Genomic DNA, 60,948 nt, shown 5'->3' on the forward strand with positions numbered 1-60,948 from the left:
GCGTCTTCAAATCTACAACACATGATTTACAATAAAATCATCTAGTTATTAGGCTATACATACAGCATACAACATACTATAGGCACAGACCTAATTACAACATTATGGGTTTGAATCTTGCTCATTATGCCTCACATGTCAGGTCCTTTCCTGTCCACAGTGCACTCTAATAAAGCAGCAATGCATGAAAATAACCTTTAAAAATAAGTAAATGCCAAATGCCAATCCAGTAACATTAGAACTGTCTATTGAAGTGGCTTTTGGCATGCCAATTTTAAATAAATGATGAAATGCACTTAACAACAGTTATGCCTATGCTAACCTCGGGTGCCAGGCTTGCTTTCTCAGAAAGAAAGTATGGGTTGGCCTGTCACAATTAATACATAATTGTCATAATACTTTCCATGTTGAAAAATGCAAACATTTTCTAAAATTAGCGGAAATAGCAGATCTACAAGCTCACAACAGCAGATGTACAAGTTCGCAGAGCGGCCCAAAGTGACGTGCTGTGGACGTGTATATCTGCTATTTTTGAATAGCCACCGTATAAAATATGTGGTTAAAATGATTGCGCTGCTGTATTAACAATTTTAGCTGGGGACCCCCTGGAACCCCCCAAGGACCCAACTCTGAGAACCAGTGTTTCATGCAAGTGAAAAGTCTGGCCTAAGGGTGGTGGTGCTAGAATAATGGTCATGAGATCACCAAAATCAGTAGGGGTCATCGTCCACAGAGCATGCAGGTTCACAGCTAATTCCACGGCAAAACATAACACTGAGCAATTTGAAAAAGAAAAAAATCTTTAGAAACTGACAGTAGGCAAATTTAATTTCTATTGTTGATTTCCGTACATAAAAGTCTAAAGAGATGTATGGTAGGTACTTTTCAGTACAGTTTCATTCTTCTTGATAGAAATTAAAAGGTACCCTCTAAGATACTCACACTTACAATATCTCAATATTGAAGTTTTCAGTATTGAAATACTAGAAATATTCTTCATTAGGCCTATATCATTTTATAAAGTAAGGCCAAATAATTTTCCAATACCATGTCCTCATTATTTCTGTTTCTTCTCATTAGCGCTAAATAATGTAATTTAATATTTACTTTACATAAGAGTTATTGGCCCAATAACTATAATGCTATCATATCATACTGGCCAGCCTCAACATCCTTGCACACTTCAGCAGTTTAACTGCAGTTTCCAATTTCAAGGGGAATGGGAGAATAATGTTTCAGACAGATCAGAGAGTCTGTTTGTAAGGACTCTCCTTGAATTTGAGCGGACACCCTGCTGTGCTCTACCATTTTAGCCCACATTTTGGATACCGCGTGTCCTTCAGGAGAGTGAGGATGGGGATGAAGGAAATAGGACAGGAGGAGTGGGCCTGGTGTGTGTCTGCAGGGAGGATGAGTGTGTTGAGGAGGGACTGTGAAGATCGCCAGAGTGAGCCGACAGAATGGGGGGTGGAGTACCGTATCACTGCTCACCAAAGAGCGATGCTAATGTAAAGAATGCAGGAGGCAGATGTGCTATGGTGAGACAGGCGGAAAGTGGATTGCTTCCTTCCGTTCTCACCCTCATGTGTGCCGCCATATTCTAATACAAAGTAGGCCTAATCCCCATATCAGTTTTACCTTACTAGGGCATATCTTCCCTGGGTGCATGGTAGGGTTGTGAAGGCTAAAGCCTAATTCGTAAAATAACCTATTTTCTTAACTTGAAAATTGGTTACTTTTTGGCGACTGATACAGTCGTACATTAAACTATATATTTATAATAATAATGCTATCGGCTGCCTTCAACCATTAGTACTTTTTTCCTTTTTCTTTATCTGAGTAAGACCCCATGGACTCTGCTGTCATTTGCACATCATGTAGGTTAGTAGTTTCAGGGGTTGTCAGCCACAAAGTGTTTGTGGTATTGGAATCAATTCCATCAATCATCCCTGAGCACGAGAAGAACTATAGACTCATTTATAACTCACTCACAATTTGGGAAAAACAGGATTGCCTTGTTTAAAAGTCAGCAATACCAAGAAATATTACAGTAGGTGAAATTGTGCCTTTTATGGTCGGTCCATCATATGACATTAGCCTTCTTTGTTTACCTTACGGGCACACCAGAAAAGACCTACAGGTGCACACACACAATGCAGATAAAATGAAAGTAAATCATACAAATTATTATTATATACATTATAAAGGTAACATCTGCATAAGCTGGTATGTTCCAACTTCCAATGCAATCAATACTGCGGAGTATGAGCTCAGAATGATTGCAGTGAATTATTAACATGAAAATAAAAAGCTCTTTCTTGCTGTGCATGATATAACAACAAGAGAATACAGTACACTTGCAAAGGGTCTTTTTTTCTCCATAGCATATTACAAAGCAGTCACAATCATGGCATCAATGAGAATTCTAAATGTCCAGTCTCACACTGCATACAGCAGCTACACAGTAAAATCATCAATGTTAATATTTCAATGTGTAAATCTGAGAGTGTACAAATTCAATAAAAGCTGTAAGTTTCATCATGTCCACCCGGTATTTTAACCCAACTTGAACCGCTGTTCCAGGACCAGGAGGGAATCCCTTCTTTACCAGATATCCCACTTGGGCTTCAGGCAGTACTACTTGACAACCGGTAGGTGTCCTACCCGACACCAGGGTCTCGTAGGGAGATCACCACCTTCCAACCACTGCAGAATAGATGTGCTAATTATATTGCATTAACACATCCTACTACCGTACAGATTGGTTACAGTAACGTTCTATTCATTAAAATGCGTTCCTGGTTGCGTTTGTTTTTAATGAACCCTGAAGATGTGACTGTTTACGACAGACAACGCAGCGGAAACCAACCCGCGGACATCTGCAGAGCGGAGACGATTCACAAAACAACGGTCTTTGTACCGTTACGGTACGGTTTGAATCTACCACACCGTCTCGCAGCATCTCTTAGTGAACTAACTGAACTACACAACGTTTTAAGCAACACAAGCACAAAACACAAAACAAACAAATGTTTAAAAAAAAAAATGAAATTCAAGACAGTGTTTGTTCCTAGCAGCCCTGCTGCCACACCAGGAAGGCAGCGATGTGAGATTATCTCTGCTGCTCCTATAGCACGCGCTTTGCCAACTTGATCCTATTTGCACGGAAACCACCAGGCTCTCATGGATATAAAGTCTTACCTGTTCCAGTGTTCCTTCGGGCCGTGTTGGCGTCGCGACGGCGGCTGACGTTGTGTATTTGGGACAGCGAGTGGTACTGATGTTGTGGTTATATGATGGTGTCTTCTGTCTCTCCTCTCTGTGGTGCCTGTGGTGCTGAAGTGGACAGCGCACTGAAAGAGCTTTGTGAAGAAAAAAAAAAAGGGAAAAAAAAACCCACTGCGCTTCTCGTCCTACTTACAGCGCAGTACCCCCTGCTGGATTGGAGGGGCTCCTACATCCTACAACAACACAATGGCATCGTTTTGTGACAAAGAGCCACTAGGGTAGCGCCATCTAGTGCAATTTAAAGGGATGTTTCACTTTCAAATAAAATAAACATAAAACATATATTTAAAAAATAAATGAAAAAAGTGATGGAAAAATCACGGACCCCTCACGCATTAGAAGGACATTTTAATGCGTGATTTTTCCATTACTTTTTCCAATTATTTTTTATATATTGTTTAATGTTTATTTTATTTGAAAGTGATATATCCCTTTAAAGACAAAACTTTTTTTTTATTTTTACGGAAAATAAATAAATAGGTTTATAGATTTGTCTCTTATCTTGCCCAATATTAAAATGCATGCACACATCATCTCATGTGATTATGACAGACAAATGATGTTTATGTCAGGGCTCAATAACATTGCCTCCATGACACTATGCTGAGTGGCAACATGTAATGTTACATCACACACAATGATAACCTGAGATAATTAAAAAAAAACATTCAGAGATTAAAGCCAATGCTGTTATCATCTTTGATAAGAAAACAATCTGTTCACAGCAAGTGGATTGATAGATATCGCTCAACACTACGTGAATTTCTGCTTCACGGAGACGAAGGAGGATTGATTAATAAGGTTAAAAATACATTTTAAGAAGCTGCTATAACTTGATTACATAACATTCTTGGAAATATTGGAGTAGGCCTACATAGGGCTTTAGGTGAAGTAAGAAAAGGTAAGGAAAGGTAAGATAGAACTTTATTTCTCCCCAGGGGGGCAATAGGTTGTGCAGCATTAGACATTGTAAAATGATTATCCATTATTAAGTGAACAGGTCTCCTCTCTCTGCGGGGGGTGAGCGTCGGTTTCCGTAAGATGCAAGGTGGTGTTATAGTGTTCCATAACGTGTCCTTCGCGGTTACATGGGCTGTGTGTTGTCCCGAGAAGTGAGCTGCAAGGAGTGATCCAAGACAGCGGCAGCAGCAGGGTGGCCCTGAGTGACAGCCAAGGTGGCCTGCTCTGGCAGGAGGTTGGGGTCTGTCAGAATAGCCGTGGATGTACACAGGAGACGGAGTGAACTCAGAACCACTGATGGGATGCACACAGAGATGGTGCACAGATGTTAGTGATTATGTAAGGGCAGATAGTACAGTGCTGTGCATAACAACAATGTGAAGTATCTGGGACAGTAGTTTCTAAAACACAAACAGACTTACTGGGTCTAAGAGAAGGCAGGGAACAATGTTGTTCTAGCCATGATAGTGTGGATCGACACAGGTCTTCCGCACTCGCCGTTGACACCATCCCATTGTAGGACTCAAACAAAGGCTCAATGATGATACTGAACTGACAATGGTTGAGGAAAGCAATTTGAATCATAGCGTGTGCATTTTAGTATATGCATCTCGTATATTTTACTGTTATGAAACCTCAATGAGTGAACTGGGGAATAACAGCAAAAATAACCTGGAGTTTAGTCGATAAAACGGCTCTTATCTTATCTGTCCAATTACACCGATAGGAAAAATTTGAAAATAAAATAAATAGTTAATCAAACTAATGATATCCTGTATATATGGGCCCAAAGTTCAAGTAGTCCATAAGGCAAGATTTTATATCAACTTTTACTGCAGGAAATACTTTGCGAACTGCTTCCCTTAAAACTTACATTTAAGCAATTAGGGCATTTTTAATACCTTGTCAAGTAGATGTTACAATGATATCATTGCAATGTGATGCATGTTTCCATAGATACCCAAGCTGTCTTAACCCATTAAGACCGGGAAAGCCTATATGTTGTTATACCTTTAAAACCGGGGAAGCATCTGTGTCATTTTCAGGAATTGGTTTTTATTTAATCATTTTTTTAATCTGAAAACTTAGGTTAGGATTTAGAAGGCGTTTATAAAATCGGGCTTGGGTCTTAATGGATTAATACCTGCATTTTGAACAGAACCTTCTTAAGCACAGACATGGGAAAATATGAAGATCTCACAGGCAGTTAGGCTAGATTCAAGTTAGTCTTGTTTTTAAATATGTTTGGATCGGCATGTTTCTTAAGAAGGATACAATCCAGAACTTCCAGTTTTGCAGAGTTTGTGCCCGGACATACTCTCGAAACTTCTCCCTCATACTGTCAAAGCGCTGGCGAGTGATTGGCACACCAGTGGCAGGCAGCTGCTGCTGGCATACACTGTATACACAAGACATTTGATATTGGATGAATAACCTACTAAATTCAATTACATATAAATTAGGTCATGGCTACATTACTAGTACTCAATTTCTCCAGGAGTTAGTCCCACAATTTCCCTCTCAGATCCTTACCCTGACCTTAACAATTTACAATTTAGACATTTAGCAGATACTCTTAGTGACATACAAGTCCAAAATCAGAGTAAATGGCATGAACCCTGGTCAACAAATGACTCACTTGATGGCAGAGTTGAGGTGCTGAATCTCCTCCCTGAGTCTCTGAGCCTCCTCATGGAGCTGGGCCCTCTCCTGCTGCATCTTACTGATGTACTCAGCTGTCTTGTGCAACGTGGTGGCCTTGCTGATCTGTGCAAGTAAACAGAGGGATTAGCACAGTGGTTCTAAATCTTTTTAATTTCAAGGACCCCCCATTTTGGTATGCATTAAGGCCACGGACACCCATAACTCCAATAGAGTACAACTGGAACCAAATGGCACATTTGCTGAAAATGTACACTTCACCTGTGGGGCGAGGGATGCTGCAGACACGTTTCTGCACTGTTTTACTGCTACTTCTCTCGTTTTACTGCTACTAAGCTAGTTACTTGCAATAGTCTTTTTCCCAATTTGTTTGGTGTCCCCCCCCCCCCCCCCCCGAGCTTGGTGGCCTTGTCTGCAACCCCTAAAGCCTGTGCATTATGCCTCACTATCAATCATTTGACCCCACTTTGAGAACCACTTGACTGGCCTATGTCAGCCCTATACCAAAGCTGTTGAATAACTGTTGACATCCGTAATGTTTAGAATATTATTTGTTATGGCCAGTCACTATACAACGGGTCAATTGCCACAAAACCCTAAAAGTAGTACCTTTATGCTTGGCTGAGAGCTGAGGGTTGTCACCAAGTTGTGTAAAGTATCAAAACCCAGTTTGATGTTGAACCGTCTCTTCTGCTCAGCTGAGATGTGAGTTATCCGCCTGGTCTCTACCTGCTACAGAAAGCACAGTTTAGACATCATAGTGAGATCTTTTTCAAACTCACAGGGTATCCTGCAAAAAGAATATACGCTATATAATTTGGTCATATCTGTGGGAACCATGGTAAAGTATCTGTATATTTACCTTGTTTGACTCTATTCTACCATGCCCAGAGAAAGACAGCGGGGACTCCGGGTTGGATGCTTTGTCTATAGGATTTGTTGGTTGGTCTGGATGTTGGTCTGGATGCCCTGAAAAACTAGCTAAAATATAAAGAAAAAGATAAGGACGCAGCATTTCAGGGGGAAACATGACATTCATTATTAGATGGGGGATCTATGTATGGGACAATACTCAAATCTTCTCTTAACGACATTAATCCTGGCTTCCCTACTGTGGGCAAGTTGTTATAGGTGAACATTTTCAAAAATAGCGAAAAACGCTGACATACTAGCTCACGTCGCGCCACGATATGACGTATTGTGAGCTTGAAGATCGGCATTTTTCACCATGCGACATCATTGTATGACAAAGAATAAAATAGGGCTTGAGAAGTGCTTGAGAAGTGCGTACAGCCTTCGCACGGGTCAACATCCACAAGGCAGCCGGACCTGATGGGATTCCAGGCCGGGTCCTTAAAGGTATCATGACATTCATTTTCACTTTTTTTATTTTCAATGTTTTATTTGGGGTTTTATGACCTCAATTACACCCAAAAAAACAGAACTTAGAACATTCAGTGGATTTTCTGTGGTCTGGGGTTTTCTGAATAATTAGGCTGAAAAGTAATCTGAGCTTGACAGTGAGGTCACAGTCGAATAATCCCGCCCACTCTCCTCCTCGCCCCTATCCTTTCCTTTGGGGGGGGCGGAGCAGAGGCGATGATTGACAGGCAAAATCCCTCACCAGCGACACCCGCAGGCAAAGATTTCTTTTTTCATTGCAGTTGAAAAGGCTTTAGAAATGTGAGAGAAAAACACCTGCCATGGATCACTGGAATGGAATTTTCACTTAAAACTTTTTGTACACTTTTGAAGGACCAGGACAAAGACTTTGAATGTGGTGTAAAAGTGAATGTCATGAAACCTTTAAGGCATGTGCAGACCAGCTGGCGGGTGTCTTCGCTGACATCTTTAACCTCTCCCTCTCCCAGGCTGTGGTCCCTGCAGGGTTCAAAATGTCAACCATTGTGCCCATTCCCAAAAAGGCCAAAGTGACATGCCTGAACGACTGGAGACCTGTTGCTCTCACCCCGATCGTCAGCAAGTGCTTCGAGAAATTGGTGAGGGAATACATCAGCTCCACGCTACCTGCCTCGCTGGATCCGTGGCAGTATGCATACCGCAAAAACAGATCCACCGACGACGCTATTGCCATGGCTCTCCACACCGTCCTCTCGCACATGGACAACAAGCTGCTGAAGGACAAATATGTACGTATGCTGTTCGTGGACTACAGCTCAGCATTCAACACCATTGTCCCAGCAATACTTGACAAAAAGCTCAGAGACCTAGGGCTACACCCAAGCATGTGCGACTGGATACAGGACTTCTTGTCCAACCGACATCAGGTGGTGAGAATGGGCAGCATCACATCCGACCCCCTGACCCTCAACACCGGAGCACCCCAGGGATGCGTGCTGAGCCCTCTCCTCTACTCCCTGTACACGTATGACTGCATAGCCACACATGTCTCCAACACCATCATAAAGTACGCGGACGACACGACAGTGATAGGCCGAATCGTCAACAACGACGAGTCTGACTATAGAGAGGAGATCAACTCACTGGCGCGCTGGTGCCGGGAGAACAACCTCTCTCTTAACGTCGACAAGACCAAAGAACTGATCGTGGACTTCAGGAGGCCGCGGAGAGACCATGCGCCCATCCTCATCGACGGTGCTGCAGTGGAAAGGGTCAGCGAGTTCAAGTTCCTCGGAGTACACATCGAGGAGGACCTCAAATGGGAGACGCACACCACACACGTGAGGAAAAAGGCTCAGCAGCGACTGTACTGGCTCCGCCGCCTGAAGAAGCTCGGAGTAGGACGTCGCATCCTCAGGCTGTATTACAACAGTTCTGTTGAAGGCATCCTAACAGGCTGTGTCACGGCCTGGTACGGGAACTGCACTGCCCGAGAAAAGATCAGCCTACAGCGAGTAGTGCGATCGGCAGAGCGGATAATGGGAATCGAGCTCCCAGCGCTCCAGGAACTGTACAAAAAGCGGTGCGTGGTCAAAGCCAAGCGCATCATCAAGGACAAGCACCACCCAAGTCACAGACTGTTCAAACCCCTACAACGACCGCGACCGGGCAAGGGGCTCTACCGCAGTATCAAGAGTTCCACCACCAGGTTCTGGTGCAGTTTTAATCCGGCTGCTGTCAGGATGCTGAATGAGGCATAAGCCTTGTTCAGCAGCCTGACAGCAGGCGGTGCAAAACTTTTCTGGCTCTTCCTGAACACACCTGTGGATTATACCAGGGACAATGATTTGGACTTAGCTCCCCCTCGGACACACCTGTGGACTACACCAGGTACAAATGACTTTTTTGTTGCACTCCCTCATGGAGCTACTTGCGGATTATACTAGGGTCAGTCCACCCTAGGTGGACACGCACTGACCTTTTGCACCTTAATCCCATGTATAACGCACTGACTTTTTTTTGTTTTTTATTGTGCTCTTTTTTCTCTAAGCACCTTAACGTCCATATGTATATCATGCACAGTATAAGTATAACATGCACAGTATACATACATTGCTGCTATGCTCAGGCACCTTAGTTTTTTATTATCTCAGGTACTTTGTAAATATGTAGATAACTTGTCTGGCCTTCTGTTGCTCTCTTGTTTTGATCTCCTTCCCACTTGCCCCCCACCCCTCTTCTTCTCCCCCCCCCTCTTCTTTCTATGGAAATTAACGTTGCGATGGGAACGATGTACAAAAACGAATTTCACCCACTTCTTTACCTTGTAAACCTGTGATGTGACAATAAAACTGATTCTGATTCTGATTCTGAGTGGTTAATAACCACAAAAGAACATGACAGTGGCACCTTTTTGGTTCATCCATTTAAAGGAGGGTTCATCCCCTTGTGCCGGTAGAACAATGAAATCCTACCTGATAAGCTGCTTCTCCTATCAGTGCCGTAGATTTGTACCGGGGATAATTTCTCACTCTTGGGAATTAAGAGGGGTGTGTTGGCGTGCGTGGTGCCTTGAGCGAGCAGGGCAGACACTGCTGAGACTCTTGAGGTGCTGGTGCTGGGAGTATTGCAACCGAGGACCGAGGTCTGGCTCTGTAGAGGTGTCAACAGTGGAATCCCTGACGGCCACCCAGCTCCATGTTGCAGCTGAGATGTAGTTGCTTGGACGTGCATGCCTGACTATTGAACAACAACACACATCCTTTATTTAGAAATGTCATCAAATCAGGAGTGTTAAACTCTGGTTGGATCTTGTTGGAAAGATCTATGTCTTGTCTTTAATCTTTACTTTGAACAGTGTTGCATTTATGCCAGAGGAACAGCAGAGGTCATAACAGCTCTAGTAACTGGCTCTGTACTAACTCCCTACATACTGTACTGTATACACATGCATAATAAGTAGATACACACATAAACGTCCTGTTCCAGCATATTCTGAATTGCACATGCATGCATCTAACAACATCATCAATGAGTTGGGACTTACTGGGGAGCTTGGAGATGAAGACCTCTGTCCATTGGCTGTCCCTAAAGGTGGGTCAAATCCCAGCATGGGTTTCCCTAAAACAATCCATTCAGTTGTTATTAACATTTGTGATGAAACAAACAGGCGTATTGTCGCTGTCGGGCGGAAACCTTGTATGTCCAGAAGCAATGCTGTTCCAATGTTGTTAATATTTAGTCACAAGCGTTTGTTAAAACTTTTCATTGGTTAAATATTATAAAACCCACAGATAGACTTAACCGCTTCCAACCTGGCATCCCTAAGTTGGGCATGTCATTATAGGCTAAAAAATTTTAAATAAATTCTTCTCCAAATAACAAATATAGCCGTTGCATCACAACACGTTGTGAGCTTGTAGATACTATCGCTACTTTTGCGTGACACTGTCATACGACAGTGTCACATTCATTTATGAAAAAACATAAAAAGATAAAATATGGAGATAAAAGGTTTCTGCCAGACAGGCAGTATACCACTATGCACATTGTCACTGAGAAAATGTCTGTAATTGTAACTTTGAGTGAAAGATTGAGTGAAAATAATATGAACATGAACAAGATTGCATATAAAAATACAAAAAAGATTATTTAAAAAACAAATGAATAAATAAATCACACAGGTAATTGATGTTAAGACTAGAAAAGTGTGCTCCTCGGAGCACAGGTCTCCGCCAGGCCGGGTTGCCTGCCGCAAACTTTGAAATCTGAAAAATCTGTTTCTGTGAGTTTTGGACAAAGTCTGCAGGAGTAGTAGCAAAAAGTGTGTTTTGAAGAAAACGCACAATGGCATAAAATGTAATCTGGCCGATAAACTGCGTCATGATCCAAGGAAATACAGGAGAAAAAAAGATGTTGATTGTACGACCTATGGTTCAAGAGTCCACTCCAGCAAACTTTGGAAGCCAATCTTAGCCAATCAGGATGGAATATGAAAAATCAGACAAGCCAATGTGAAATATTTGGGGCAGAGGTTTTTACTTGGCCCCCAGGGACTGTGCGTGCCCAGTTTCACGCCGATCGGTCCAACGGTACCAGAGATTAGCTGCTCACAGACGGAATGACACACAGACACACGGACGGACAGGGGCGAAAACATAGTCTCGGCCAAGCCTTCGGCCTGGCGGAGACAATTAAAATTAAAGAAGAGGAAAAATATACTAACTTTCTTGGGCAGCGGAGGACAGCAGTTTGGCGAGGCAGCTGGTCTGTGGAGGCACGGTGGGGGGAGGCACGGGCGAAGCCACGGTGGGTCGTACTATCTTCAGCCCTGGCATATTTTGCTTGTGCTTTGCCCTCGCTCCAGCAACTGTGACCTGCTGGGGGACTGAGAAGCACTGGGCCACACTGGCAGATGGCGAGGTCCCGTGAGCTGGGTCAGAGACCACAGACAGGTAACTCTGAGAGTGGCAGGGTGTCTGTGGGTACATGTCCTCTTTGGTAGGGTAGCCATGGGCCTGGGCCACAGGCCCCATGCTGCCTATACTGGAGGCTGTGTGGGTGATGACAGTGGAGGGCACAGTGCTGGCTGTTGTCGCATAATAGCCATACTTGTGATATGGTGGTGGATACATGAAAGAACTACTTGCAGAGGCAGGCTGTTGCATGCTTGTAATTGCCATAGAAACTGGTGGTTCCTGGTAAGATTGATGTCCATAGGACATGACCCCCGGTGCTATGCTGGCTGTGTGGTACTCACTGCAGGCCTGGGTTGGCCTGGACTGGACCGGCTGGACATTAGATGAGGCGGGATGAGTTAAAGTGCCAGATGAGAGGTTAGGCTGGAAAAGAGAGATGTGTCTTTGTTGAAAAGAAGTAATCTACAAGCTTGTAGATCGGTTATTTTCATTATTTGTCGCACACCAAACTATATAGGGTTTGGGGCAGCTGTAGCTTAGTGGGTAATCAGAAGGTCAACATTTCCAAGCAGCTGTCAATAGTATGCCTACCTGAGCTAATTCGGTGTCAATGTGAACCTGTGGCGTGTTTACCACATGGGACAACACTGGTGCGAATGCTTCACTGGATGAGCTTTCAAAGTAACCACAGTCTGAAAGAAAAGCCTGCTCCAACGGCTGTCCTCGATAGTTCATAAATATATCTGAAACAGACAGAGACACAGTTATTTACAGACCCCAAGTACTAATAGACATTAGAAGACAGTATATGTGCTTGTTTCCATTTTGGTGTAACAACATGAGTCATGACTATATGTAAATGACAAAAAACCGATGATTTGACGCCATGATCTTACGAAATGAAATGTGTTAATAAATAACTATGAATGGACTAGCTGTACAGCTGCAGCATAACAAAGCAAAGCATCTATCTCTGAATTCTAATAGAAATTCTGGGGAAGAGAACTTGAGCATGAGATATCATGGAATCTAGTTTTAGATGTTTGATCAGTTGCATACTTGACTTGAAGATTTGTCAAACAATGTGCCACTGTCAAAAACGGCTTTGGAGCTCAGTGAGTATATGGTGATCATGCCAGCTCACGTGACATAAATCTAGGAGCCAAGCTGGCAAGAGATGGCGATATTATGCCATCTGGAGATAAACTGTTGTTTACCATTATAAATACTTTCCAATCTAGAACTATTTATGAGGTCAAGTGCAGTGGATACCACATGCTGTATCAAATAAACACATTGAAGTCAAAACTGTGTTTGCCTAACTCCATTATTTAGTTGTTTTACATAATTGAAATGAACAAAACCCATGGTATCTTTTAGCTATGTCTGAAGTGATGACATCGCTAAGCAAATCAGAAAATTCCACTGGACATTCATTCGCAATTGACAAAGAGCAAATATTCACAGAAAATAAATATACGACAAATCCTCAAAGATTCAGTATAATAATATTACCTTATGTACACACAGGAAATTGTGAAGCAATCTAACAATAGATACCGTGTGTCTGCACTTTCTATTCAGTAAGGACACAATGTTGGCATTAAGTACTATATAGTATTGGCCAGTAGGCCTACTGTCATTTCAGAGTAGCAGGAAGAATCTATCGATGCGAAGAGGAAATGCATGGCAGTGCCATTGTGACAAGCACCCACAGGCTCCCTACACCTTGTGACTGAGAGCCAGCTGGTTCTTCAGGAGCCTGCCAGTATTGACTTGGCTAGATTCAGAGAAATACTTGCACGCACGCACCCCCCCCCCCCCCCCACACACACACACACACACACACACACACACACACACACACACACACACACAAACACACCCCCACCCCCACACACACTCTGTCTCTCTCTCTCTCTCTCTCTCTCTCTCTCTCTCTCTCTCTCTCTCTCTCTCTCTCTCTCTCTCTCTCTCTCTCTCTCTCTCTCTCTCTCTCTCTCTCTCTCTCTCTCTCTCTCTCTCTCATGTCCTCATGTCAGGATGCGTTGAGGTTACAACAGGACACATGTCCTTACAATGTCCTTATCAGTACAAGCCCACATAGATACAGTATACAGCTTCGGGCCAACCCAGCTGAGGATCTCCAGGGGTTTGACAAATTAGAATGTGTGCTACTCCCCCTTTAGCTGCAGCAGTAGCAGGCACACATTATATTGAATATGATGCTACCCAAAATAACCTGGTTATAAGACACTGAATGATGAATGCAGACAGAGCCATAAATAACACATTGGTATTGGTTCTATTAATTAGCTTAGCTAACCATAGAACATAGGTTAGTTCTCTTCTCATCTAAGAGAAGTTGGCCACAATATCTGTGGCGGTACCCAGGTTCAGGCTCATGGTGAACCACATCCTCTTCCACTTCCTCATTCCACTGGCTCAGCCCAGCCTTTGACCCCCCACTGACTCCTGGGGAGCCAGTTCAGTTACTGCAGACACAGCAACAACACAAAGGAGTGTTACCCACCCAGGAACCATTAAGTTCCCCCAAAAGGTTTCACATGTGAACAATGAAAAAGAGTTAAGAGAATCTATGTAAAATACCATGACCACACAATAGGAATAAAATACATGGAGAACCAAAGGTTACTTTCTAATACAGGGTATAAAGATACTGATAAGGCAGCTACAGTATCACAAGCTCTTATCAGGAGTCTGTCATTTCCGGTGGATCAAAAGACTTTCTGTCATTTACCAGATTAGGTCTCGCTATCGGATCAAGCATACAAGCCGCCCACTTGGATCACAGAACAAAACGTTGTTGTCATAAATATGTATACAGACTAGAAAGGCTTGCAGTAGGAGACACGTTGTGCCAAATAATGCAGTCATTCTATAGCGGTAGGAGGAAGATCCTGTCTGAGAGTCAGACAGAGGGTGAGGTACCTGGTATATCCATGAAATCATCCAGGTTAGGCTGTAGGGGTGTCAGGCCTGGCTGGATCATATCAGCATTGCTCATGTAGGCTGAGGAGGGAAAAGACGCAATATTAGACACGCACACATCAACGTGAATGTATGTTTTGGTGTGTATTTCACAAAAAAGCTCATCTTTCATCATGTGAATTTCCTTATTTTGGTGGGGTGGGTTCTTATAGACTCACATGACCATTTAAGCCTGATTTATACGTGGTTGCATATCGTGTCTCACACAAATAATCGTAGACTTCTGTCCTATAGGTTACACTTCATGATATATGATATAATGTATCCTTTGCATTTTGCTGAACAGCCAGCGTCTTTAGATAAATAGATCCATGCTGTATTCAAGCTGTTAGTGGGTTTTTTAAAGTGAAAATGTTATTAAATAATAGTTAATATACTCTACTCTCTATATAGCAATTAGATACTGTTATATAGAGAGTATATACTGTATACTCACTGTTGTGACGGTCACTTGTCCAGGGGCATGGTGGTTTCTGGGTCATGGTGAACAGGGTATCGGAGATGTCAGACAGGAAGCAGTCCAGGTCAAACATGTGGGCTTCCGCTGGCACAGCTTCAGGCTCATTGTACATCTGATTGGACCATTTCTCCAGCTCAGCCCGGCAGATCTGACCCTACAATACATAAGCAAGGGATTTTTCAAATATTGACTGCACCATTTTATTTTACACACCAAAAGAATCGCTGATCCTACAATTAGAAGGCCTATTAGAAATAGCTGCAGGGATAGCAATGGATGAAAAGACCCAAGTGCCAACTACAGCATGAATCAATGTTATTTGGGATTCATGCCCAAATAGTGCCATGTAAATTCAATATTTTCTGATTGGAACCTTTTTAAAAACATTTGAACAACTCTTCTTCTTCTTTCAGCTAATTCCAGTCAGGGGTCGCCGCAGCTGATCATCTGTTTCCATCTGGTTCTGTTTTCTGCGTCTTCATCTGTGACTCCTGTCACCTGCATGTCCTCTCTCACCGCATCCATAAACCTCCTCTTTGGCCTTCCTCTTCTCCTCTTGCCTCGCAGTTCCATCTTCAGCATCCTTCTCCCAAATGTACAACTCATCCCTCCTCTGCACATGTCCAAACCATCTCAACCTTGCCTCTCTTGCTTAGCCCTAAACCTTCTAACCCTAGCCATTGTCTTCCAAAACTTTTCTGTCAGGGGTACTCCCTTAGCCTTTGTCTTCCCGGACTTGCCCAAAGGAAGGCAGTGGGGCAGCGAGAGAAATAGCAGCGAGAGTAAAGTTGTTAGCTTAAAGTGCAGGGTAGAGAATAAGAAAAACGCTTATACCTCGCTGGGCCCCAGCAAGAACACAGCAGACACAGCACAACCGTGGTTTTGCCTGTCAGCTGCAGGCTCTCAAATGGCCTGCAGGGCGTAGCCCAACAGCTAAGAGGTGTGAGGAGGAGGAGGGGAAAAAGTTTACCCCTCCCCAGTTAGCGCATCTCATGGCCATTGAAACTCAGGACAAGTAGTGTCATTTTAACAACTCTATCCTGAAAAAAATGAAGTATACGTAATGCACTGTACAGTACACAGTAAGATAACAATGTTCAATCAGGAGGTATATAAGATAAGATAAACTTTTATAAATCCCCAGACAGAAATCCAGGTCATAGCAGCAACAGCAGTGAGAATGAAACACGGGAGAGGTACAGGTAAGAGTCACAAACCAATAAAATACTGACATTTTGTACAGTCTATCAAAATACAGTATGAATGAATGAATAGTGAATATAGGAATGAATATACATTATATCCCAATACATCTATTGCCAGTGAATATATGAATAAATATATGTACTGTACAGCCAGCCTATCAACAAAGAGTATACAGGTGGATATACCGGTATTTACAGTCTATCAACAGTCTATCAACACTGAGTATATGAATTAATTATTATGTATAGTCTATCAACAATGAATATATGAATGGATATCTGTGTATATGGTTTGTCAACAGATCTCCAACATTGATTATCTGGATGAATATAGGCTATGTACAACCTACAGTCTATGCATGAATATAAATACAGTATTTGATATATGGTAAAATATCTTATCCACTTACCAATGACATAATCAATATCAATATCAGGACAATATAAATTCTTAAAAAAAAAAAAGTCTAAACAAGTGCAGGGTCGCTTCAAAATGACAAAAAGTATTGCAGTTGCATCTCTTCCTAAATCATGTGATATTTCTTGATAAAACCAGTCACTTCAATCAATCAACCAGTCAATCCAAGGTTTTCCAAAAATCTAATAAAAACACTCACAGAAAATGTGGATCCAGGCCCAGCTGTTCCTATCTGTCTGGGGTGCTTTACTTCACCTCATCTTGTCTTTAAGATACTGAGTCACAGGCTACATTTATAGGGAAGCCCAAACTGAGCCGGAAACTGTTTGCATTGTATCTACGCTCTCTCTAAGGGAGAAGGGTGTGGAGTAGTAATGAATTGAAATTTTGTGTGTGTGTGTGTGTGTGTGTGTGTGTGTGTCAGTGTGTGCGCGCACACTACATCACTACATATTGAAAAAGCAGTTTTACCATATTGTTCAAAAAACACTAGCCACCTACCAGGCATCATTATGTTGGTTTTGTTCATTTCTTTATTTTCATGTCTCACCATTTCAATGAGAGCAGCAGACCTTTGTCCTCGACCTAATTCTGGCAATCACACTCACGTGTGGACCAACAGCAAACCCTCCCATTACAGCCTTCCCACGACACATGTAGAGACGGAGACACATGTTGTTGAAAAAATAATCATAAAAACACTACTGGCACATCTCATTTGGTCACTTTCGATGTACTGTACATTACATTTACCCACAACAAATGTTTCAGCCGAAACATTTGTTTTATTTTTGTTATAAGCTTCAGTTATTAATCAAAGATCCCATCATGTTAAGTCACATTTCTTATGTTCCTGCACTGCTTCTGCTATGTTAAATTAACATAGTTTGTGGTTAGATACTGATTAACATTTTGATGTACGAGGAGATGAGATGATGGACCTCTTTTCATTGTGTCTAGTAGCTCCATTTCACAGAAAAAACACAATACAGATAATAGGTAACACGTTGAAGGAAATAACCTGAATAACTGAGTGGAGAAACAACAAATGCATCTGCTTCAATTCAGGTGTACTGCGTGATACAATTAAACAATTAAGATCCTATCACACTCTGTGGTAAGATGTAAGCGACTAGAAAAGAGTCATTATTGGGGCATGGATGGCAGGAGCCATCACAACGATTTCTCAAATGGCTAGTGTTTCAATAGGTAGTGGGACCCATTATCGTCCATTGAAAAGACCATGGAAAATAGGGTTGGAAATTGTGGCCAAAAGCTCACATTCAATGTCCGTGATGCTCGTGCATTAGTGTGGTAAGTAAGGAAAATGCAGGACATGATCAAACTGTGTCAGCAAGAACATTCCATCGACAACTACATGATAGAGAGGGATATCATCATAGTATGGTTGCAGTGCATTAACACACCTCATTACAAGGTGTTATGCACATATAGTTAAAGGCACATTTGAGAGTTTTGATTTATTTGATTTAGTTCAATGATGCAAAAACCATGGACATTGGTCTACAGAGATGTGTAAAAAGGTGAAAAGGTCACCAATGAGTCGGTCGGCGCTAACTGGGAAAAGTGAGGACGCTGGCGTCGACTGTTCGCCGCTTCACCTCCCAATGTCCCCCCCCTGTATGAATGAATGAACCATTGTAAAGAGCTTTGAGCACTTGGAAAAGCGCTATAAAAATACAATTCATTATAAGGTCATATGAGTCATCCTTCACCATTCACAAAGTGCATGAGTGGCGTAAGTTATTTTGAGTGATCGCCTAAACTTGATCCTTTCCTAGATTTTGGACTGACATGTTAAAGAGCGATCCCCACCACCACCATCATCATCATAACACCAAATTAAGCAATATTTTTTGTTAGAATGGTTTTCCATCCCTCCAATAGAGTTCCAGAGACTTGTACAATCTATGCCAAGGCGCACTGAAGCTATTTTGGAAGCTTGTGGTGGCCCAGACACTTTGCTGTTGTTTTTTCCTTTAATTTGTTACCTAAATGGTAAATGGTAAATGTTGCATTTATATAGTAACCTGACGCTGCCAGATCCAAGAAGCTTGCTTCACACATTTGTTTCACAGGATGCTGTCTTGGGGAACCTGGTTACTCAATACCGCCCCCATCTGGCAGAGTCAGGTTATTTATATAGCGCTTTTATCCAAAGCGCTTTACATAGATTGTGCATTACATTCACCCATTCACACACATTCATACACTGATGGCGGAGGAAACCATGCAAGGCACCAACCTGCACATCGGGAGCAATTAGGGGTTCAGCGTCTTGCTCAAGGACACTTCGACACTAACTCTGGGGGAGCCCGGGATCGAACTGGGAACCTTGCAATTCCCATCCGGTACCACTTTTACAAAATGAAACCTCTTTACCAAAAAATGAAATTAATTAAATGGTGGCCCAGACACTTTGCTGTTGTTTTTTCCTTTAATTTGTTACCTAAATGGTAAATGGTAAATGTTGCATTTATATAGTAACCTGACGCTGCCAGATCCAAGAAGCTTGCTTCACACATTTGTTTCACAGGATGCTGTCTTGGGGAACCTGGTTACTCAATACCGCCCCCATCTGGCAGAGTCAGGTTATTTATATAGCGCTTTTATCCAAAGCGCTTTACATAGATTGTGCATTACATTCACCCATTCACACACATTCATACACTGATGGCGGAGGAAACCATGCAAGGCACCAACCTGCACATCGGGAGCAATTAGGGGTTCAGCGTCTTGCTCAAGGACACTTCGACACTAACTCTGGGGGAGCCCGGGATCGAACTGGGAACCTTGCAATTCCCATCCGGCCACTCTACCCCTGAGCCGGGTGAGCCCCGTTACCTGTCTGTATATATAAAGTGCCGTCAATTTACATTAGCTACTACAGATATATTCCCCATAACTAAATGCATATAACCTGTTTTGTGTTGTCTATAGAAAATAATGCTCATGTATGTGTCAAAACCAAGGAGTTAGTGGTGGACTACTAACAGAGCAAGAAGAGTCCCCCAACTGACATCTCCATACATGGAGATAGTAACCACTTACATGTTCCTGGGTGTACAGTACACACACATTATACATACGCCTATGTCTATATCTATATTAATAGTTATACTGTAGCCTACATTATGCAAACCAAGTTGATCCAAGTGCAGATGTCTAGATCAAACTTAAGTCTACATAAATAAATACAAAATATTATATTTTAATCATGTTTCTTTTTAAGCAGTGCCCCCCTTTAAGTGACTTTGTGTATGTATGTATGTATGTATGTATGTATGTATGTATGTATGTATGTATGTATGTATGTATGTATGTATGTATGTATGTATGTATGTATGTATGTATGTATGTATGTATGTATGTATGTATGTATGTATGTATGTATGTATGTATGTAGCACAAACAGCTCCACCACTTTACACACGCCACTTAGACGGTGGCAGACGGTACTACTTGAACTACTACTTGAAAGTTCAAGTAGTACCACCTGAATCAACCCGATCTCAAACGACTTAGTATACATTGCACGGAGGTGTCATTCCGTGCATAGACAGCCGGAAAACCCGAAAATCCGTGCATAGCCGCCTCGCATCTCCCCCATTGTGACTAAACCATTTCGTAGGCGCGCAGTCTCAAGGGAACTGGAGCCACGTAAGGGACCACTGAGTGAGCTAAAGCGAACGAGTTGCCGTCCCAAACGTTGCGACGTTCCCTTGAGCCTACTCAGCGCCGTTTGAGTTATGTACCGATAGGCACAGAATCGTAAATTTTGTTGTGGGGACTGCTCTGCCTCTGGGTTTTTCCGGGTTGCAACTGGTTACGCCCACCGTGGGACTAGCCGTACATATGCACGGATTTTCTGGTTTTCTAGGCGACTATGCACGGAATGAGGTGCACTGGGTCCGTGCAATCTGCAATGTATACTACATTCTGTGAGATCAGGCTGCCTGAATACCAACACACACTCAAAAAGAGTAGTACGGTCTGAATACCAGCACACACTCATTAAATGTAGTAGCGTCTGAATACCAGCACACACATCAAATAAAGTAGTGCCGTCTGAATACCAGCACACACACACACACACACACACACACACACACACACACCCCACACACACACACACACACACACACACACACACACACACACACACACACACACACACACACACACACACACACACACACCAAATAGACTAGCACCGTCTGAATACAAGCACGCACACATCAAATAGAGTAGTGCCATCTGAATACCAGCACACACTCAAACAGAGTAGGCACCACTTCACACTGGGTGTGATTTTTGAATCTCTGTGGTCTGTACACTTATTTTTTTTCATGCCTACCATGGTGCTCCTATGACACCTGAATTCCCCCACAGGGATCAATACAAGTCTATCTACTACATCTAAAAACCCTTGTGGCCCAGCAAAGCTAGAGTACCTTAACTACATAAAGATAACCCATTTCAAATTATTGTCTTTTAATGCCTAGCCACAGGACTATACCATGGCTAAGCAATAAAAAGGTGGAGCTTAACATCTGCAATAACTTTTAGTCAAGTGCTGAGGGCTACATGATAGCATTGTACTGCAAGTCTCAATAGCTTAGTGATCTTTAACCTGTGAATCTGCTGGCTTGTGTTCCTTTGAACCCCGCTCAGGTAGCAGGCTGTATAAATGCACACAATCAGTGTATGAGGACTCCAGCCAGACAGTCAAATATTATCGTCTGGATTTTGACCTCATGCCAACCCGGGACCTCCAAGCCAAACACAATGAAACTAAGACTGAACAAACTTCTCAGACACACAACAGATGAAGACAGTCGATGACGTGCCATAAAAGACTAAGATAAGGAATTGTGATTGTGAGTTGAGACTGAGAGTGAAAATACATGACGCCGGCCAGTATAAATCACCCATAAGGAGTCAAGTGAGCACTGTCATCAGTGAGGTGTTTCCCCCGGGGGCCCTGTTTTCCTCTCTCCCCTTTCTCTAAACCTCTCTTTATTTGTTGATGATTTGTTTGTTTTTGCCAATGTGTGATGACACGGTTAAAATGTCCCCATCAAAACCCAGTTCTCAAAAGCATCCTGAGAAGTAGGTCAGATTTGATTAAATGACATTAAATTTGGAAGCCATTTGAATACAACAAAGATAAAGCCTGAGTAGAGGTTGGAGGTAGGTATTGTGGAGGATAGCAATCATCAATGTGAGTCAGTTTGCCTACAAATGTCAGTCATTTCAGTCATGACGCAAGTTGTTTCGCACGTTTCTAGCATTTCTTCTAAACACTACTGGGTCAATCTCTCAGTCTCATGTAGTACAAAGATGCATAAACACACCCACGCACACCCACCCACATGAACACAAGATGGGATGGAGAAGTCAGCTTCAGCCTGCAGAGCTTAGGTTAACAGCAAGAACAGTATACTATGGTGATATTTAAAGATGAATGTAATAAAAATGGGCAAAGCGTTAAACATAAATTGGTTTAATGTTTCCATTACCTGCTGTAGTATGGTAAAGAGGTCATCCTTATTTTTCTGGAGCTACAAAGAAACAATGCATTTATATTATTCATCATAGCCTACAAATAAAATTATGCACAAGAGATAAATTAATAGTAGGTCACTTTACTCGTTGATTAAGTGGTACCACTTTTACAAAATGAAACCTCTTTACCAAAAAATGAAATTAATTAAATGGTTCTGCACTGATGGATGGATGTTATTTTGGAAAATAACTATAAATAATTATATTTATTATGTATCAGGAAACTCAAGAGATAAATATGAACTCACTCTTTTCTTGTAGTAAATCCTCCACTTGTGATATTCCTTGATTACCACTTCAATCCTGCGCTTCCAATAGCTGCCCTCTAACACAATTGCCTTTTAACAGGAAACAGAAATGCAAAAGGTAAGACAGACTTAATTCAAAAACCATATAATATATTAATAATAGACAACTTGCAAACTAACCGGTTTATAAAGTGTAAAAGCAAAAATCCAATTGATGGTCTTCTCCATCAATAGTTTTTGTTTTACTTTGGGGAGGTTCAGCTGTATTGTTCAGATTCAATTAAAATACACTTTCCTTAGGTCAAAGGAGACTCACTTCGGGTTTGCGGTGTGCATCAGCCTCCGAGCCCTCCAGTGGGGTGACAAAACCACATGCTGGGTTCTTTCTCTTCTCCACATCTGAAGCACATAATATAACACTCAATTGATCATGTCCCTGTACTTCTCTTCATGTTCTAATTGTAGAAATCCTTGTATCAGTTTATATAATTGATTTCCAAACTTTTTCAGCTGAGACACAAAAGATACATTTGGTGTCTCGCCAGGACCCAACCTTACAAAAACATCCATTATGAATTAACCACTCAAGCACTACTTAATAGTGAAAATAGACAATCTAAAACATGTTGCAACTTGTAGACCAGCTATTTTTTTCCTTGGGGTGTTTTTTTTTGTCATTGTATATTTGCATACGTTTCCCGGTGGGGGCTCCTCACAGGTGAGTCAGCAGGATACAACAGCAGTGACAACGCAGCAATGAGTAGGGAGGAATACGACAAAATTGGGGAGAAAAATGGGTAAAAAGCACCAAAAAAAAGGATATGTACACACGACCCATAAAAATGGGTCTGTGACCCAAAACCTTGTCCTGACCCATTGTTTGGGAAACACTGGTTTATTTTGTTTGAAATTGGGATCCTTGTGTGTAATCAGTGGTGAGCTTTCTGAGGACATATAGCTTGTATCAGAAAGGAGGGGTGATGGACTCACACTGAATGAACCAAGCTCTCCAGATTGCATTGTTGAGACGGATCTTATCTCTCCACAGCAACCGCAGACCTTTGAAAGACTTCCACTTTGGGGAGGCAATCTTACCACTGAAAGCAAGTTAAGTTAACAAAGGAATTAGAGGCTGATAAAGTGAAACAGCACACTTCATAAAAACATCAGATGATTACTGCACTGCTTTAGTTTATAGTTGATAGTAACAGGGTAGTACTGTATATGAAGGGTGTTTGTATTACCTATGCTGAAAACCTGTAACTGATTTTGACTAATTGTGTCCAGTCAACTTGTTCAACATTACACCGCCAAGCTGTTTTGGCTACTTTGCCCCTTCAGTGGTCTCTGCACACATAATGTGAGAAAAGCCCTCCTTATGCTAGGTACTCATTGAGTTGCTAGGAAGCCAGGTGGATCATTTTGAAGATGCTTTTAATGGAGTGAGTTTAATGCATGTTCTAGACTCCTACACACTCTGCAAAACAGAAGAGACACTACATAAACACGGGACAGATTGATCGAAGGGGAAAAACTAATAAACACCTGACTGGTTAATGAAAAACAGTGTTCTGCGAAATACTGTTTGACAGGCTCATCTTCTCAACTCTACTAGTACTGTACTCAATAAAACTCAAACACAGAATGTGAGGATTCACAGCAGGAGTGATCCAAACAGTAGGACTACTGTTAATGTAAATGTTGTAGAGAATAGAGGGGCAATATGTTTCCAAGAAATGCCTGTGCCACTGATTATGCAACTGTCAGTAAACTATAAAAGATAAGACTGGCAAAAAGACAAGAAGGAAATCTGGCAGAAGTAGCATTTTGCAACATCCAAAGCTATGTTTTCTCAAGCATGTTTGTCTAAAGAGATATGAATTAATGCCATTATCATTATTATTATAATATCAGACGATACATGGCATGAAAGGGTGTTTTGGGCTGCAATTCTGTTTAGAAAAAGAAAATACTAGCCTACTTTGTTTTTATAGCCTAAACTTTGAAAATAATGTTAAAGATTCAAGGAGTTTGAATTGAAACAGAGCCTAAAGTGTCCCATTTGGTTTGGTGGACTTAAATGTCAAAGCGGTTTTCTGCAACTTTTGGTGTTTCCGTTGTTCTTCCATGTCAGTTACAATGTAATCATCCTGCCAACTGGAGCCAAAGTCCATCTTTCTGTCACATTTCAGAGATGTTGCACAAGCAGCAGGCTGGTCCCTCCTTTGCAAGTATTTAAGTGCAGAGCTTGGGCACACAAAGTAAACCCAATTGCTTTAATAAATAACAGTGGTGTAAAGTAACTAAGTACATTTACTCAAGTACTGTACTTAAGTACAATTTTGAGTTTTTTTTACTTTACTGGGGTATTTCCAATTTTCAGTACTTTCTCCACTACATCTGAGAGGCAAATATTGTACTTTTACTCCACTATAATTATTTGAAAACTTTAGTTACTATTTACTTTGTAGATTTTGATTATTATTACAAAATATTCATTAACCACTTCAGCCCTATATATTTCAGCCATTTGAAAATAGATGATCTACAAGATCATGTAACTCATTGCAAGCTTGTAGATCTGCTATTTTCAAACGATTTTTTTAAGATACATTTTGAACATTCTGCACAATGAGTACTTTTACTTTTGGTACTTTTAAGTACATTTTGATGCCAATACTTTGGTACTCATACTCAAGTACATTTTGATTTCCGGACTTTTAGTTGTAACAGAGTATTTCTACATTGCAGTATTGATACTTTTACTTATAAGGGTAAAACATGTAAACACTTTTCCCACAACTGATTAATAATAATATCATTTTTTTTAAAGAGATATAGGCCCATGGCCATTTTACATGGACGTATCATCATTACATCGTTTTGTTTCGACTAAACTTTGTAACATATAGACTACGTACCTGTAGGCCAGTGACATGCACTCAAATAACCGCGTGAGTGTAGGATCTATGCTCAGACTTCCAGAACTAAACGGACCAAACGTGTATGTTTGGCACCAAGTTCTGTTTACTGTATCAAAATCATATCCCACTCTTTTCCTCCGGCGCGGGGCAGAGTCGCTGTGGGGAGACGACACCATAAAGTGGCCGCTGTGAATGACCTGGCAGCGCCGTAAAGAGCCCAAGGATGGCCCGGTACCGGTACCGACGGTCATCGGTGCGTGTTCTTCCTCCGATGGGTCCGTGTCCGACTCGGAATCGGGGACCTGGTTCTGTTGTGCTTGTCCAGACGACCCTGAAGACTTACTTGCCGCTGCCATTGCCATTTCAGTGGGCTACTGGATCGGTGAACTTTCTCCCAGTTTAACAATCCCAGGGTGGAATTGAATTTCGTGTCAAATGATGTCACGATTGTCCAGAGCGAATTCAACAAGACCCAGACTGGTTCCCTGCAGCACGTCTGAATTCTATTAAGGCCTTCATCTGTGAGCTGGCGGTAACTGAGAGGGGACTAACTAACTAGTTAGGCTACACCTTATCTACACTTCTACAGCCCTACTAGACTACAACACCAGTTCAACCCCCAGTTCAAGGTTGTGTAGTAGATTGACAATAGATTGTGTAAGGAGATAGCTAGGCTAGAAGGCTACTAATACTATTCCTTTTATATAGTAGGGCCTAATGACCCAGTGGTGGACTAGTAGGCTGCTCAACCTCAGTATTTCAGTCAAAGTATAAATACAACTGTGACCTGGTAAAATATTACTCAACAGAACTCCAAGTGAAATTGCTCTGTCAAATGTGTACTTTAATTTAAGTAGTGGATTACATACTTTAAAAAGTATTCAAAAGTACAAATTACAAAGTACATTTCCTTTTTAATATCAATGCATAGCTGTATAAAAAAATAAATGTTCAAAAGATCAAGTGAAAATAGTCAATCTAAAAGCTCACAACACTTTGAGCTTGTAGATTGGCTATTTTCACTAAAATATGTGGTTAGTTCAGAATGCACTTTTTTTTCTTCCTAGAAAGGTAATGGAGTCAAAAGTACTAATACTTTTCTTTGAAAGGGAGTGAGTGTCATATCCAAAAATACAAATACTCAAGTCAAGTATACAAAGAAAATGCTATACTTTGTTACTGTCCACCACTGTGACTGAAGACATCACTACAAGCAAAGCATGATAGAAAGACCATAATCCTATTTGCAACTTGATCCAAATTGCATAACCGAAATCCTTTCCTAAAATTGACCAATTTGTTTTCCATTGTTTGAAATCCTCCTTGTCCTCTGCTTTCTTTGTCTTTGTTCTTTAAATGTAGGCCAACATCAGATTGACAGTGGCAATGTGCAATACTTGGCTTTTTAAGAAAAACAAAATGAAAAAATATATAGATCCCATTAATATGAAATAACTTTATTGGGAAAAGAAAAACTAGTTTTTTTGTTTTCTGGTAGTAATGTTCACAAATACAGTATATACTGAGCTGGCCTATTGAACAACATGGCATCTCCCAATTATTAAGGGTCTCTTCATATAATCACATTTATACACAGCCATCAAATCTTAACTTACCATAGGTCACAGCAAAACACAGAAAATAAGAATACAAACATATTGTAAGCTGATATTCTTACGAGACACAAACATAAGCTATTCAGAAAGTGCTCTGACATTTTTTAAATATCCTGAACAGCCATGGGTGGGTATTGCAGAGAGGTCAAGTATAACTTGCATCTATTCTATACATTAATTGCATTTGACGAAGCCACCGAGTTGTTCCAGGAAGCTGATATACTCCTGATGTTCAATAGCAGTGCTAAGCTCAACCAGTTCATCCGCAAACGTGTTGTCAACCCCTCGGTCAGCCAAGAAGTCCATTAGGTGGTCGTACAGGGCCTGAAAAACACCCCCCCCCCATACACTGATCAGCAAACACAGCTACATTCTACGATATACGGTACATTTTATTTAGGAATAAGGAAATCAACTTTATTCAATAAGAAAAGTGATAAGTGGAATGTTAAGGATCAAGAGTAAGTTCAAAAGGGCTGCCTTGTGAAAATGGCCAACAATAGCTACACTCCACATGCAGAGCCTGAATATTTCTTAAAAGTGCCTTGCTCGATAGGGAAATTGTGGGAATGTGTGTAATAGTTGTATAGATGGGTTTCCGCGCGACGTCATCACAGAGCAGAGTGCGCAATCTGCGCATGCGCGGGGGAGAACGAACCGGAAGCGCCATTCACTCTATTGTTATTTTCGGGATTTAGATAGGCATAATGCTGCTATTATAGGCATAATAGGCATAATGCTGCTATTATATACAAACAGATCCAACTTCCAACAAATCATTTTTATTGAGTAAAGAAGATATTACAAACTGCATCATTTAATCTACTTTCATTAAACCTGGTGAAGACCATTTATTTTAATGAATGTACAATGGCCAGAGCTGCTGCGGGTAATAGCGCCCTCTACAGGCTCATCCCGCCACTGCGCGCGCATCATCCTCTCATGTTTACAAACAGGAAACCCATCTATATGATTAGCTAATACAATAATGTGAAAGACTGAGACTGTTAAGGTCCTTACACACCGGCGAATATGCGAATATACGCAAAATTCGGACTCGTTCCGAATAATTAAAAGACGCTTTTTCGCTTCGCGAAACTGATGTGGACGCTTGCATTGACTTTATAAGGTTTAAAAAAAATACGTATTTATTCGCATGAAGAATTCGCCCCGGTGTGTAAGGACCTTTAGTCTTGACTTTTGAAAAATAGATTTTCTTCACTAATATGCATGTAATCTCACCGAAAACCAATCTGCTTTGTAAGCAAACAGGTTCCAATGGAAAATATTTGAAAAGACTGCTTCAATTAATCTAGTTTGCTCCAAATCCCAGAGACTCGTCCCACAGAGCAGCAGTGTGCATAATTTTCACTGACCTCTCTCTTTGTTTGAAAAAAGAAATACTTATACAAATGTCTGAGACAAATACATGGGGCTAGGGTTGTAGACCGAACCCGGTCTCAAGACTACATTTAGATTGTCTCAGTCTCATCTTGATCTCACCTGCAATTCGGACCAGAGGACACAAGATTTTTTTGCTAATTTCTCCAAAGTTAGCTACTGCAGATTTAAGAGATTTACTGTCAATATACTATTGTACAATTTAGTGTTTTGTTAATTCTCAGATGTATTACTAAATACTAGGCCTGTCCCCGACTAAGGATTTGTATAGTCGAATCTGATTGGCGACTAATTGCCAATAGTCGACTGGCAGTCGACTAAGGACACCCCCCCCCCCCCCCCCCCCAAAAAAAAAAAAAGATTCGAGATTGGCCAGATTGGCAGTCGAATCAGTCTGATTCGACTGCCAATCTCTCAGTCAAATCATGCAAAAAATATGTTATGCAATAGAGGAACATTCCATTTGGGCTGTAGGGGTGCTTAGTGTCTGATTTAACATATACTATTGGTTTCTCCCAATAAATCATGATGTATATCCTATTTTTGGCTTACTATTAGTTAATAAATATAAAAAAATAGGCCAATCTCTCAGTCGAATAATTTAATAAAAAAATAAAAAAAACTTCTTTTTTTTTATTCGACTAAGAGACACGCAGTCGACTCGGACCCCCCGCGAATAATTAGTCGACTATTCGACTAGTCGAGGTCAGGCCTACTAAATACTTAAACAAGCATTCAGGTGGTGCAGGGGTTAAGTACCTGACCACCACCGCGTAATCTAAGGGTTCGAATCCACCGCAGCGCAACTGGTTTGGCAGGGCGTCTATATAAAACAGCTGGCCGTGTTCGGCGTCTGTTAGTGGGGAATGTTGAACGGGAGGAATAGGACAGAGGTGCTACATCTTCCCGGTAGGGACTCCTCACTGGCAGGTGAGCAGGTGGTACAATAGCAGTCGCAAGCAACACAGAAATGTGTTGAGAGGAATTAATTTGTATAAAAATGATATCTCAGTAACAGATCATGCACTAGATTGACACCAGAACACGTTGACATGTTAATCTTTCTTAAAAAATATGTAGGCTAATAGGATATCCTACAAGCAGCTAGTAACCTAGGTCGGTTGACTCATAATTTCATTTAGCTAATGGCAGCACACCATTGCTCCCTCCGTTACATCTGTGTGCACGGCTGTGCACTGCACTATGGGATAGTATTCAAGGAACATCAAGGCAAACCAGATTTAGTAATACTGTCATTATGAATTTCTGCCATTCAGAATTGACTGTGTGTTTATACATGTTCTCTATACCAGCAGTGTGGTTTACCGAGTTCAAGTACTTACCCAGTCCAGAGAGTCTGTGTTGAGTGTGTAGCTGTTCTCCTTCCAGTCAGCATCTCCCTCAGGCTGGAAACTGACCTCACGAATGGCAAAGATGTCACTCTCTTCTTCACCCTCACCATGGCTGACCTAGAAAAACACATTAAACATTATTAATTTGGAAAATTACAAGGAGGACAGAGGGATAATGTTTAACAGAATTCATATGGAGAAAGCTTACCTCATCTTCAGGATAATGGCAGTCAAACACTAGGGAATGTTTCGCAGACTGTTTTGTTACTTCAACAACGAAGTTTGGTGTTGACATAACTTCTGGCTGAAAGTGAAATAAAACAATAAGTCATTTTAAGCCACGAGCCTTACCAGTACTGTTGTGGCTAAATCTGATGTCATGGAAAAGCATTATACTTAACATATTATATAATAAGTATAAAATGAACAACCTGTCCGCCATTCTGTCAGATCAGCATTTTTCTCCCAGTGTGTTGAGCAATTGCTCTGAACTTGCACACAGGCATTGACCATTAGCATTATGAAGACAGTGAAGGACCCCAGTTTTCACCCAAATTTAAGCTGTTTTGTGAACGCCTCAGTACTAAGCAGCGTAGTGAGCGGACTCTCCGAGTTACTGCGCATCTGCGGCCACAGACTATGGACTCTGTTGTCACAGTTACACTCCCACAGGCTATAGGATCTGCTCTGCTGTCACGGTTATGGTCCCTGCAGGCTCTAGGATCAGTAGCCGCTGTGGTGGGTGGACCTACCTAGATCAGCGCTACCAAGTTATAAAGGACTTTGATTTAGGGGGCGTGTCCACAGACAGCGTTTTATGAGTGGAGGGGCGCTTTGGATATTATGTCCATAGCACTCACAAAATTAACCAGCTCAGTGCAGTGGCCTTGTGGTTGGAGTGTCCGCCCTGAGACTGGGAGGTCGGGGTTCGATCCCCGGCCGGGTCATACCAAAGACATAACAAAGAAAATGGAACCCAATTCCTCCCTACTTGGCACTCAACATCAAGGTTTGAATTGGGGTAAGTCCCTGCGACATACTAGCGTCATGTCCAGGGGATAATCAAGCTGCCTCACGCTAAGGAAACAGGACTCCTTAGCGTGGGCTCAGCGCTCGCCAAGGCTTACTTACTCGCACAAACATCGACATGTGCAATGTTCGAATGCACGTGTTACTAGCACAAATAGTTTAGCTGAAACAACGCAAAAATTGACTTCTCATGGTTTGGGTGCGCACATCCCCGGGTATGGACTAGTTATAAATAAACACGGAAATGTACCGGTTGTGCTTTATCAATGAATAAGCTATAGATGCATTCAGTTTCCGTGAACATTATAAAATCTTTGAGAGACCATGACCGGTTGAATAGGGTTTCACTTACACATGTATTTGAATGAGTCGAGAAGAAAGTGAATGTGTATCATAAATAACCAATCAACTTCCATCTTTCCATATTTAGCAACATTTTGCCACAATAAAATCAATGGAATGGGTCGGGTCATTAAAGGGTAAGACCACTCTGGTAGAGGTTTGGGTTGTGTAGTTACCTTGCCATGATGTAACTCCAAAGGTGGGCAAGATATCAAAAATAATTGCTCCATTGATTAGAAATTGATCATTCAAAAATATGCTCCTCATTGACTTACATTGTATGGTAAAACAGCTCTCAAAGTCACTCTTTTAGCACATAAATGAACACAAACAAAGCTGATTCAGACAATATAGAGCATCACCAAACCCAGTACTGTTTGTTTTTTTTATAAAAATGTCAACTTCCTGTTGATTTTACTATTTGAAGATCTGGATCCGGATCCGCGGATCCAGTCCAGGTTTTCCACTTATTAAAAATGGCAAAATCAACAGGAAGTTGACATTTTTATTTAAAAAAAAAAACAGTACTGGGTTTGGTGATGTTCTATATTGTCTGAATCAACTTTGTTTGCATTCGTTTACGTGCTAAAATAGTGACTTTGAGAGCTGTTTTACCATACAATGTAAGTCAATGGGGAGCATATTTTGAATTATCAATTTCTAATCAATGGAGCAATTATTTTTTATTTCTTGCCCACCTTTGGAGTTACATCATGGCAAGGTAACTACACAACCCAAACCTCTACCAAAGTGGTCTTGCCCTTTAATAAACTTTTTTTTCCAGGTCGGATCCACTCGGGTTGGTACAAAAAAAAGGGGGGATGGGATGATAATTGTTATCGTTTATTATTGTGAAAAAAATACGCTCACAATCATATCGCGAAGATCTCAATTTAATTTACGATATTTTTGTGAAATTATCCTTTATATACTGAACCCGAGTTGGCTCTGTACTTGGACCGTTTACCAAATCTCTTCACCAAAAATAGCAGATCTACAAGTTCACAATGCGTCACGATGCGCACATTGTGAACTTGTAGATGTGCCATCTTTGGCAAATGTAACCACTGACTTGAGCCATATTCTGGCGCAAGTGGTTACATTTGTGGATAACAAAAGTTAATTGCAATTATTCCCACCGACCTCTAAAAGTGGTATGTGGCAGATACCGTTTTCTGTTTTGCTACCTTTTTAAGTAAACGGTATATGACGCTTTTGTAGAGTGGCATACCACATACCACTTTTGGAGCTCGCCCTGCCTCTGATGTGAAATTTTCATATCGTCCCATTCACTACCCGCGCATCACTAACTAACGCACAGTCTAACTCACCTCATTCTCTGCAGACTTCTGCTGTCCTTGTTCAGCCTCCTCCTCAAAGTTTGGAGGAACACTGTTATTGACGTTGAAGGTGACAGTGACTCTGTAAATTGAACAACAAACAGTGTTGAACCGAAACATTATTTGCTGAAAGAGCAGTTTAATTTGTAGCCTGGGAAGATGTTATAAACCTACTTGTCATTGGAAATAAACCTAATGAGTTTGGCTTCTGTGCCATTCATCTCCAGCTCCCATCCTCCAGACATCTTTGGAAGTGTTTTGTTTTTCTGGATCTTCTTCTCCTCTTTGATTTCATCGGACAAGAAATCAGTGAATGCTTTGTCTCCTATATATTAACAAGACACAACAGATCACAGGAATGTCAAAATCAAGTCAATATCTTACACATACTTGTTTTGGTTTGAGCATAGTACGATGTATGGGGAAAGAAAAATAATAATATTATATATATAAACTTTTTTTTCTAACCATAAATGGTCATTCACTTTAATCAGAGAATTAGATGAGAAACCCAGCAACTGTAACTGGAGTAATCATCATCACACACCAAATTAAACTGATCCCTGCCTTTGCCCTGAATAATATGAATATGTACTTATTTTAATGTATTTCACTTAAATATACAAACGTGTAACCTATTTCACTCACTACTACACAATTTTTATTTTCCACTTTGACATTCAGACAGTTATGTAACAACTATATATATGTATATATTGGGTAGCTTGTCTAGCTGCATATTCGGGCATTTTGCTTTAATAGGCGATTACATGTTCATTACACCATCCAAACTTAAGAATGTCCTTTCTCTAACTGTACAACACAGTGGTTCCCAAATTTTTTAGCTCAAGACCCAAAAGAGAAATTAGACGTTTGCCCGGTACCTAGTGAAATTAGCAGATCTACAAGCTCACAACACATGCTTCGCACCACGTTGGCGCTTGTAAATCGGCTATTTTCAGTGCTTCTTAAACATTTGTTTTCTAATTTATGGAACTTTTTTTTTAAATTATTTATTCATGATTTTTTTTAATCAGTTTTTTTTTGTATTCATGAAAAATGTTGACTTTTCTTTTTTCTTTAAAACATTTACTCGTGACCCATAAAACTGTCAGCGACCCACAAATGGCAATCAGTGGTCTAACACACACACACACACACACACACACACACACACACCCACCCTCGCCTGTAGTAGCGTTGCTTGTGTAAGTTAAAATAATTATAGTATAGCCAACACACTGGCTACTACTACTAGCAAACACGTCGTTTTGCAAGGTGACCAGTCCACGTTACGGTACCTTCTGTGTGCAGCCCCCCGCATCCACACGACACCGACGGCCTCAGGATCTTCGAGCTGAACAGTTTAGGTCTGAAACCCGAGGAAGCTCCGCTGCTGTTCATCATCCAGAGGGAGCGGGTGAACGGCCGAGTTGTGGCCGAGCTGGGAGCGCATAGCGTCGGGCTGGCGAGTGGAAGAGACCGGGCCGTTGACGTCGTAGCTGTGGTGGTAGAGACTCGAACAGCGGTTCCCACCGCGCGAACAAGAGACTTTAGCATTATAATAACAACAACGCGTCCAGTTAACTGGGAAAGTGTCTATATGATAGTTAAAAGAACAGTCAGGTAACCGGCTTCTTGCGCCCAGTCAACACACGTGTGGAAGGAAGGACACGGAATGACCTCTTTACAAACTATAACCCTTCAACCGGAAGTTGTAGTTAGCCCAGCGGAGCTAGCTCCATAGATATGGCTAGCTCAGAGACCTCACTAAAGTTATGTAAGGAAAGTGCCCCATCTTGTGACAAAGCAGAGGTACTACACACAGTTTCTTTTCTACACACCCCTGCTCCAGCCTCCCGTAGTGGTGGAAGAAGTACTGGTATCAGGTCAGGTGGGCACCAAAACCATCTGGGCACTGGGGACATGTGGGCACCTGGAGAGGTGGGCACTTGGACAACTGGGCACTAGGGTCATGTGGGCACCTGAATAACTGGGCACCTGAATTAGGATTTGTGTCCAGATGGTTTTCGTGTCCAGGTGCCCACTCGTCCAGATGCCCAGTTATCTCCACCCCTAAGTGCCCACTCGTCCGAGTGCCCAGATGGTTTTGGTGCCCACTCGTCCAGGTGCACAGTCATCCCAAAAAGATGGTGCCCAGATGTCCCTAGTGCCCACCTGACTTGTATTCGAAGTACTCAATCAATTCTGCAATGTAGAAATACATTTACATTTATTTGAGTTAATTCATTTGAGGTATAGTAGTTAGGTATAGATTTTAGATTCGCATTCATAGTGACGTGTTTTAATTGGTTCTCTCTTCTCCTTATGTTACAGGACAACCGTGTTGAACATTCTAAGGTTTAGGGGTTCCTCCTGCCCTCCTGAGGTGGCGTAGTCAGGCATATCATTTAGCTCCACACATATACATATCCCATTCTTGAGAATTGGGACAAATCATGTCCTACCAAAACATTTAAAATTATTATCTATTAACACAATAATTTAGAAAAAAGTTTGGTGAAAATATATTCTCAAAGGATTTATATATATGAATTACATAAAATTAATTTAAAAAAATGGTCTGGTTTCCTTTTTTTTTACATCTAAACTTGCACTCTGCCAGAAAACACTCTTGTCTAAGACAAGGATTCACAACTTTTTTTTGTTTTTTGTTAAAAGCATTAAAAAGAACTAACCATGTGTATTGATAACATAGGTGTAAAAATACTTTTGCCATCAATTTCTTTTTCTTTTTTAGTTTTTGCCCTTTAAAGTTGTGTCCAAGATTGTTGTCAACTCCATCAGATTTCTTCAAAAAGGCATAAACAGGTTTTAGCTATATTCTAAGGTCCCCTGTCTCACTTCCGGGTTTGAAAAAAGGCGGGAAAGCTGTGAAAGCTCTGGTAAGCTTTTATTTTTTGATAAATGCACTAAATAATATTACTATCTGGTGTGTCCCAACCATAACATGTCAACTCCGTCAGTCCTTCAAAATCCAAACAAAAAAAAAAACCAAAAAAAAGTGTAATTCTATTAGCATTACTAGAACAAAAACAATATTGAAAAATATATTGTCAACTCACTACGACGTGCTGTGGAATGAAAAAAACATAGCATTTTGTCAACTCCGTCAGACTCTGTCAGATTTCAACTTCATCAGATATACACCAGCGTATGAAATACGCTGGTGTGTCTTTAGGCGACGCGACCGACTGAAACTCTTGTCACAATGTTTACAGTGGAAAGGTTTTTCTCCAGTGTGGACACGCTGGTGTGTCTTCAAAACTGCAAACTCACTGAAACTCTTGTCACAATATTTACACTGGAAAGGTTTTTCTCCTGTGTGAATACGCTGGTGTCTCTTCAGTCCAGATGAATAAATGAAACTCTTGTCGCAAAGTTCACAGTGGAAAGGTTTTTCTCCATTGTGGACACGCTGGTGTGTCTTGAGATGATATAAACGGCTGAAACTCTTGCTACACAGTTTACACTGGAAAGGTTTTCCACCAGTGTGGACACCTCCACTGGTCTCCTCCCAATCATCACCGTCTTCAGTGACTTCAGTGTCAGATTCAAGCTCGACTTCAACTTCAGCGCAGTGTGAAGGGTTGTCTTCATCATCAACTTCACTTTTCACTGCTAGTAATGTCAACATTGACCCATCAGGCTCCTCTGTTCTCTGAAGTAGCTCCTCCTGTTCCTCTTTAATGTGAGGAGGCTCTGGTTCCTCCTGGTGCAGACTGGGGCTCCTCCACACAACCATGTGCAGGATGTCTAGGAGCAGAAAAATAACATGATAGTGAATACTGGATTCCTAAAATGTACATCTATTTTTCTATTGTCCATATCCCCTGTACAAAGTGAGCTATCGACTACTTTGATTGACCAAACATTTACTAACTACAGGTGTTTCTGAAAACGGAAATTCAGAAAAATCATGTTTTAGCAAGTTTAGCAAAATAAATAATTTGAAATGTAATTTGAATTAAAAAAGAAGTGATTTTACCAAACAATTGAAAGTAGAATTATCCTAATTATTATAATTATGCTACTGAAAACTTGAATCATTAAATTATGAAACAATATTAAACCATAAAACTTCACATGTCAGCTCTGATTTGGGTAAATTAGGCTGTAGGTCAAGCCGTATAGAACAGGGTTCACCTGTACGTACAGTATGTACTGTATGTATTTCCCCTCAAAGGTAGACCAATCACAGCTCATGCCTTTACCTGCATGACATCATGAAACAGAAACTACTCCACCCATGATGTTGGGTCATAGTTTAAAATCTAGAAATGGTTCTGTGAGTCTTTGAATCTGTTTGTCTGTGTGTTCGGGGCGAACTTGACAAACCGCTGTACCGATCAGCGCCAAATTTCTACACAATGCCAGTAGGCCAAAGAGGTATTTTTCACATCTGATAGAATGACTTAAACCATCTACACGTAGTGAGCTAACCCTCTATTGTTCCACCCAGAAAAGGGATGCTAGAGTTCAAGTGGTTGAACCTTAAATCAAGAAGCAGAGAAAGAGCCTGTCAAAGCTCTAAAGCTATATGCTGCCTTTTTTTTACCCCTTTCTTTTTGACATGGATTCACACATAAGAGAAGGTGCTTTTGGATGTTGAAGATATTATACATATTTTTTTAGAGGTATCGTAATGATGGCTAAACATATTGGGATATTATCATTGTCAAGATGTTTTGTGCTATGATTATCGTATGGTGAACATGAGACATTGTGGCAGCCCTACAACAGAACAGAAATAAAAGAAGAAGAAACAAGAAAACGAAAGAAAGAGAGAGCACATGAAACTTACTGAGGAGTTTGTGGTCTTCAGGTTCCTCCTGTTTAATAGAAATGTCCCAGGAGTCTGGAGAGTTCATCTTCACCTGCAGTCTGGACTCCACACACTGGTCTGAAATGAAGTAATTGAAAAAGGACATTAATGACTGGACACAGTAGTCTCCAGTTATTAAAGTCAAACAACATATGAACGTTGGGTGCAAGGATAGTGGTTTATACAGTTTATATACAGTATTGTAGAAGACATCACGCTTAACTTAAGATTACACAAGGGAAATGTATCAAAAGAGTGATTCCAATGATGCAAATAATGGTGTAAAGTGAATAAGGTGAAAGTAGCTAATAAGTGCAGTTCAAACACTGGAATGTGACCCCAAGCTAAAACGTATGTTCACAAGTAGGGATGGGGAATTGTATTTGATCACATAAGCAGCCTTTATTTGACCTTGATGAAGGCAGTGATCAAAGTTGGGCTGCTCAATTATTCACATTCTAAAGCAAGATAAAACAATGATCGTGCCGCAATCCATTTCGCACAATGATCGTTTTGTCTTGTTTTTAGTCATAAATCCAGTGCAACCCTTTCATTTACATCGGTGCACTTTGGCCCCTCCCTAAAAGCTCAAACTCAGTCTCAGTTAGACTGTGAGATGTTTAGATCTCACAGATCTAGTCAAAATGATAATGATGGAGAGCCCTTTTCAATTAATCTGATGAGGGGGAAAAATTGCAATAAAGCAGCCCATGAACAAGACAGGGAAACTATTTTCAATGCCATGCATTGCATTACCTGGATGGGTCATTCTAGGCCTGACACGCTACAGCATCAGTGGTGTTGCCATGTCTGCTAATATTATAAGGGCTTGTTTTTCTGTAAAGTCGCTTGTAAATATTGGTAGTTGCGGGCTGTGGTTTTATGTTGTTTAAACCAGTGGTCCTCAAACATTGTCATGTCAAGCAAATGTATATGAATTTGTTCATGTACCCCCCCCCCCCCCAATTAAAATGTTTCAAGATTCTTTAGAAAATAGCAGATCTAAAAGCAAGAAGTACCCCTAGCTTCCGTATTGTTCAATAAAAAACATTTTAATCCTGATCGGTGGCCGTTTTCCTCAGAGTTATAATGTATCAGAGTGCAATACACCTCCCAACCGATAGGGTCACGCAGTTGAAAGCGTACGGAGAGCTGACACAGATCGGATTAAAATGATTAAAATGGAATAATACGGAATATAAGGGTACTTCTGAGGGCCCGAACATAATTGTAACATCCGTGGCCATGAGGTAAGCCCTTTATATTTGAAACCTGAACGTTTAAGTAGATGTACGGACCCAAAGTGCGAAAGTGCAAAGACTATTTTGAAATAACTCCAAGGCTACTCATGTACTCAAGCGACGTTTGCATGAGGATAACCTTGATCATCAAATGGAACATCAGTTGGGCCCATATGAAGATCAAACAATCCAAGTCACGAAGTATCTCAAGTGTGAAGGGAGTGCTCGCTCACCTTCATCGGAGATGACCCAATCCCAACAGTGTCTGAGCAGCCTGTAAAAAGCCTTGGCAGGTGGTATGATGCAGGCGTTAAGGACAAAGACCAGGTGCAACAACTGCCAAAAGATATCAGCAGTGGCCTACAGTCTATCGACAACACCCAACTACCTGGAAAGTTAAAGGCCTGGTGCCTGCAGTTTGGAATCCTACCCCAGATGTTGTGGCCCCTCGCAGTTTATGAGGTCCCAATCTCAACCGTGGAGAAGATGGAAAGAGGAGTCACAGGTTACATCAAGAAATAGCTCGGAGTTCCACGATGCCGTACCACCATAGGCCTCTATGGAGATGGCATCCTCAAGCTGCCCCTCACCAGTCTCACAGAGGAGTTCAAGTGTGCAAAAACAAGACTCCAGGTGACACTGAATGAATCCAGAGACTTAGTGGTGAGCAACAACGCACCGACCTTGGCAACCGGGCGCAAATGGAGACCAGCCAAAGCAGTGGAGGAAGCAATAGTAGCCCTCAAACATGCTGACATTGTGGGATATGTTCAGCAAGGAAGAGGAGGCTTTGGGCTAACAGCTTCCCGCCCAGCTTGGAGTAAGGCCACAGCACCGGAACAGAGGAAGATGGTGGTGGAGGAAGTACGCCACCAGGAGGAGGCTGCAAGGTGGCCCAAGGCAGTCTCTCTTGGCAAACAGGGACAGTGGACACGATGGGACAGTGTGGAGATGAGGAAGATCAGCTGGAAGGACATGTGGGCCATGGAAATTACAACCTAACCCCAGCTCCATTATATCCACCATTCATCACCAAGACGACAAGACGTATGTGCCTGCACAAAGGAAATCTACATCATATCCTGTGTTTCATAGACCAAACTCCCTCAGCCAGGTTTGCTAAATAGTTGTTAGTTGTACTGTAGGCCTGCATTTTCTTTCTGCACTATTGTTGAAGTTGCATAAAATGTCTAGTTTTCTCAAGTTTGGGACATTTAATACATTTTAGGGACTTCTACTCAAGTGAATTTGTTAATATTTTTCCACCCTTGATAAGTGAATTGAAAATAGAACTAATCTGTGTGATACTGTAGGACTGTTTCATGATTTCCCCATTTGGGACACCATATACGTTTAGTGACATACCTCCATGAGTATTAAAGCTACTTTTACACAATTGGTATTGTTGGATTCAGTAGAACCACACCTTTCCAACAAGACATCATATGTCTTGCTATGACAATCCATGTCAGAGTCACTACAAAGTAAAGAGCAACATTCTACATATTTACATTTGCACCTATTGTAGGTATGTGTTCAAATGACTGTATCTCCTATCTACATTCAGATATTGACATTCAGTCTTTTCTAGAATGTAGAGGGATGTCCTGACCTCAAGTATGCCAAGTTTTAAACCTATCAGAGCTTCCATTGTGAATCTAAATGATTTTATATGCCTCAACCCCCAGACGGCCAGGCTTTATTTTTAGTTTGGGGTGTATAACTTTATATATCAATTTCACCACTTTTGCAGTAAAATATTTTTATACAACAATCCATTTCATGTATGGGAGGCCTTAGAGATGAGAAAAAAACGATGTTGTGTTTTGTCCTAACTCCGGGAGGGGTATCTCGAAAACTAAAGCCCTTTTTGGCTGTTTGTCACAGGCCTAAAAAGGGTGGAATCCCCCAAAACAGGATAAGAACAGGAGAAATGGAAGAACAGGAGTCTCCTGGTGAAAACAGAAGGGTTGGCAGGTCTGCTCTACAACACTATACAATTACTCACCCACCAACCAACAAAACCAAGTAAACAGTTATGGCTTGCCTTGCACATACGTACCTTCAGGGGATACATGAGGATCTGTCTCCATTTGGCCTGTGGGGCTAGGAACAGGAGCTATATTCTCATCCAGTCTTGTAAGAGGGCCCTTGTTTTCATCCCGCCATCTAGAAAAATAAAAACAGTACAGAATGGTAAAGTTAATGTACTAAATCAGGGGTCTTCAAGGGGGGGTCCTCAGAGTTGCTACAGGGGGTCCGCCAAATCTCTGTGTGATAGGATCATTGTTTTTTACATTAACCACTTGAACCCTAGCATCCCTATTCTAAGGACAACTTTAGCCAAAAATAGACGATCTACAAGCCCACAACGCCTCACAGCGCAAGGCGCTGTGAGCTTGTAGATCAGCTATTTGCGGCAAAGAGGGCAAAAAAGAGCAGACCAAGTACAGAGTGAAAGTTTATTATTGAAGTATTGACGGTTTAAGTCGTTACATGTCTGAAAATACACATTAACATGAATCCAACATCTATGAAAAGATTTAATCTGCAACACAATTCTATGTAATGTATAGTGGGGGTCCCTGCTTCATCTCTCTCTCTGTTAGGGGGGTCCTTGGCCTGAAAAGGTTGAAGACCCCTGTACTAAATAATTAGCAACATATTAAAGAACACAATAACAAACAAGACCAAAAACTGACCTTATTTGTTCACATACTAAACAAGCAACAAAGGGCAAAGGCAGATTACAATATTACAATTGATGACTGGTCAGTTGAAACTGTTACAATATACAGTATCACACTGACCGTGCCACTTTTGCTGTGTTGTCTCTGGTGTTGTGGGGAAAAATTGATGGAACAAAATCTGGACTGTCATACTCCATGGACGGTGCTCCTGATGAAGAGACAGAGGACAGATTACACTGGCTGACTGGCCTTTTTCACAGCGACCTATGTGTATACAACATACATACACTTAATTCACATTAGCATCAATCATTGCACCATAGGTATTACCAATGACACTAATTAACATTAACATCAAAAAGAGTCGGTGCAAATTGGCTCACAGGAAAGGCTCAGACCAACAGACCCTTTAACTACTTTCACTTCAAAGACGTGAGCTTGTATGTAGATCGTCTATTTTCAGCATTTTAAAAAACAGGAGCTCAGCCAGCTCAAACTGCACACTAGTTAACGTTATCCACAGTTTAAGAACATTGCTTGTACAACACATGTGATATCAGCTGATGAAGACACTCCACCATAATGTACCCTATCACCAACTGAACAATCCTATAATTTATTTAATATGTCAGTTCAATGAATCACACACAGTGTCAATTTACTCATTGCATACCTAGCGAAGATAATATTAGAAAACAAACATACCAGATATGAAGTGGGCGCTGCACAAACTCCAATCACTGTTGGGTCCACTGGAACCCCAATCCGCCCTTTTAATGACCTGTAGCCATAATACTCTTCTGTTTTTAGCAAATGGGTGTGATCCCCTCGGAATATTGAACATTTTCCACCCATCTTTTGATTTATTGGCGCAATTTACTGCACAACAACTTCTTGTCATGTTTGTTTTCGAAGCGACGGCATTTAACTCCCGACCACAACAACAGAGTGATGCGTGCTTCCGGCTTAGTTCTACCCCAGGCATGCGCAGATTGCGCACTCTGCTCTGTGATGACGTCGCGCGGAAACCCATGTATTATATGGAGATGAACCATTACATTGATAATAGTTAAATCAACAACATATGTTGCAAAACAATGTATGAGTACTGGTTGTCATGTGTTTATGATGATCACATGAATTATAATCTAGCAGTAGCAAGTAACAGCAATACATACAAATGAAACGAGCAACATGAATGAGTTGATCTTTACCTGCTGTTAGCTGTAGTATACAACCCTCGTAGACGTATTTATGATTCTGACGTCTTCAATCTACGAGAGTTGTAGGGTTCACGCCCCATGGAGACCTGGACTTTCTGCACTATGCCCCGTAGACACTCCAAACATGTACAAATGTGAAAATAAAGGTGCTTAACCCCAAGCCCCAAATGTTAACTGGTTCTACGGGGTAGTAGTTTAATGTAATAATCCATATCTTTCAATGAAGAAGTGTTTTAATGCCGTCTGTGGCCGAACGCCATTTTTTCACCCTCGTTTACTTCCTGTTTACATTTAGTGTAATTCCGGGTTCCACCGGATGCGCCCCGTCACTACCCGTCACTACCGCCCATTGGGAACTTCCGACAGAATCGACCACAGACGGCATTAAAACACTTCTTTATTGAAAGATATGGATTATTACATTAAACTACTACCCCGTAGAGCCAGTTAACATTTGGGGCTTGGGGTTAAGCACCTTTATTTTCACATTTGTACATGTTTGGAGTGTCTACGGGGCATAGTGCAGAAAGTCCAGGTCTCCATGGGGCGTGAACCCTACAACTCTCGTAGATTGAAGACGTCAGAATCATAAATACGTCTACGAGGGTTGTATACTACAGCTAACCTGCTGTGTTTCAGTGGTTGAGCTGCTAACAAACGTCCTCCTGCTGCTTAACGACGACACTGTTTAGAAACGACACGTTTTAGTTTTCTTTGTATTTTACTTTTATATAAATCTATGGAATTTTAAAGTGTCAACAACAGTCAGTCAACAAATGTTTTCATTACATTGTTGTGGGTATGTTCTTCTTCTTCTGACGACGACCACTTTGTCTAGACGCCAGTTGGCGTATTGCTGCCCTCTACTGTTGGCCTCGGGTACTGTCCATTTTCTATATACAGTAACAGTACTATGTGACCTTCCAGACCTGTAGACAAGAGAACATCCATCTAGGAGTAAAGCAGTTAATCCAACTAATAGTATTTAATTTATTATTAAAAAAAAAAAGATAATCAATACATTTTTCAATTAATGATCAATCCCTATTTTGGGGATGTCATTATTTGAAGAAAAAAAACTTCCAGAGCTTAAAGAATAGTGAAAAGAGACGATCTACAAGCTCACAACGTGTCACGATGCGATGCATTTTGAGCTTGTAGATCAGCTACTTTCACTAGTCTTGCGGGACACTGTTGTGCAGCATAGTATAAAATAAGGCTAAAGTAATTGATTGATTCGTTGATATATAAAAATAAAAATAAAATATATTCTTGATTTTTGGTTGAATCTGGAAAGAATAATCTTGAAGAAAATCATGGATAGTTGCAGTCCTACATCCATCACAGCTTTCATCAGTGCACATTGATGCTGCACAGGTCTGATCACGTCTCATAGAAATACAGGATACAACATTAAACCATGTTACAGGATACAACATACAAACATACCATGTTACATGATAAATATTTGTTAAAAAAGAACATGTAAATATATCACTATTTATATGATATATTCAAACTGTATGGTATATTCAGACTGTGACACAGTAAGAACATCACAAGTTATTTTTTTAGCTGGAATTCAAAAGTCTGGAATTCAAAATTTACTTGAGTAAAAGTTCAAAAGTATTGGTATCAAAATGTACTTAAAGTACCAAAAGCAGAAATGACTCATTATGCAGAATGTCCCATTCACAAGGTATATGTATACAATGTATTAAAATCTTTTGAATTGCATTACCACAGGTGGTAATGTTGGGCCATTTTATTCCACCACAAGTGGTAGATTTTGTACGAAAGCTCCTTAATTCACACCTTCTTCATCCTGGTTTCAGGTGTTACCTTTTCCCCAACTATAATATAGAACCACTCTGACAAAAACAGAAATAATGGATTAAATGTCAAAACCAACGTAATTATGCAAATCCGCTGCCTTGCTAGAAGTTCCCTAAAGAGCTGATCAATATAGTTAATTGATGTTGTATAATATGCAAAGAACAGCTGTCAATGTATCTCTTACTCGATGACAAAATGGAAAATCAAAGCAAACCACGAGAGCTTTGGAAGCTATTCAACAACCTACTAGGCTGCAGCAAGAAATTGAAAACCAGGTTTTCAAACATAAGCCTCAAGGTGAATGACACTTTCACCACATCCAAACATGAAGTGAGTAAAATCCTCAACATATTCTTCACGACCATAACTTCAGATTTGGTAGAAAAACTACCCCCTCACTCTGGGTGCTATGGTGAAGAGTATGTTGACTCATTTTACGAAAAACAGGGTGTACTCAAAGATGATTTTAAACTCTCCCCTGTGAAAACAGAAGAGGTGTTTAAAAAATTGAGTGCTCCTCATCAACACAGAGCCACAGGCCTCGACAATATCCCCACCAAATTTCTAAAAGACTCAGCCGGCTCCATTGCTCCAATCATTACCCACATACAGTAATAAACCTCTCCATCACACAGGGACGGGTCCCTAACGATTTAAAAAAAGCAAGGGTGACCCCTCTGTACAAAAAAGGAAACAAATTAGACCCTGGCAACTACCGCCCTATTTCTATTCTTAGCTCCATCTCGAAAGTCATGGAAAAAATGGTCTATGAACAGGTCGATAAGTATCTTGCCGAGAAAAATCTAATCTACAAATTCCAATCTGGTTTCAGAACAAACCACTCCACTGACACATGCCTTCTCTATTTGAACGACTCTATCAAAAAAGATGTCGACAAGGGCAAATATTGCGGCATGGTCATGCTGGACCTCCAGAAGGCCTTTGACACCGTTAATCACCCAATTATGATCAATAAGATCAAAGCAATAGGTTTTGATGATACGTCAGTGAACTGGATGAGATCCTACCTGGAAGGGAGGGAGCAAGTAGTGGAAGTAAACGGCACCCAGTCCCCCCCCTCCCTGTGACTTGTGGTGTTCCTCAAGGAAGTATACTAGGACCTTTACTGTTCCTGATATATGTGAATGATATGTCATCAGCCTGCGACTGCAAACTGTTCCTGTTCGCAGATGACTCGGCCGGTTGAGAAAACTCTCAGCTCTGAACTCAACAAGATCTGCATCTGGCTCTCTGACAACAAACTTTCATTACACCTGGGTAAAACTGAATCCATCCTCTTTGGGTCCAGTCCTAACCTTAGCAAGGCAGAGGGTTTCACGATCAAAGTGGGTGATGATGTCATCAAAAGAAAGGATGAAATTACCTACCTGGGCTCCATCTTGGAGGCAAACCTCTCTGGTAACAAAAACGCTGAAAAAGTGATCAAAAATGTCAACCAAACAACACGCTATTTGTGGAGGATTGATCGTCTAGTCAGTAAGAATACTCTGAAGATTCTTGCAGGGGCCCTCATTCAAAGGTCATTATGATTATGCATGCACTTCATGGTATCACAACACCTCCAAGGCCTTAAAAACAAGGCTCCAAACATTCAAAAACAAACTTGTAAGGCTACTTCTTGGCCTCAATCACAAAACCCATCTAACCCCTGCTCATTTTGCTAGGATTGGATGGCTTAGGGTTGAGGACAGAGTACAGCAACTTGCTATGGGCCTGGTCTTCAAGATACACCACAACATTGGGATCCCCCTGTATTTGTCAAAATACTTCCAAAATGTTAATGAAGTCCATGATCATAACACCAGAGGCAGCTCCACAAATCATGTTCAACCCAGATTTGGCTCAACTAAGGGAATGAACTCGTTCTCATGCTATTCATCAAAAATGCGGAATGCCCTACCAAAAGGAGTAAAGGAGTGTAAAACCCTACTCACTTTCAAAACTGCCCTAAAGATACACCTTCAGGAGGCTGCAATTCGAAAATGGCCCCTGTCTAAGTCTTAACCTACCCCCCCCCCCCCCCCCCCACCTCTTTAATTTTCCTCTTTTGTATATATATTTTTTCTCTCTTCATACCAGTAACCTGAAAGCTGATTGTATGACATTCTGTATAGTGCAGCAGTTAAGCAAACCAATTGTGCATTTTAGGAAAGAAGCATGAAACTTTCAGCATATCATCTACATACCCCAAGGTTTGATTTCAGACGTGGAAGCACTTTCAGATTGACCTCTGGTGACCTTGAGTGGTCATTGACCTCAGAATTGCATTTTGGGCACTTTTTGCCCCATTTTTCTCCATTATAATAATATATGCTTGTTAAAATGTCAGTTTTGTTCTAATAAATGAAAAATGAAACCTAATAGTCACTCTACAGAAATGGTGATTATTACTATTATGATAGTTATGTTATGACATTGTTATAACATTAAAAACATCTAGGAGAGAGAGAGCAGCAGTAAAATAAAGAAAAATAAGAAAGAAAGTGCTAATGCATTCAAAGTGCAATATAGGTACAATGCTATTCAAAGGTGCTATTCATCTCATGTTGGTTTTGGTTTTGGGGGCAGTATATGGTGAGCGTTCAGGGTTCTAATGAGAAGATAAGCTCATATATGGAAGGTATTGTGCTTTTTATGAAAGAAGCATGAAACTTCCTACAGTGTTTCTATATGTCATGAAGTCTGTTTTCAGACGTGGAAGCATTTCTCAATTGACCTCTGAGACTTGTCAGAGGCTGTACACATTTTGGGCTGTCAAACCCATGTTAAAACCAGAAATGTTGTTTCCTGTAAACCTTTATGATTAAAATGTCATATATAGGCTTAGCAGATGAGTTTAAGCTTGATTCCTAAAAGTTGCATATTGGGCAATTTGAGTAATAAGCATAATCAGCAAATTTATCGCTTAATGAGCAAATTACCTGGAAATAGATAACATTTTGCGGCTAACATTTTGCGTCCAGTTAACTTAGAAAGGTGACTTAAGAGTCAACACCCATGTTTGTGATGTGCAGAAATTCATCTATTATCATGGTGAAGTCATGCAACCTTTCCTCATTTGCACAATTTGCATAAAGTATGTAATAATTAGGCCCAAGACCAGGAAAAAGTCTTGTTTTAGCTGGTAGTCAATTTAGAAAGGTGCTCTTAGAGACTAAGTCTATTTTTGAATGTCCAGAAATTAATCTTGCCAAAAAAAAAGCAATTTATCTGGATCCATGTCCATGTATCGATTCTCCACCTTCTCACCTGGATCCTGTGCTCACAACCCTTGTACACCTTGAGAAATCACTGAAAAGCTTTGCCATTAAGTATGAACCCCACACTGGACCTCAAGCGTCATGACATGTATAATCCATTTGAGTGACTGGAAGTGCGATATAAGTCTGTCATCATGCGGGGTGGCAGTGGCTCATGAGGTAGAGCGGCCGCCTTGGAATCCAAAGATTCCAGGTTCCATCCCTGGCTCCTCCTGTCTTTGATCAAGACACTGAACCCCTACCCTACCTTGGTGTGTGAATGTATGGGTGAATGTGAAGTACATTGTAAAGTGCTTTGAAGAGTCAGGAAGACTAGTAAGGTGCTATTTAAATGCAGTCCATTTACCATCATTGATCCCCGCATGATGCCCACTGGCACTCTGATGTCATTCCCTGGTTGCAGTGGAACATTGATGAACATTTCTGGGATAAAAGCATTGCTTGCGTTGGCATCGCCTTCATTCTCAATGGTAAATCCTAGACAAAATACACTGTGCTTATCGGATGCTTGTGGTTGTCCTCCTCCAAAACCTGTTAGGATGTGATACTGTCTCCTACCCTGTGAGAAGGGCAAGGTATGTGCTTAAAGTACTCCTAGAAAGTACCATGACTAGTCTCAATACAGTGCTTGGGGAACTTGATGCCACGCACAGTGACCTAAAAGATGCCGGTGCAGAGTTCTTCTTCGCATTGTATTGACAGACAAATATGATTCTGCACACAGTATACTGCATGTTCATCTGCAGGTCATGTTGTGGAAGGCTGCAGATCGGATCGAGCCACCTGCAGAGGAAAGAGACATCACTACATCCGGGTGGGAGGTTGCTAAAGGAGGGGCTGTCATGCCCACTGTTTACTCCCAGGCAATAGCTCCAGCTGCAGCTGTAGAGCATTGAAGGCATGCAGCGAAATAAACTGCAGATACCATTCTGTAAGACTGACTATGTAAGTGTGAAGGAGGAGAGGTCCACTACAACCCATTAAGAAGAAGGGGGGCCATAGCTGTAGAGAGGCCACCTGGGAAACAGAAGGTACCAGGTTCGATTCCCAGCCCTGACAATATGTCGGGTGTACATAAGCAAGACCCTTAATCCCTAACGACCTCATGTCTGACCACTTGAGCAGCAATAACCTTACTGAAGCAGAAGTCTGAATTTTGCCATGGTCTAAGATGAAGACAACGAAGATGAGGAGGCTGAAGGAAATAAGGAGAGAGAAGATGAAGAGAGTGGAAAAAGACCATTGAGTGTTAGATTATGGTTCCAAGTGTACTCACTCATGCTCATTATGGTATTTTTATCTACTCATTCTGTGTCTCAAAGGAGGGCTGGGGACAGTGCCTTTCATTTTTTTCATTTTTTTCTTTATTAATGCGAGAACAATGGCTTCTATTATAGCATGCAAACTTTCCAGGAATATAAAGCCTGCAGTTTATATTAGCTTGGATTCCCCATCGATGTCACTGGTAGTCGTAGACAGGTTTCTGACAGAAATGGTACCATATTATCTCCCACCATATCCTTGAACTACTGCCATCTGATAGGAGGTTTAAGAGCATCGGGCTGGTGAGGGGAGTATAATACCCAGGATCACTTAGAAAATTGGCACCGGGTGAAAAATAAGGGTTACAAAATCGTGGGATAAAAATTTAAGTAAAAAAAAAAAAGAAAAAAGAAGAGCATCGGGACAAGCACCAGCATGCTGTCCAACAGTTTCTTCCCCAAACCATAAGAACCTTGAACGCTCACCATATACTGCCCCCAAAACCAACATGAGATGAATAGCACCTTTGAATAGCATTGTACCTATATTGCACTTTGAATGCATTAGCACTTTCTTTCTTGTTTTTCTTTATTTTACTGCTGCTCTCTCTCTCCTAGATGTTTTTAATGTTATAACATGTCATAACAGAACTATCATAATAGTAATAATCACCATTTCTGTAGAGTGACTATTAGGTTTCATTTTTCATTTATTAGAACAAAACTGACATTTTATCAAGCATATATTATTATAATGGAGAAAAATGGGGCAAAAAGTGCCCAAAATGCAATTCTGAGGTCAATGACCACTCAAGGTCACCAGAGGTCAATCTGAAAGTGCTTCCACGTCTGAAATCAAACCTTGGGGTATGTAGATGATATGCTGAAAGTTTAATGCTTCTTTCTTAAAATGCACAATACCTTCCATATAATGAGCTTAACTGCTTCACTAGTATAGTAGTGTGTATATCTGTCATCATGATTTGTGTGCATGGGGTTCTCATCTTAAACAAGCTGCGTGCTTAATGAGATTTCCAGTTTAGTAGACCTTGTATTGTGAATTTGTACTTCCATGTACTGTTATGTACTGTCATGTACTGTTCTCATGTCTTACTAAATAAAGTACATCAATCAATCAATCAATACTGCTGTGGGTGATTTCTGATGTGTGCTTTTCAGCAGAGCATTAGTTTAATTATAGGGATCTATAACAAAAAAAAACATTGTTACAACTCCTTACATAATCCCATTTTGGAATCGTATAATACAGTCTGCCTTAAAGAAAAGTGTGTCCCCTCTTTTTACAAGTAAAGTGAGAGATGCCACATTTACATTTCAAGGTTCTAACTTCTCCCCTGCAAAATATTTCCTCAAGTTGCATAGTTTAAAAATATAAATAAAGCAGTGGCTGAAGCTGTTTTTGACTAAATCCAGACACATTTAATGTTTGATTTAGTACAACAGGTTTTTATTTTCATTAGAACTATGAAACTGAACATGCTGTCAAAAATTGTTGAAAATTCACATGCCGTTCTTAAACCCTGGTCTGAATCCTGCATTGCTTGAATCTTCCATTCCCATACACATCTTGTAGCAACACTAGAAGTTATAAATACTAATAGATATGGCCTTAAAAGCATATTTATCATAAGCATCCAATTGCAAGTAATGCATTTAATTTACATTTAATTTCCCTTCCGAATCATTTAAAGTGTAACCTAGTTTTAAAATCGATGTATATTTCCTTTATATATAACAAAATAACAAAAGCCAAATAAGCATACAGGTTGTATGACCCACAAAAGATTCAAAAACTACAAACTATTTGGTGACAATAACCCCAGATAAATTTGGTGTTCTGAAATTCTGAAATTAGTTTCCAGAAATGAATGTTTCCCAGCTTACTCAGGCAATCATTGTACAATCCTGAGTCCAGTATAAAAAAATACAAGAAAAACTTCCATTCTATGTCCTTCTACAAAGTGTGATTTGCAATCTACGATGTATTAGAAACCAGAGTATTCATATCTAGAACTATAATCTCCATGCATAGCATACACTGTTGTCAGTATGTATAGAGGTTGAATAGGGGTTTGTGCAACATACTATAAAAGGGTACTTTAGAACCCATTATGATAATAGTAATGATTTGAGATTGTATTTAATGTGAAGTGAATGTTGTTAAGGCATACTACAGTTTTTCACATGTATGTGATGAAGTGGTGATATGCAATTATGTGGAAAATTAATTAAATGATGTAATTGTTAAAGCCAACTTAAGGTAGAGTAAGTGATATGTATTTGTTAAAAAAAAACGTGTTGAAAGTTTAAAGAACTATATTCTGATAGTAATCATTGCTATAGTGTTTGTTCAGTAACAAGGCTCTCCCTATCTCTATTTCAGCCAATTGGAAGAGAGTACCCATTCATCATCTTCAATTTAATAGCGTTCCAGTTCTAATTTTGTTTGCTAATTTCTTTGCGTCATCACTTCCAATCTCACCTGTATACTGTGAGTTCTCCCGCCTGATTGGATAAAATTGGTATCCCCACCTGAAAAAGCATTTTCTTTTTACTAAAGAGCTGTAGAGTTACTGAACAAACACTCTACAACGCAATGAGTAATATCAGACTATAAAGCTATTTCGCAAAGAAATATCACTTACCCTACCTTTAACTCACGTTACATGTTAACATATATCCGTATGTCTTCCTAAAATAAATATGATATTGACACCATTATGTATCCCATGTAATTTTTGATTTCAATAACAGATGCTGTAATATCTGTAATACGTATATATCAGTTAAGACACAAATCACTGTTACTCATACTATTGGAATGGAAACTTTGCATTTTCCTGGGAGACATTGCCTTTTTTGCATGGGAGCACATTATGCGCAGTTGAGTCTCAGTAGGTTTCAAACTCCACAGCCATGCCAACCTTTCATCTATCTATCTTTCTAGAAATCCAGGATTCTGTGTGTGCAAGCACTTTTGCCCCAAATACGGTGATGACTGATGCCACAGTACTGACAACACAGACAGGCCTTCATGTGCTGACATCAAAGTACTATTGATATCAAAGATGGCAGGCTGAGGTCATAGGCAATGGGTATTGCACTAGTCTTCAAATTATGATCAGATAATTAAATCAGCCCAGACCATACCATAACATTTTAGGGAAACTGTGCCATGCCCCTTTTAAGTAATCACTGGGATTAATAACATGCAAATTGTAGGAAAAAAGGCAAGAAAAGAATGTGAAACCTGAAGTAGAACATACTGAGTGTTATGTGGCAACAGGGAAGACAGACAGTGCATGTTTTAAATGTGAATTACAGTCCAGATACATTTGAGTATGTGAGACCCAGTTAATGAACATTTTTGCTCAGGCAACACATGCCAGCTGCTTGTCAATTAGGAGGTAGTGGAAACCATTCAAATCTACCACTGTAAACATCCAGTGATGTGTTGTTTTGCTCTGGCACACAACAGTTTCTGTATTGTCATACAGCTTAGAAGAGAGTGGTGAGACAAAAGTCGTCTTTACTTTATTCTTCAGGATTTATTTGCACTGGCTCAAGAGAGGCAGTTCTCTTGGCGGAGATTTGCTCCACAGTAGTCCTGTTTCTCTATTGGTTAGCTTTTGGTAGGACGGAGTTTCCGGCAAAAGTACTCTGGTGCTGCATCCATCAGCCAATCAGCATCCACCAAACAAAGGTCTCGCATGTAGCAGCGAGACGTGTGCAGCAGTTCATTGAAGATCACGTATGCTGGCTTGGCCTGGAAGAGAACAGAGGATGGGTGGATGGCCACGGGCTGGTGCGTGTCAAGGGCGATGTAGCTGCCGTCAGGTTGGAGCTCTGCAGCATTGACAAACATCCCGTGTGCCAAGCAGCGGCGAACATTTCCAGAATCTGTCCCGCACGACTCGAGCTTCAGATTCAGCTACGAAACCCAAAGAAGAAAATAAGTGAACTGCTGTAAATCAGTGTTTGAGTAAAAACTTTCACCTGGGAACCTTTTATGCTAAATAAAAAGTGCTTTGTTTGCGAGGGCTCAGAACAGGTCATAATTAAGCCATTTTGACAACCTACAATAAAAAGGTAACAATACTGTGTACAAGTGGCAATGTTTTTAATGTGCTTTCGGGAAATTGATGTTTGCAAAACTATGATCCTTAAAAGGGCAAAACATTTGAGACAAAGCATCAGCTGCAAAAGGGAAATTCTTGGCTTTTCGTTTTTATATACAGAACATAATAGGATTTGTGGTTATGTACCTTAATGCAGATGTCTTTGAGCTGGGCTCGAACCTCTCTCACTAGACTCATGTTCCTGCTGTTTACAAAATTCTCCCGGCACCACTCCTGTATCAAGAAGCATAAAAAGGACTAGGGCTGCATGACATTGATAAGACCGACAATATTTCCAAACTGTCTTTTTGTTTAGGTGATACACATTGGCCCCCATTTATCAAAGTTGCGCAGACCAAAAACGCAGATTGCCGCCACTTTCAGGATTTATCATTTTATCGTAACTTTGACTTGAGCCTACGGGCCGCTCAGATCTCACGTCTGGTCTGAGGACATGTAGACTTTGGCTGAACCAGTTTGTTCCATCGTAGACATGCGGAGCAGCATTGTCTAACAATTTGACAAGCATCTGGACACAGCTCCCCTCCAAAATGTATATCCAACACACTAATAAATAATCCCTGTGAAAATATAACATTTAATAAAGGCATACATGGAGATACATGCCTTTTTCTCACCTCCCTGGATTTCCCCTGCATTTTTGACGAGCCATGCTATATTCAACGGCCTATAACAAGCGAACGCACTGCAGTTTCCAGTGTGTGCCAAAATGCACATGCAGTTGGGCTTGCAAGTAGTATAGGTGCGCGAGTGTGTGTGTGTGTAGTCGGACGCGGACATGTCAGGCAGGAAGGCAGACGGGGGAAACTCTTTCTTATAGAATATGCACATGCGTCACTTTTCTACTGGGACACGCCCCCTCATCTAGACTGAGTGGCAAAACATTGAGCAGCATGGAGCATTGGAGTTTGGCGCTCGTTGGAAATCATTCAATGGTCCTGCGTACCACCCGTTTCTAAATTGCACATAATGCAGGAGGCAGCATGATGTTGCGTTATTGAAAACGAGCGCTTCCAACCTCTGACACTTAGAAAAATAATCACCTGTATGGAATTTATTGACAGAAAGTAGCTCATAACATGTCTACATTGGATTTTTATGAAACAAAAAACTTTGCAGATAGAAAGAGGATAATTCAAGCTTTCCGTACAGCTGCCATGTTGGCGAGTTTAACGTTGCTAAATACATTCAGATAGGACTTTTCTGTTTTGATGTATGGGCTGTCAAGGCCAGAAAGCAGCCGTCAGATTTATGAAAGCCTCAGACGATTTGTACGCTGGGATTGGCTGTATACGATTGCTTGATAAATCACACGTGGACGTGGGCGTACGTCGATTCCTTGGCTCGAATTTAAGCTGATTTCTACGTTGAATTGATAAATGATGGCCACTATGTGTATTATTTCCATAATAAGTCATTACCGCGTACCTTGTTGGCGCCGACTTTTTTAAAAGCTCTGTATATGTTGAGGAGTGTCATGTGATCTCCTTCACTGGAGGCAAACTTCCTCCGTACAGCAAGGACCTCCTCGCGACGGGCTGGGGGGTTGTACAGAACTGTGTCCACTGACAGCAGAGACACAATGCTCAAGATCTCCTCGGAACAGGAGAAGTCTGGGGACAACAGTATCGTCTGAGGAACAAAGAGAATAAGATGGATAAGTATTCATTTGGTGTCAGAATAGTTTGCAAAATTATAGTTTGATGCATACGATCATGATACTAGGCACACAGAACTAATTCTGGTACTGTACAGTAAAATATCCCAGTGCCGACTGAACTTGTTTTGTATTTTAGTTCAGTTTATATATCAGATTGATTAGATAAAGCCCACACTAATGGGGGTTTTGGGAACTACGGATGGAAAGTAGCTTTCGCTAAATAAGGCATATTTACACTTGCTCATATGTATTACACACACCCGTCTTGTGTTCATCAATGTGCAATGTTCGGATCAAATAAATAAATAAAGCTGTAATTGCGCATTCATTAATTGTTCAGACCATACCACAGGAATAAAAACTTTAAGGGGATTCAATTTATCTGTGTGTTCCTTAAAAATGAGTACTTTTTAAAATTTGTAAGACTTACTGAAGTATGGCGGCACCAACAATGTAAAACAATCCTATCAGCAAATCTGGCAGCATATTTACCAGTCAGAGACTTGTATTGAATGCTGTTAATCTCATCATTTCATGAGGTGGTGGATAGCGCATGTGTATAAGCATCAGTAAGTGGGAAAAGGATGTTATTCTAAAACGGTGTACTTTGAACAAATGTTTTACTCTGTGTTATGTACTAGTCGCCCATGTTCATAAATATGTAATGTAAATGACAATATGTCAGAACTTTAGAAATAGATGGCTCCTCTTTGAAGCGATAGAAGTTTTGTCTTGTACTGCTCGGGGGCAAGATGTTTCCCCAAGTGAACTGACTTAAAGAGACTTTGGTATAGTACATTTTCTCCCCCATTATAAGCATCTATGGCGAAAGATGCTTAATATTCAATCTTTGAGAATAATGTTTTAAAAGTCTGACATACCAGGATCAAAGAGCAGTAGTTAAAAATAAGTTGGTGTACTTCTGATGTAAATACATGCATATAATGTAATTACCTTGGAAAATCTAGGCTCTAGAGGGAAGCTAGCCATCCTCTTGCCCAAGGCAGTGAGGGAGACGCGTTCCTCCTTCCTCACCACAGCTCCCAGCAGTTCCAACTGCTCCATAGCAGAACGGATGGCCTCTGAGATCATAATGATACCCATTACAAGTTACCACCACAATTAGATTATCCATTTGAAGACTTATGGTGATTTATAATAGATAACACCTTACCAGGGAAAGGCTTGGACATAAAATCAAAATTCATCACATCTGGAACCCCCAAGGCCATGAGTTGTAGCATCACACTGGATAAATTGCATCTGCAGAATATGAACAAACATGTACACACAAAAAGAGAACAGATCAGCAGGGCTTTCAATTATGTTGGTCTAAATAAATCAACAATTTAAGAGAGTCAGATTCCTCTAAAAAGCCGTATTTGTGCTTCAGCGACAAGGTCTCATGTTAACCCACCAAAATAATGTTATTTCCAAGTGAAAAGGAAGTGTTGATGCGTTGAATCAATAAGTCATCTTTAAGTCAGCAAACATACTCTTTTGTCCCCATGACCCCATTAAACAAAGCAGTCTTGAGACCTGCTGTTGTATCTTTGCTTGTAGATCTAAAGCACAGGCATAAGACATAGCGTGGTCCTGAGACACAACAACTCTACCTCTGGATCTCTGGCACAGTCATAGGTGCGAGGTTGTCAAACTCGCCCTCAGTGTAGAGACGGTAGCAGGCGCCTGACTCCTCTCTGCCAGCCCTGCCCGCTCGCTGCCATGCCTGAGCTTTGGATACCCGCTGCACTGCTAGCACCTCCAGGCCACTGTCTGGAAGTCACATAGAACATGCACAATCACAATCCATTCAGAGCAAACTGACCACAGCACCATATATATCATTTGATAATTTTGTAATATACATGAAATGTTTATTAAAACATTTCACAATTATTATCAAAGAATAACCACAAAAATTATAATTATAAAAATGACAATAGAATCAAAATAGGAAATTAGGGTATAATTTTCCATATGAGACCACCTCATCATGCATTATCTCTTACTTAAGATAACTCCCCTGGTTTATTAAGAGGGGCCAACCATAGCGAGTATTGGGTCAAGGTGTTAGGCAAGTGGTTGCAAAGTTAATGTAAAGGTTTAGCAAAACAATGGATACCAGTGTGGGTGTATGTGTGTGTGAAGTGAACAGTAAATGATCTAACCAGGATTGAAGTGTTTTGCCTTCACCATCCCGGTATCTATGACATATTTGATCCCAGAGATTGTGACTGATGTCTCTGCAATGTTGGTCGAGAGGATAACCTTCCTACAACCCTGTCAAAGAGTAAAAAGGACAATGGTAAAAACATAAAAGGCATTCATTAAAATTCTATAGATAAATGTAAGGCATTTCTGTAACTAAACGTTAGTGTGCAAGACAATATTAAGTGTTTTACATAATCCAAAATGTTCTGTACCGTTTTAAAGCCCCATTATACAATGCTATCAGTAAATCTGCATTATGATCTACAAGCTCACAACTTGTCGTGCTGCAATGCATTGTGAGCTTGTAGATCGCCTATTTTGCGATGTGTGACACGCGCGAGCAACTAAGTACAAATCAAGCCTCAAATTTCACTGTTACCTTGGGTGTAGGCTGGAAGACCCTGAGCTGCTGTGCTGGGGGCAGAGAGGCATATAATGGGATAACCATCATGGGGCCGCAGCTGTCAGGCAGGTGCTTGGCGATGTCCCTGCATGTTCTGGCAAGAGCCTCAATCTCCTCCTGGCCCGTCATGAAGACTAAGATGTCATGAGACGAAGGTGCTTCCTGCACGCAGACCCCAACAGACACCGTGGCTATAGATTATTATAGATTGATTGATTGCATAAAACTGCTGTGATGTTTTTCTGTAGAGCAGCGTAGTCACTGACAAATGAATCAGTCAGTTTTAAGACAGCTAAAATAATGAATGGTAGTAATACTACTGTATTTTCAACAGTTTTTTAATGAATCACTAACATAATAAACCCATTAACCCAAATGTTAGGTTATTTGGTCATAAAAAAACAATATTATGTTTATAACGAGCCAGCATATTAGATAATTCTCCAAAAAGGGTTCCAATATTGAAATATATATATATATATATATATATATCCAATATGAGAAAATCCTTCAACTGTTTGTCTAGCATTTGCATTTAAAAGATAGTATTACGTTATTAAGTGAACTTCACCAACATGAAATGTTGGTCTTTACTTTGATTACAGGTTGAAGCTTAGCTTACCTGGTGGATCTGGAACACAGAGACCAGTGCAGCCTGGAGGTAGTCTGACTGAGGCTGCTTGGTGTAGTAGATCTGAATGGGATGCTGCCTCCCCTCCAGGTACAACACAGGAGACTTGTTGAAGTATTCAGAGAACAAATCTACATCCATGGTGGCTGACATCACTATAACCTGTAGTGTTTACAGAGAACAAACAAATAGCCTTAGCAATATGTGAGATCACAACACAAGAGGTTTGTAAGGCCTACACTGGAGATGTGGAATAGTGGCAATAACAAGAACAAATTATATAAATATAAATTATGACTAATAACGAGAAGGACGGGAGGCGATGGGCAAACCAATCATCAAAAAGTCCCACGAAACTCCCACAGTCAAAAACACATAAGCACAAGTGAACAACTATAATCAAAGTTTACACAGATGTTCAGACGTCTCCTACCTTCAAAGGGAACTTATTAAGTTCTCTACGCTTGCGCTGAGCAGCCTTTACAACACCAAAAAGGACATCTGTGTGCACAGTGCGCTCATGGGCTTCATCTAGGACCACCACTGTATAGCGGAGCAGCAAGGGGTCTCCAATGGCCTCACGTAGAAGCATGCCATCTGTCATGAACTTGATCTTTGTCTCAGAAGAGGTGACATCCTCAAAACGCACTGTGTAGCCAACCTGAAGACAAGGTTATTTTGATTTAATGCGGATTTGTCATATCTGACAAGATCTCAAGTTTAATGATGACAGAATCATGCTTGATCCTTTTATTCCTTTAATTCAAATGTGTGAATGTGGAGGTTTACACACCAGCTTTCCAAGCTGAGTCCTCTTCTCCTCTGCCACCCTCGATGCCAGTGAGATTGCAGCCACACGACGGGGCTGAGTGATAGCAATAATGCCTTGTCTCCCGATGCCAGCTTCATACACATACTGCGGGACCTGAGTGGTCTTTCCAGAGCCAGTCTCACCTGATGTAAAAAAGAAAGATAAAAGCTCTTATTAGCAAACAGTTCTGATGCAAGATGAAGTGAGTGAGTGAGTGAGTGAGTGAGTGAGTGAGTGAGTGAGTGAGTGAGTGAGTGAGTGAGAGAGAGAGAGAGAGAGAGAGAGAGACAGAGAGAGAGAGAGTGTGTGTGTGTGTGTGTGTGTGTGTGTGTGTGTGTGTGTGTGTGTGTGTGTGTGTGTGTGTGTGTGTGTGTGTGTGTGTGTGTGTGTGTGTGTGTGTGTGTGTGTGTAAAAGAACAGGTGGAATTGGAAGTGATGAAACCAAAAATAGACAAATGTGGAACTTTGGGAAACTATCAAACTGAAGCTGGAAAATTGGTGTGCCACCTGAAAATGTATTTTCTGTTTACTAAAGAGCTGGAGACGGGGGAGACCCATGTTACTTAACAAACGGTCTAATGACTAGCTATTATCAGAGCTTTCACTTTTTAAGTTTCAACAAAAACGTTTTTATTTCAAACTAAAAATGTCACTTAACAGTACCTTAAATATGGAGATTGTATCGTGGCTAACGCTGATTTAATTCCAATTGATTGATTGATTGAATACTTTATACTTTAACAGTTTGCAAATAGTACAGTGGTACAATATTACAATGATGCTAAAAAGGATAACACAAAAATAACACAATCGATCACCTGATCAGGAGTACTTATACCCCAGTAACGCCACTCCATTAACCACTTCAGCCCATGTGTGCATTTCGTCGCGACGCATTGTGAGCTTGTAGATCTACTATTTTCAAAATATTTGAATACTATATACATAATATACCTTGTGAAACGGGATATTCTGCATAATGAGTACTTTTACTTTTGTATATTTTGATGCCAATACTTTTACCCAAGTAAATTTTGATACCGGACTTTTACTTGAGTATTTTTACACTGCAGTATTGACTTTTACTTAATTAAAAAAATGTAGTACTTTTTCCAACACTGGCAGATGTTAATGTTTTAGATAGCCCTGAAACATGACTGTCAGAGACGAGCGTCATGTGAACCATGGCTAATGTTTTAGACTGCCATGGTGGGATGGACGTTACCTATCAGGACAGCATTGTGAAGCTGTCTGAGTTGGTTCAACAGCTGGGACTTTGCCTGGTGGATCGGAAGGTTCTTTCGCTGGATTTCTATGGGAGTGGATCCACTGTTTCCCTTCCTGGGCAGCAGCATCCCAGGCTTGTTCCTATCGAGACGGAAGAAAGCAGACCCCGGCTTGAACCTTTTAGCCGGAGGAGGATCGGGGTCGTGGGGCATGGTCTAGAAAAAACACGCTTATAAACAACACGTCGGCGCTTCTCTTCTAAAAAAAGATCTATCACTTTCTCTTGAATATCTATCTAGTTATAAAAGAAGCAGATCGAGAACAAGATTCTTCAGACATGAACAGACATCGATGCAATTGTTTACGTTCGCACAATCCTTCCCACGTGGTAAAACGTCGGCGCATGTATTCGACGTAGTGAGAAACGACCAGTGTTGCCAGTTTTTGCGAGAGAAACAAGCACCCAGGTCTATGAAAACAAGCCCAAAAGAATCGAGCCCGTCGCCCTTTAAACATAATACAAAAATGTTTGAGAAACGCTTATTTAAACAACATTAGGAAATAGGAAGCAACAGCAAGACCAAATAAGCTACTACACTTTAGAAACAAGCCAAAAAACCGCAAACCGCCACAAGCCCGCCCCGCAACTATAAATATTTACACGCATCTTTACAGGAAAAACAAGCCCAAAGTCGCTCATAATAAGCGGACATGGCAACCCTGGAAATGAGGATATTATGTGTGAAATGCGAAAATGATTGGTGATTGGTGAAAAATAAATACTCATTAGTTAAATGTCTTTTTTTTAAACCATGTGCTGTCAAATTTGTATAAAAA

General features: G+C 40.8%; 4 protein-coding genes across 5 annotated transcripts; all 4 read right to left on the reverse strand.

Annotated features, from left to right (window-relative positions):
• Positions 1-4,372: 4,372 nt before the first annotated feature.
• Positions 4,373-25,902, reverse strand: mlxipl (MLX interacting protein like; the record flags this gene model as incomplete). The annotated part of the gene is made up of 17 exons (XM_080435986.1): positions 4,373-4,542; positions 4,671-4,800; positions 5,524-5,647; positions 5,888-6,015; positions 6,520-6,642; positions 6,773-6,891; positions 9,747-10,011; positions 10,319-10,392; positions 11,498-12,113; positions 12,282-12,433; positions 14,643-14,723; positions 15,139-15,316; positions 22,329-22,370; positions 22,623-22,712; positions 22,939-23,021; positions 23,613-23,719; positions 25,544-25,902. 17 exons carry the CDS (start codon positions 25,900-25,902, stop codon positions 4,373-4,375), a joined length of 2,841 nt encoding a protein of 946 aa, XP_080292112.1.
• A 1,084-nt stretch (positions 25,903-26,986) lies between these two features.
• c1qbp (complement component 1, q subcomponent binding protein) lies at positions 26,987-34,323 on the reverse strand. The gene is made up of 6 exons (XM_080434732.1): positions 33,928-34,323; positions 32,801-32,951; positions 32,618-32,708; positions 30,124-30,219; positions 29,907-30,032; positions 26,987-27,486 (listed from the first exon to the last, which is right to left on the reverse strand). Exons 1-6 carry the CDS (start codon positions 34,184-34,186, stop codon positions 27,337-27,339), a joined length of 873 nt encoding a protein of 290 aa, XP_080290858.1. The 5' UTR covers positions 34,187-34,323; the 3' UTR covers positions 26,987-27,336.
• A 1,288-nt stretch (positions 34,324-35,611) lies between these two features.
• On the reverse strand, positions 35,612-42,319 carry LOC308090643 (uncharacterized protein). 2 transcript variants are annotated; one of them, XM_080435909.1, is made up of 5 exons: positions 42,109-42,319; positions 41,524-41,611; positions 40,776-40,882; positions 37,452-37,550; positions 35,612-36,403 (listed from the first exon to the last, which is right to left on the reverse strand). In XM_080435909.1, exons 1-5 carry the CDS (start codon positions 42,302-42,304, stop codon positions 35,760-35,762), a joined length of 1,134 nt encoding a protein of 377 aa, XP_080292035.1. In that variant the 5' UTR covers positions 42,305-42,319; the 3' UTR covers positions 35,612-35,759. The 2 variants fall into 2 exon arrangements, with proteins under 2 accessions (XP_080292035.1, XP_080292034.1); XM_080435908.1 differs by having other exon boundaries at positions 41,518-41,611.
• An 8,161-nt stretch (positions 42,320-50,480) lies between these two features.
• Positions 50,481-60,477, reverse strand: dhx33 (DEAH (Asp-Glu-Ala-His) box polypeptide 33). The gene is made up of 12 exons (XM_080435643.1): positions 60,110-60,477; positions 58,867-59,027; positions 58,507-58,734; positions 58,065-58,235; positions 57,419-57,604; positions 56,997-57,108; positions 56,442-56,601; positions 56,000-56,088; positions 55,780-55,907; positions 54,594-54,797; positions 53,292-53,378; positions 50,481-52,957 (listed from the first exon to the last, which is right to left on the reverse strand). Exons 1-12 carry the CDS (start codon positions 60,321-60,323, stop codon positions 52,649-52,651), a joined length of 2,049 nt encoding a protein of 682 aa, XP_080291769.1. The 5' UTR covers positions 60,324-60,477; the 3' UTR covers positions 50,481-52,648.
• Between the last annotated feature and the right edge of the window lie 471 nt (positions 60,478-60,948).

This window comes from Gymnoscopelus braueri (genome assembly GCF_963280865.1).
Source record: "Gymnoscopelus braueri genome assembly, chromosome: 8".
NCBI classification, from domain to species: domain Eukaryota; kingdom Metazoa; phylum Chordata; class Actinopteri; order Myctophiformes; family Myctophidae; genus Gymnoscopelus; species Gymnoscopelus braueri.

Excerpts from the sequence above, each read along its gene's own strand:
- c1qbp (XM_080434732.1), bottom strand. The coding sequence starts at position 34,186 with ATGCTAAAGTCTCTTGTTCGCGCGGTGGGAACCGCTGTTCGAGTCTCT. Across the intron at positions 32,709-32,800 it reads AGGTTTATTTCCAATGACAA|AGTCACTGTCACCTTCAACG; the intron begins GTAGGTTTATAA and ends TTCAATTTACAG. Across the intron at positions 30,220-32,617 it reads AGAAGTCTGCAGAGAATGAG|CCAGAAGTTATGTCAACACC; the intron begins GTGAGTTAGACT and ends TTTCACTTTCAG.
- LOC308090643 (XM_080435908.1), bottom strand. The coding sequence starts at position 42,304 with ATGACAAGAAGTTGTTGTGCAGTAAATTGCGCCAATAAATCAAAAGAT. Across the intron at positions 40,883-41,517 it reads GCAAAAGTGGCACGGTCAGT|ATGGCGGGATGAAAACAAGG; the intron begins GTGATACTGTAT and ends TTATTTTTCTAG. Across the intron at positions 36,404-37,451 it reads TGAAGACCACAAACTCCTCA|ACATCCTGCACATGGTTGTG; the intron begins GTAAGTTTCATG and ends TTCTGCTCCTAG.
- dhx33 (XM_080435643.1), bottom strand. The coding sequence starts at position 60,323 with ATGCCCCACGACCCCGATCCTCCTCCGGCTAAAAGGTTCAAGCCGGGG. Across the intron at positions 54,798-55,779 it reads TAGAGCCTAGATTTTCCAAG|ACGATACTGTTGTCCCCAGA; the intron begins GTAATTACATTA and ends TTTGTTCCTCAG. Across the intron at positions 52,958-53,291 it reads TCAAAGACATCTGCATTAAG|CTGAATCTGAAGCTCGAGTC; the intron begins GTACATAACCAC and ends TGGGTTTCGTAG.